This window comes from Pipistrellus kuhlii, unplaced genomic scaffold (genome assembly GCF_014108245.1).
Source record: "Pipistrellus kuhlii isolate mPipKuh1 unplaced genomic scaffold, mPipKuh1.p scaffold_m20_p_12, whole genome shotgun sequence".
NCBI classification, from domain to species: domain Eukaryota; kingdom Metazoa; phylum Chordata; class Mammalia; order Chiroptera; family Vespertilionidae; genus Pipistrellus; species Pipistrellus kuhlii.
The window spans coordinates 51,337,580-51,409,668 of record NW_023425427.1 but is presented as its reverse complement, the minus strand read 5'-3'; the positions used below and the strand labels follow the sequence as shown (position 1 = coordinate 51,409,668).

The following is a 72,089-nucleotide window of genomic DNA, read 5'->3' as shown; positions in this document are numbered from 1 at the left end:
TCAGCAAAAACTGTCAATACTAACCGTAAATATATATTCATTCTCAACTCAGCAGAAAGATGTTCTTTGAATATTAATCATATTGTGTCCTTCCTTGACTTAGAATATAATCCAAATTCCTCGTAAAGCTCTCCAAGTTCTGCTCCTATCTCTTTAACCTACGTGGTGGTCTCAGTCATCCCCTCACTATTTCTCTAACAGAGTTTTAGGTGAAGGTTGTAAGCACACCCAGCAACTTCCCATCTCAGGACTTCTCTGCCTGGAGAAGTCTCCCCATTTCCTGCTGCTCAGAAATACCCAACTGCCATCTTTGCAATGGGGGATTCTTTGCACTATGTAAAACAAGTTCTACCACCCTTACTATCATCGCCTGTCCCTGTTATTTCCAGTGCATAGTTTGTTTTCTTTATAGCATTTTAATTTTGATTTTTCTATTTATTAATGTGTTCCTTCTATTGCAATGTATGTAAGCCTCATAAAGTGACTGTTTTATCACAATTGACACTCTATAAATGATTCTTGGACTAGTGGGGTCATGTCTGGATGGATAGCCTATTGACTATTGTTTCCTTATCAGTGGCAAGATTTACTTCCTGTTAGGTATTCCTGATAGAGATTCTTCTTTTTAGAACTGAGTGAGCCTGAATTTAAATCCTGAAGCCTTCTAAAGGTGCCAAACACTACACCTACCAGCTCCTGAGGCCTTGGCATAACTGGCCAGGAAGTGAAAAGGCTGTGGATGTTTGAGGATTTTCATACATCTTATTATTGTATTAGGTACATCATTACTACTTAATGGGTACAATAAACAAATCAATTATTTGTGCTTTTGAACGTTACTGATATTTTCTGATTTATTTATTTGTTGCTATACAAATGACTCAAGCACTGGATATTTTGAAGTACAAACTACCTACTACCCTTGTAATTTTAGCTCCTAAATAGATTTTTGGAGAAACATTTTTTGGAGACGAAATCACAATTCACTCAGTCATTTAATTGGATTTCTATAGATTATTGCCTAAAGATGGAAAGAGCCGAAGTGTTTTAATATATATATTTTATTGATTTTTTACAGAGAGGAGGAGAAAGGGATAGAGAGTTAGAAACATCGATGAGAGAGAATCATCCATCAGCTGCCTCCTGCACACCCACTACCGGGGATGTGCCTGCAACCAATGTACATGCCCTTGACCGGAATCGAACCTGGGACCTTTCAGTCCGCAGACCAACGCTCTACCACTGAGCCAAACTGGTTTCGGCAAGCCAAAGTGTTTTAAGGTATAAGTTAAAATAATTAGAAACGTTAATTTAAAAGACACTAGGAGCCTTGCATGAAATGTCCAAATCTCATTTCTAATGACAAATGAATTGTATCTGTTCTCTAACATGAAATATATAGTTACCAGCAACTGGAGTATAGATCATTCTTAAGGCATCATTTTATTTTAACTATCTAGAGGGAAACCCTGATACCACCTTTTTCATTTTGTACTCATGAAACTGATTGATTTCTGAATTACTCTGTTACGATGATCCAATTTCAGAGTTAAAATCCCTCAAAGACAAGATTTTTAGGTTATGAGGAAATTTTAATGCTCAGTGCCCTAGTCACTCTTTGTTATTAAGCTAGACACTCAGGGAGACCATCAGTTCTTTTCACTGCCACAAAACCATTGGTGCATTACAGCCGCGCTCAATCTAACTGTGGTCTGACCTCGGACGAAATTTCAAGAAGCCTGGCTTTGGATATGGAAGCAATATGTTTGTTTACGACTCTGTGTGCACGGCATAGGCCCAGAGGGCCTGCTCTCTCCTACTACAAACTGTTCAAGGCTTCAGCAGCATTGACATCTATGAGAAGCTGATCTATATGTGGAAGAAATCCAAATTCCACTGATCAAGCAGGGTGTTGTTGTTGTTTAACATTATTGAGGTACAACATACACACTAGAAAATTCACTCATTTTAAGCGTACAATTCAATGTGGTTTTAAAAAATGTTTTTATTGATTTTTAGAGAAAGGGAAAAGGAGAAGGAGAGAGATAGAAACATCAAGGAGAGAAAGGAACATCATCAATCAGATGCCTCCTGCATGACTCTGACTAGGGATCAAGCTTGAAACCTGCCATGTGCCCTGTTTGGGAATTGATCTAATCACCTTCTGGTTCATGGGCCGACACACTCAACCATTCAGTCACATTGACCAGGCTCAATGTTTTTAACTAAACTCACAGAGTTATGAAATATTTGTATGGAACCTGTAAGATCCCTCATGCCCAAAGTGAATCGCCATTCCTGGTGATCACTAATCTACTTTATATCTCTTTGAGTTTGTCTTCACTGCACAGTTAATATAAATGAAATCCTACAATGTCATCTTCTGTGTCTGGCTTCCTTCACTTAGCATAATGTTTGTGAGGTTCATTCATGTTAGAGCTACATCTATGCTTTTTCATTGTGAATAGCATTTCATTGTATAGATATTCTGCTTTTTGGTTAATCATTAATAACCCACTTCTGGCTCCTTCTATATAATGATTTAGGACTGACATTGTTAGTGGGAGCAGAGCCCACAAAGATAAATCAGGAGCAAACTTGGAAAGAGCATATAGCCACTTGGAAGAATGTACATGGGCAGAGAATAGGTACATAACAACAGTTACACGTTAAGAAGATTAACTTGAAAGTTGTGTGCAGGGTGCTTTAATAAGACAGAATCCAACATCCAAAAAAGTTCTGAAGATCATGTACTAGTCATAAACATGAGGAGATTATGATGGTGCTTTAAAAAAAATTGACTTCTTTTTAAAGAGATATTTATAAGAAAACTTTGCTTTTCAAAGTGAGCAGACAGTTGCACAACCATTTCTTCCCTTCATTGTATTTAAGGTCTTAGTTTCCCCCAGAGGACCCTGGTAGCCTGCAAGAGTTAACGTTCCATTCTAAGCACCTCAGCACAAGGGACTTCTCAAAATGGGTGGCAAGTGGGAGAGAATTTAGCCCATTTGTTCACTGAGCTCTCGGCGCTGTGAGGAAACTGAGTAGGAAAAGAATCCAAGGAGGGCAGGCAGATTGGTATTCGATATATAACACCTCACTGTCAGAATTTCAAACCAAACAGCATGTTTCTACACATCTCTACTCCCCCGAAGACTGAGCAGAAATGGGAAAGTTCAGACTGTAAATGTCAGTGACTGCAAGATTATAGAGCTGGTAGAAAAACATATTTGCAACTCCTAATGCAGTTAAGCAGAGCTTCAGGGAGAAGGGAACTTTCTGATAGAAGTTTTGATTTGTAATCTGTGTACTCAGGCTATTATTAGAAGGAAAGGCTTGGTGGGATGTGGGGATGGGGGTAGTTCAGGTTCCCATTTAAACAAAGCTTTCCTGCCAAAACTGGTTTGGCTCAGTGGATAGAGTGTCAGCCTGTGCACTGAAAGGTCCCGGGTTCGATTCCAGTCAAGGGCATGACCTTGGTTGCAGGCACATCGCCGGTAGGGGGTGTGCAAGAGGCAGCTGATCAATGATTCTCTCTCATCGATGTTTCTAGCTCTCTATCCCTCTCTCTTCCTCTCTGTAAAAAATCAATAAAATATATTTAAAAAATAAATAAATAAACAAAGCTTTCCTTTCACTTTTCCAAGAGCACTGAGGTCTCCTCAGTACCCACACCACTGTTTGTAGGGATATTTGCATATGTTTGTAGATGAGAAGGGGCCACATTCAAACCTGACTAGCTCAGGAAAGCCTGCATGTTGGTCATGCAATCTCAGAGACCTAAAGTAACCACAAAGGACAGTCTGAAATTAAAACCTTTTAATTAGGTCTTAGGTCAGTATCTTCCCTGACAAAGATCAACTTCTGTCTTTACTGAGCTCATTGTCTTTTTGCATCTAAGATAACTTACCTGGGCAATGTCAGGGTAACTTGTAACTTCTATTTCCAAAACCCTCAGGACACAATAAATGGCACTAGGGCAAAGACCACAAATTCCTTCACTGTTATTGCTATCTTGTTCATTGTTGACTGTTACCTATCCTGTACCCACTTATGTAAAAGAAGTATGTGTTTATCATTTCACTTTTTTTTTTTTTTTTAAATATATTTTATTGATTTTGTACAGAGAGGAAGGGAGAGAGATAGAGAGTTAGAAACATCGATGAGAGAGAGTCATCGATCAGCTGCCTCCTGCACATCCCCCACTGGGGATGTGCCCGCAACCAAGGTACATGCCCTTGACCGGAATCGAACCCGGGACCCTTCAGTCCCCAAGCCAACGCTCTATCCATTGAGCCAAACCGGTCTTGGCATCATTTCACTTTTTATTCATTCCCAGAGGTTACCCCAACCCTCCTCACTTGGCTTTCTCCTGCCTCCTTAATCTATCACCAACAGATTTCATCTAACCCACTTAGGTTTCCTCTTTTGGTTGTAATATATAAAACAAGGTGAAAACTGCCATTCTCCAGAGCATTATCTCAACACATTGAGATTCTGCTTCCCATTGAGATTCTGCTTCCTGGCAACAGTTTGGTTCAAATAAACTCACAAAAATTATTTACATGTCTGAATATTTAAGTTTATAATTTGAATGAGTAGGCTTACATGACTTTATACCTATGCCTTCCAGGATTCTTTAACTTCATAAATCAACATTCCTGACACACAACCAGATCTCTCCTAAGTGTCTTCATTTGAAAAAGGTAAGTCCTTGTAGTTCCCACATAAGACTGTGAATAGCAGTGGCTACCATTTATTGAGCACATGACAAAACTTGATGTCCACCCGCCATTTAATTCTGGTGGGACCCAGAATGGGAGGTGCTTTACAGGCGAGGAAACAGATTCTAGGAGAGATTCTGAGACTTGCCTGAAAGCGCCCAAGTGAAACAAATAGTGGATCAGAATTAAAACCAATTGTTTTACTCCAGGATCTGCCCTGTCTACAATGAGTCACAGCCAGAAACAAATCCATGAGGAGCTCAGGGACCCAGAAGTGGTCCCCCCTGCTGGAGAGAGTCATTGCCACACTAACCCGATACCCAGAGGCTTCCTGTGGTGGAGAATGAGCCCTTCTGTTTGTATAAGCACATTTTTCAGCCATTTTTGCATAAGAGTATATGCTACCTATTTACATCCTATCTATAAGGATCTCTAAGAATGCAAAGTAATATATCTATATTCTTCCCTTCTCCTTTTTCTAAAATGCTTAATTCCTGAGGAATTAATTTAGTCTTCCAGGTCCCAAAGTTACTGTTGTTTGTGCTTTTATTTCAGGGATGTTTAACTCAGGATGCAAATTGAGGTAAAAATTCCCCCTTTTTCCATTTTCTCATGTACAAGTTTTTTTCTACCTCTTCTAATTCTATTCCTTCATTTCTGTTTATTGTATGTAGTTTTCCTTGACTTCTTAATTGCCTGCTACGCTGTGTTTGTCAAAGTCTTTTTCCTCCTTTTTCATCTATTTCAATGTCACAAGATATTGGAGAGCTTACCAGACATCTTTAACCAAAGTTATCCCATGAGTAATATAAGAATATTTACTTCATAGTGTTGTTGAGAATATAAAACACATAATAAAACGTTTCATGGTTTATAGCAAATGTTTCTCTTTTATGTTTTCTATGCCTTCTTTTCCTTATCCTATTTTTACACTTCTTCCTACGGGTTCTATATTCTTTTTCCAATGATAGCTGACCCCAACCATGGTTTAAGACATAGATCTATGTTTTTTACTGCTATTGTGAGCAGACCTATTATCTTCTGTACCTTTTTTTAAAATATAGTTTTACAAACTAATTATTGATTTTTAAAACACATGACAGGCACTGGAGATATAATAACAAACATAACAAGCAAAAATCCTTGCCCTCTTGAAGTTTACATTCTATTGGGGTTGGAGAGGGAAGATGGATAATTTAAAGAATTAAAAATGTAGAACGGAGCTTGTGTGTTGGTGAACACATTGAGTGCTGAAAGGGTGTTGCACCCCATACCTCATCCTATGTATCTCTTAGATTTGGCTGTGCCTGAGATACATGCAAAGTGAAAACAAAAGGAATTTATACCCAGAGCTTACATTCTTCAACAATCATCTCAACATAGATGTAAATGCAATATCACAAAACTCTTAGAAGATAACACTGGAGAGACTTTAGGTGTCTTTGGGTTTGTTGATGGCATTTTTGATAGAACACAAAGTCATGATCCATAAAAGAAATAGTAAGTGGAACTTCATTATAATTAAAAGCTTCTGCTCTGTGAAGGACACCACCAAGGGAATGAGAAGATAAGCCACAGATTCAGAGAAAATATTTGAAAAAGTCATTTCTGATAAAGGACTGCTATCCAATATATACAAAGGTCCTGGTCAGTATTACTTAATGGTTAGACCATCAGCCCATGCATGGAAGGGTCTTGGGTTTGATTTCCCAAGGGTGTGTACCTAGGTTGCAGGTTCAAACCCTAGCCCATGTTGGGGCATGTGCAAGAGGTAACCAATTGATATTTCTCCTTCTCTTTCTCTCCTTCCCCCACCCTCCATCTCTAAAAATCAATAAAAAATATCCTTGGAAGATAAAACTCAAAAATAAGAAAACAAACAATCTGATTAAAAATGGGCAAAAGACCTGAACAGAGGCTTCAACAAAGAAGATACACAGATAAAATATGAGCATGTGAAAAACTCTTTAATATCGTATGCCTCAGGGAATTGCAAATAAAAAGAACAGTGAAATGTCACTACACATCAAATGATGGTGAGAATGTGGAGCAACAAGAATTCTCATTCATTGCTAGTGGGGATACAAAATGGTGCAGCCGCTTTTGAAGATAGTGACAGTTCCTTACAAAACTACACATACTGTTACCATAGGATTCAGCAATCATCTTTCTGGTCTTTACTCAAATGAGTTGAAAACTATGTCCACACAATAACCTGCACATACGTATTTACAGTAGCTCTATTCATAATGGCCAAAACTTGAAATGAATCAAGATGTCCTTCAGTGGGAAAATGAACTGGACAGACTGTGTTACATTCCTTCAATGGAATATCATTCAGTGCTAAAAAGAAATGAGCTATTAATCATGATGATATATGGAGGAAACTTAAAATGCATGTTACTCAATGAGAAAAGCTAATAAGAAAGGCTAAGCTTTGTGTAATTCCAACAATAAGACATTCTTGAAAAGGCAAAGCTACAGAGATAGTAAAAAGATCAGTGGTTGCCAGTGTTTATGGTGAGAAAGAGATGAATAGGACAAGCACAGATCATTTTTAGCATGGTGAAATTATTCTATGTGATACTACAATGGTGGATAATGTCATTATGCATTTGTCCAATGCAGAGAATGTACAACACCAAGAATGAACCCTAATGTAACCTTGGACTGTGAATGATAATGAAACATCAATGTAGATTTATCGATTTTAACAAATGTACCACTCTGGTGTGGGATACTGATAATAGGGGAGGTTGTGCATCTTGAGGTGGAGGTGGAGGAGTGGATAGGTGGTGTATGCTAATTCTTTGTAGTTTGCACTCAATTTTACGATGAACCTATAACTGTTCTCTCTCTCTCTCTCTCTCTCTCTCTCTCTCTCTCTCTCTCTCTCTCTCTCTCTCTCTCTCGTCTATTTTAAAACACAGAATACAAATCTTCTGCATGTTTTCTAACCATGTTCTAATCTCATCTATTTTCTGACCTGTTGACTATGGAGTGTTCACATTCTACCACTTTTTGTTGCCAAATGCTTTCCTCTTGGCAATAATTACTCCCTCAATTTACTCGCTCAGTGAGTGGTTCCAGGAAATGTATTTAGGTTTCATAATAACTTCGTAAGGCAAGTAGAACACCTGACATTTTCTCTGTCTGATGAAGAGGAAACTGGTTTGCACTGAAGTTAAGTGGCTTGTTCCAGGTCCTGCTCACTGTTGGTGGCAGAATCACATCAGACCTCTGATCCCCTGGTCAGTCCTGGCCTCTTTCTCTGAGATTATGCACTAAGAAAACATAGTAAGTGAATCTACTTCTACTTTTCTGTAACATGTGGTGTAATTTATAAATAGTACTTTTGTTACAAAACAGAGAGTTAGAATATTAACAACTACATTCAGGACTGGTTGATAGTAGTACCGGAGGGCTATCACAACCCTTCTGGTTTTTTACAGAAAAGTAACTACTCTTAGATCAGATTCAATATGTGTATTGCACTTCTTTGAAAAGCTGCTAAGGTTTTCTGTTTCTGAAAGGCAACAGAAGAGAAATCCTCTGAGTCCTGAACATAGAGAAAGCACGGCAGGGCATGTAAGTAAAGGGAGGACGTTCCCCATAACTGCCCTAATTACACAGACAATTAAAGATTGAATTCTCAGCAACCTCTGACAGAGGGAGAGTATTTTATGCAACCACCAAATGAAGAAATGCCAGGAAGTGGCATTTTAATGCCCAGCTCTTAAAACAGCGACACAACAGAATACCGTTTGGATCAAACCGGGAACAATTCCCTAGCAATGCCTGCTAAGGATTTCACCTTCAGAGTGATAGGATTAACACTCACAGCGGACTGTCCCTGTTTCCTTAGTAATAGAATAATAGCTATGTACGCAGTCACCTAATGAAAGGCCATTTTTCCTAAGCTTCTTGAGAGGTTTATGTGACCATGTGACTAAAATCTGGCCAATGGGCTGTTATTAGAAGTTATATGTGCAAGTTTCCTGTTGTGCTTGAGAAAGGAAGGAGCTAGACTTCCCCTTCCCAGGCTAGAATGACTATGTGATCATGGAGCAGCCGTGTGGAGCCGGTGTGGAGGAGGCAGGGCCTGCATTGTATGAGTGAGAGAAATGAACTTGTCTTCTTTAACCAACTATCAGTCTTGGTCTCTCTAATACAGCAACTGAGAGTGTTCTTATCTAATACAGAAGTTGATGTAAAAACTACATTAGATTCAATGTGTAACTTTTTACACATTACTGTTCCAAAACTAACAGCGGCATACCCTGCATATTTTCCTCTCTCCATAGTATTATTTCATGCATTCTCATTCTTTGGAAGCCCATATAAATTTTAGAGTTCAGAGTACCTTCTCTGCATTATTATAGATCATTATTTGGATTGAGTGGACCTCTGAATGAGGAGCGATTGAGAGAGCATGCTCAAATGATAAAATGCTGGTCCCTGAGCCTCCCTAGCCCCATACAGCCTGGGTAACTGAGCCTCCCTAGCCCCATGCAGCCTGGGTAACTGAGCCTCCAGTGCCCCATGCAGCCTGGGTAACTGAGCCTCCAGTGCCCCATGCAGCCTGGGTAACTGAGCCTCTAGAGCTGCATACAGCCTGGGTAATGGAGCTTCTAGTGCTCCTTGCAGCCTGGTGTGTTCCTAGGCCCTTTTTATCTAAGTGACCCAAATGCAACACTCTCCTGAATTTCCCCATTTAATTAAAATCTTGCTGTGTTATCTACATAGTTTCAATTTAAATAACATTTCTAATATTTTGTTTTCTTATCTTTCAAATGAAGATCATACCTTTTACAGTTGCCTCAAGCAGGATGTGGTCCATATGTGGTGCTCCACTAATGCTAGCATCTTATCATCTGCATACAAACTTTCAGCACCCATTGGTAACACATAGAAATACAGAAAAGTGCTGCAACATTGCTTGTTTTCTCTTGAGTCCGTTTCCAGAAAAACAAATGGCAGGGAGGAGGAGAGAAATGTTGGCTGCTAATGCCCAAATGCAACCACTTTTACAGGCTGGAACTAGAACCTTGAGCCAGGCCACTTACTGTAGTGGGCCTTAATTCAGGCTGCCAGTTCCATGAGAGGAAAGTAGGCGCATTGTGGAAAAATGTTTCATTTAGCCTGCATGAGTTTTGGATGTGATAGTTGTAGCTGAAAGGAGTAAGGACACAAGCTGAAGATCTATTGATTTAAGCAGCACCATTCCCGTGTTCTCTTTCTTCTTACCCCTTTCTCATTATTCTTGCCTTTTTATTTGCTCTTCAGACTTCTGTTCCTTAATAAGTTCGCATCTTCTTTGAATTCTGCTTCAGGATGCTCATTTCCTGATAAAAGAAAGTTCATTAACATGTATAATATAGAGACCTGGGATAGAAACTTCCACAGCAATGGATGTGCTCCTTGTTATAGTCTTTTAGTCTTTCTCTTCCCCTGACCTTTTTTTGTCTTTAGGGGAAGTTCAAGAGCAAGTCTGGAAAGAGGGAAAAAAAAAAAAGCAGGGAAAAGCTAGAGAGTATTGTGTGAAGATAGTGGGTCCATTAGAATGTAATTACAGAATTAAAGCTGCAACTTGAAATCTTGACATGCATAACATTTTTTTTAAAAAGTATGCTTCCCATACTTGGAGATTTCATGCATTCAAAACATTTTAAAAGAAATGTAAAGACTGGCATTTGGTCATCACCCTTTTATTTTCTTTCCCTGAGTGACTAGAAGAATTGCAACAAGCATGCAGAAATAAACCTTTATCGTCTTAAGTCACAGAAATTTCAAGTTAGTTAGAGCAGAGAGTAGAGAATATGAGCGTATTATCCTAATATAACCAACCCCAAAGTAAGAAAGATACAATCTTAACATAATAAGGGACAGTCCTTTGAGTTGAATAAACTTGTCTCTATGTGGGTCCTTTAATTTTTTTTTTTTAAATTTTAGCCAGAAACTGGTGAAACATCTCTTTACCCCATTAACTTATAAGCAGATTACGGACAAATATTATGAATTACTGGTGTAAACCAGTCCTTGTACTGAGAGTTATTTGTGCCTGATTTCTTGTAACTTTTGCCCAGTTACCCAGCCAGATGTGCATTCTTTCTGAGGCCCCACGCCTCTTGGTCTGGACCTGATCTTCAGCTGTGGCACAGTCTGCCTTCTCACTTTCTGGCCCTTTGCTGTCCTTGAGATGTTAATAACGATATTGAACACCATCACACTGCAGTTCATCCATCAGTTTAACCTTACGTCTCTCAAGAGCCTGAGATTCAGCCCCCTGAGCTCGGGTTGAAAGTCAGTTTTTACAAATCTCTGTGACCAGTTACCTGCTAAGGCAGAAAACCTTGACAGCCGTGATAGAATGCTTCTGTGGATAAAAGGCAGTGCAGGAATGGCTGGAGCCATCGTTTTACAGGGGATCAATGTGTGTCAGCTGCTTTACAGTCTCTACCATCTTGTGTACCAACATACATTGGTAGCTCGAACTGAAGTCTCCTATTGTATTATAAATACCTCTCCTCAGACCCCTTTCCTTCAACATATATCTTAGAATAACATAAGAAAAGTGATCCCAATGAACAATGTTAACCAACAATAGAAATATCATTTAAAACCTCTTTATGCTTATCCTTATTAGTTAACTGAAATCCCTTGTTGGGGAGCTAGAGTAAGCAACCTGTAAGAACACATTGGTTAGAATTCTGTTGCTAATAAGTTGGGGGTCACACAGGCTTATAGCTATTACATGATATCTATACATTTTATTTACAACACATCTTTTTTTTTTTTTTAGACCAAAAAATGGCTTGTCTATACGCCTTTTCCTGACGTTCCTCTTTTGCTATGAACCCCATGGGGGCTGCAAAGCCAGAATATTAGGGACTTTGCCACTTTTTGTTATGAGAGCTTTAATAAGGAAAACAGAACAGCTATGGTCAGGGAAAACAAACAAATATGGTGAGACAAATCTCAGGATGAAGTCCAGAAACACTAGGGTGCATTTATATTGTCACACCTGGAAATTTCATTCAGAGGAAAATTAATTCTGAAATTAGTTCCCCTTTCATCTTTCCCCCTGAAAAAAAAAGGTGATGGAAATCATGCCTTGGGAAACCCCTGACAAAATTTCCTTCATGTGCTCGACTTAGAAAGTCCTTGTGTCCTTGCCTGTTGTTTCATATCCAATGGCAAGGAAGTAATCAATTCTCTTGATTCCAAAGAAAGTACTTCAAACATTGCTCTTTCCTAACAATTGGCCTATAAAACTGAAGTAGCAATGGCAAGAAAAGTATTATTTAAATAGAAGGAGATAAAAGTTAAAATATTTTAATTTCATTACTTATTGACCAATTCGCATGCCAGTTCAGTTACTTTCAAGGTTGATGGAGAAGCAGACACGTCTAGTATGCTCCCTCTTTCTTCAGTGAGCATCGATTCTATAGAGTTAATGAGATATGCTTTCTCAGTTATAGGTATTCACCTTATGGTAATATGGCACTGCTCTACAAAAATGTCAATGTAGTGGTTTTTAAATGGACTTATACAACCCCTAGCTTCCCAATATGTATCCCATACTAGCAATAAGATATTAATAATAATAATAATAATAATAATAATAATAATAATAAAAGTTCTTATAGAAAGCTTGGGAATCATTGATCTATAATATTGTCCATCCCAGTCAAGACTAGGTTAAACAGATTTACACATATATTTTGCTGTATGAAAATCTTTTCCTTCATTAAATAGAATCTTTCATTTTCCTGCTTCTTAGGGATATTTTTTGATTCATCTGAAAAGCAACAACAACAACAACAACAGCTAAGTTGGCAACCTCTCTTAAATCAGCCCATTTCAGACTATGTCACCCCCTTCCCCCACCCCATGTGCTTCACCCACCCTCACTGCCCTGGAAAGAAGTGCCCTGTTCCCTTGTCAGCAGCAGCAGCAGCAGCAGCATTCAGGCTGGGGCAGAATGTGACGTTGCTGATTCCATTTTGTATATTCTCTGAGGGGGATGTGGGTGTGACAAGAGCACACCTAGGATTTCTTTTAAGAAACTTGTCACAAAATCTTTTGTGACCTGCTTTAAACAAGTCCCTAGAACTGGGGGGAAATGAAATGACAGCCCTGGGAGACTGGACAGATGCACATCAGCCCCGGGACTTTCTTTATTTCCGTTGCCTTTGTTTCTCCCGCTGAGTTGAAATGCTGCTCCCACAGAGCCTGCCATGCTTGCTGAGTGAAAGGTCTGTGGCACTCCAAAGCAAATACCCTCCAACAGCCTCCAGTCCCTAAATAAGAGGCAATTACAACCCCTCTTTCCTGCGAAGTGTCAGTCATAAAGGCAAAGGAGCCTTTGGAGATGGGTTGGAGTGTGTCAGTCATTCAGAGAGTAAACTCTGGCATTGAACAAATGGTGCGTTCCTTCATGCAGTGCCAGCAGGCAGCTTCTGGCTACAGACTCTTTTGCAGGGATGAAAGCCTTCCTAGTGGAGTTCTAGCGATGCTAAATATTTCATGCTTGTGCTAGATCAAAACGTTGCCATGGGAAGGCTGGCTTGAAGATGTATTATCAGCTTGGTATTTTCCAAGATGAAGTTGCTCATTAGCTTGTCCTTCTCTGCCCCATTCCCACCCAAGTCAGAAAGTCCAATAGCAAGCATTCTTTAGGAATTACAATTCCTGTCTTGGGTATCTTCTCTATTGAGGTCTGTCAGCTCTGCCTTACAAATCCTGCTAAAGACATCACACACGCTAATAGGAGAGGAAGCAGAAGCTGTTATATCTTCTGATGTGTTTTTGAAGTATTTGTGGAAACCAAGTTGTATTAGTTATCTATTGTATAACTGCCCCCAAACCAAGCAGCTTCAAAATAATAGAAGCATGGAACAGACTGTCGAATCTCAGAGGGAAGGTGAGGTGAGTGGGAAGAGATTAACCAAAGAACTTGTATGCATGTATGCATAATCCATGGACACAGAAAATAGTGTGGTGAAGGCCTGGGATTGGGGTCAGGGATGGGCTAGAAGGAGTCAATGGGAAAAAGGGGGGGCATCTGTAATCATTTCAACAATAAAAATGTTTAAAATATATTTATTATCTCTTCACTTTTTGTGAGTCAGGACTTCAGATAGGGTCAGTGCAGGTATTGTTCTACCTACCTGACCTCAGATGAAGTATTTGAAGACTGGGGACTAGACTCATCTGAAGTCTCATTTACTCGCCTGTCTAGCAGTTGAATACTAGCTTTTGGCTGAACATATGACATCAGTTTGCTCATATCCCAGGTGGCTGGATTTCAAGGGCACATGTCTCAAGAGAGATATGAATTTTTATGACCTAGGGAAGTTATGTAGGGTCACCTTCACCACATTCTATTGGTTAATACAGTTGTAATGTCTGCCCAAGTTCAAGGTAAAGTCCCTCTGAGGGTATATCAACATCACATTGTAAAAAGAAAGAAGAGCAGGGAAGATTTTATAATCAGTTGCTATAATCTATCATAGCAATGTAATGATTTCTAATATGTCTGTTGCTTTTATATTTAATATTAGTTTTAAGTATCACTTGAAGTTGATAAGTCAAGAATTTTCACCTCCACATTATGAACAAAGATGTCGGGGCTCAGAGAGATGTAGATATCTTAAAATCACCAAGCTATGATACTTAATGGTAGATTTGGGACTAGCATGCAGCTTCTCCAATGCTGGACCATTGCTCTTTTCATTAGAATTTATAACGTCTACAGCTTGTAACATCTCAGCAAATGATCATGTATCGAGTACTTTCGATAACAGAGGCCCTGGGGAAGACATGGAGCTTTAAAGATGAATATGACACAGCTTTTAATGTCTTTTCTCCTGTTAGAGAACGCATAGTCACAAAAAGAAGGGAAGCACGCAAATGAGAATGTTCAAAAGAACAGGATGTGTGTAGAAATGAAAGAAAGCAAAGGTGCTGTTTGAGCAAAGCTGGTTCATTTTAGCATCAGGGTAACTTCCAGGGCTGGAGGGATGGGGTAAACATTTGTGACATTGTCATTGCTCAGCTTACTAAACCAGATGGCTCTCTGAAAATAAAAAAGCACACTGGGTCCTGATATTTCAATAAACATATTTTTTAAAAATGTGTCTTACCTGATATATGGTAAGGCAATTTCCTTTTTGCTTTGTCCTTCAATAAATTTATACATTTATACATTTGTTATATCTTGATTATGGGCATGTCTTATTTTCACTATTTTGAATAGTATTATTAAATACTATGGTTTCTAACTGGCATTGCTGGTATATAACACTTCCCTTATTTTTCTATACAGATATTTTTTGCTAGTCTTGTTGAGTCTTTTTACCTTCTTAAGTAGGATGCCTCACTTATGGATTTTCAGCTTTCCTTCTTTCCTAATGTATGCATTTTAATGCTACATGTTTCCCTTTTGTCATTGCTTTAGCCACATCCAAGACAGGGATGTAGAAATGATTTTATATATTTTTGCTCAGTTCTGTATATTATAGTTTTCATTATGAACTCTTCCTGAAGAGTGTATTTTTAGAAGTGTTTCTTTTAATGTCTTTTCTCCCCCATTGATTTTTAGAGAGAGTGGAAGGAAGGGGAAGTGACAGAGAGAAGAATCAATGTGAGAGAGACACATCAACTGGTTGCTTCCCACAGAAGCCCCAACCAGGGCCGAGTATTGAGCCCACAACCAAGGTACATGACCTTGACCAGAATCGAACCTGGAAACCTTCAGTCCACAGGCTCTATCCATTGAGCCAAACCTGCGAGGACTCTTTTAACATCTTTTAATGTTTAATGTATATCACACTCACAGTTGTACTATTGGTTCTGTTTCTCTGAAGAATCTTGACTTATATACTTGGCAATAATGTTTATCCTTCTTCTATAATGCTAGATTTACTTTTATAATGTTTTGGTGACAATTTCTATGTTTATATTCATGAGAGATAGTGCTATAAATTTTTATGTTAATATTTTTGTTAATTTTTAGTATCAGAGTGTTGCTGGTATCATAAAACAACTTGGGAAATGTTCCCTCCTTCCATATTGCTTGAAAAGGTTTGTGTAAGATTAGTTTTTCTTAAGATATTTGATAGGACTTACCTGTAAAGCCACCTGAATATGGAGATTCTTTTGTGGAATTTTTTATTATTGTTTTATTATTTTAAAAAATATGTCAAAAATTTAATTGATTTCAGAGAGGTAGGGAGAGGGAAAGAGAGATAGAAACATCAATGATGAGAAACATCATTGATTGGCTGCCTCCTGCACATCCCCTAATGGGGATCAAGCCTGCAACCCAGGCATGTGTCCTTGACTGAAATCAAACCTGGGACACTTCAGTCCACAGGCCAACGCTCTATCCACTAGGCCAAACCAGCTAGGGCTTATGGAAATTTGTAAATTACAAAGCCTTTTCTAAAAAGTTTATAATGACTGTTTAGATTTTTGGTATTTTCTTGTGTTAGTTTTGATAAGTTAAATTTTTCAAGGAAATGTTTCCATTTTATTTTAGTTATTCCATATACTGTCATATAGTTGGTTATATTATCCTTTTATTTTCTTATTAATAACTATAGGATCTGTGTTTATAATCTCTAATTAATTCTTCATATTGATTATGTGTTTTTCCCCCAGGGTCAGTTTTTCTTAGGGTTTATTAGTTTTACGAGGAGCCCATTGCAGGAAGATTCCTGCAGAAGGGCTTCCTGCTGTGCTCTCCCCAGCCCCACCTGCTTCCCTTCTTTCTCCCCCAGGCCCCCTGCTTTCCTTCCTTCTCCCCTGCCCTGGTTGCTTGCTTCTCCAAAGCTTAGCTCCCTTCTGCAGCACTTGGCTTCTTTCTATGCTGTCTTGATACACGTACTCGCCCTAAATTGGCTGGTGGGCGTGGTTTGGGCATAGTGAATGTGTGGTCAATTTGCATATTAACCTTTTATTAGATAGGATTACTCTTTTTCAGACAATCAACTTGTGTGATTCTGTTATCTTTTTTATTTCCTTTATTCTGTTTTCTTTGTCAAAGTTGCAGGGTTTCTTTTACTTCTTAGATATCAATTTAGATAATTAATTTTAAATATTTCTCTTTTCTAATATAAGCATTTAGAGCCAAAAAAAATGTTTCCCTCAAGGGCTTTATATAGCTGCATTCTCAAAATTTTGATACATTGTGTTTTCATCATAATTCAAGTTAAATTATTTTCTGATTTTCTTAATGTCTTATTTGACCTATTGGTATTTAGAAGGAAGTTGATTAATTTCTAAATATTTGAAGATTTTCTAGATATTTTATGGGTTTTGACTTATAATTTAATTAATGTGTTAGAGAATATATTCTGAATTATTTTAATTCTTTGGGAAATTTTTGAGATTTGTTTCATGGCTTAAATTATGGTCTTTTTGAACACTTTACTTGAAAGAACATATCTTCTTCAGTTTTTTGGGGGGTATAATGTTTTAAACACATTCCATGTGCTTAAATATTTTATATTCTGATTTTTTTCTGTTTTTTTTTCTTTCTTAATTGCTGAAATAAGGTTTTAAAATCTCTAACTATGATTGTGAGCCTCTGTTTCTTCTTTTAATTCGGCCAGTTTCCCTAATTTCCTATTATTCTAATTTCCCATTAGTGTTTTGCCATTGTATAACATGGGCAGCTATATTTCTTGCCCATCACCACCTTATTGCTAAACAAGCACCACATATTTTAAGTTTTGTTATGAAATTATTACATGTCAAGGTACCAATTTCTCTGTTAGTTCAAGTAGGCTAAGTGCTCTACTAATCCAAAAATTGCAGTGATTTAAGGTTTATTTTGTGCTTATGTTACAGTCCAGTGTGTGTTGCCAGAAAAGGGGCTTTTGTCCACAAAATCAGTTAGGACATTGACTCCTTTTTTGACTCCTCCCTTCCCCATGACCCCAGAGGCAAAACTGGATTTCTTGAACCTAGCTAACAAAAGAGAGAAGAGAGTTAGTAGTATTGCATACTCAGTGTTTGGGGATGGGTCTAGAAAAAATGTATCTCCCTTTTGCCTATATTCCCTTACCTGAACTCAGTTACCCAGCCACTCGAACTGAAGGAGAAGCTGACAATATACACTGAGTGGCCAGATTATTATGATCGCTGAAGTCCTGATGCATGAATTCGTGCATGGGTGGGCTCCAGCCATCCTGGCCAGGGGGAGGGGACATGGGTGGTTGGCAGGCCTGCCTGCTGGTCGAACTCCTGGTTGAAGGGATAACTTGCTTATTAGCCTTTTATTATACAGGATATACACTGAGTGGCCAGATTATTATGTGTTCAGAGATCATAATAATCTGGCCACTCAGTGTAGACTGAGTGACCAGGAGAAGGAAATGCATTTTGGTGCTGTGTAATGTTATCTCTAGAATATACTTCAGTTCCACCAAGATCAGTTCAACACTGTCTTTTAAACTACATTATATAACATTTCATTTCCATTCTAAGCACTGAAGCAAAAATAAAGCTTAGTGCAGTAGGTTGCATAATATATTGAATTCCTGCTCACTTAAAATGCCATATCTTCCATTACCTTGGTTGAAATTAATTATTCTCACCTCTGTCATTTTATGGCCTTTGCTTTGAAACTTGGTTATAATATTTACCATGGTCTCTCTTGCATTAAAGACAGTTATGGATTCTTTTTTCTCTTCCCTTATAGATGCTGAGCCTCTTGAGGTAAGACAATTATGCTTATTAATCTTTGTATCCCTACAGGTGCCTAGAACAGTGTTTCAACATTTGGTTCATAGCAATCTATACATTTGTTGAACTGAATTGAAAGATTATAATTCAACAAGCTATCAAGAAGTTTGCAGCCGAAACCAGCTCAATGGCTAGAGGGTCAACTTGTAGACTGAAAGGTCTCAAGTTTGATTCCGGTCAAGGGCATGTATTGATACCTTGCTTGCAGGCACATCCCCAGTAGGGGGGAGGTGTGTGCAGGAGACAGCTGATTGATGTTTCTCTCTCATCAATGCTTCTAATTCTCTATCCTTCTCCCATCCTCTCTGTAAAAAATCAGTAAAATATAAAAAATATATGTGTGTATATAAGCACATATGTGTATATAAGCACATATGTATATACATATATATGGAAATATATAATATTTTATAAGTCAAGGTTCTCCATAAAAGAGGAACCAAAAGGATGTGTGCGCATGTAGACATTTGACAATTACAACTTTGAACACTAAGTTCTAAAATAGTTCTACCAAAGATTGCTACAAAAGGGGCAACTAATCTACATTTTCAAGATAATGAAGAGTTAAGTGAACTTTTTTTGACAAATACCTGTGAAGAAATTATGATTGTGTCTTCTAGAAATAACAATGCCCATATGTAAAATTCTAAATAAAAATATAATTGCCAAGCAATTCCCCTTAATTAGCACCTCATGAGGAGTGATGATTCTCTGATAATGTAAGAAGAATGACACTTAGTCAAAAGTTCAAGTGATGTGCCACAAGTATGAACAGTGTAATCCGGATCTCTTCAATTAAGTATGATTAACAGTAGGTGGGTTTTTATTTTTCTCCACAGAAATAGAATGAAGGTCTTCCAGATGATAAAACTGATTGTTTTCTCAACGCCTATCCAAACTAAACATCTTACCTTGAAGGCACTAATAGTTAGTGTTTTTTTTTTCTTCATGTATCATGTTTAGGAAGCAATAATATTGGATTATTTTTATGTATTGTGATGAGGAGTTATGCTATTAAACATGAGCAACCAATATCCTCACTCAACTGAGCGGAAATGACTATGTTCAAGCTTGGGTTGTTGAGTTCATGTGTGTGTGTGTGTGTGTGTGTGTGTGTGTTTCAACTCCAAGTGACTGTGAGTTGGATTAACATTGACATTATCATTTTCTCGTAGATAAAACTAGTCTTAAAGGTCTATTGATTAAAACCCTAAGTGTATGACTTGGATTTTCTTCAAAGGCTTAGTCAGCCCTAAGTTTATTGTGTTATGTTATAAACAGAATGAGGAGACTCAGGGTGCATGTTTGAAGGTTCATCTGATTTCAGTGCATCTTTTCCTCTGACCGATAATAAAATCTTAATAGAAAAGAGCTTTTACTTTACATGTTTTTCTCCTTTGCTTTGGAGGATGCACTTTGGGAAATTTCCTGCTATAAAATATTGCCTTCTAAGTTAATAGCTCCCTTTTGAGACCCAAAACCTACCTTGTGAGCTTTCCTGAAACTCAAACACAGTTCTATTTCTCTTATTATTTTTTCTTGAAAACCTCATTCATGTCAAACAATGTGTGCATAATCTATATATATAAAAGGCTAAGCAATCGTCCAACCATCTGACTGATAGCAATGACATGCAATGTCCACCAGGGGGCAGATGCTCAATGCAGGAGCTGCCAAGCTGTAGTGACTTGGCAGCAGCAGTTCTCAGGTGATGCACCCTGGAAACAGAGAGGAGGGATCCCAATTCCAGGGTGTATCTCCTGAGAACTGCCCTCTCACAACCTGGGACCTCTTGGGCAATATTGGAGAGTAGCTTTGGCCAGAACTCCCACCTGCCTGAGGGACCCCACTCACTCCACAAAAGCCTTTACAGCCACAGAGCTGCTCCAGGTGGAGCTGGGCTAAGGGAAGTTGGCTTCAGGGCATGTCCAGCTCATCTTGCAAGTCCTGTCCTGCTGCCCACCTTCTAATTGATTTCCTTTCCATGTGCAGGAATTTGTTTACCAGTCCACTAGTTAATTATAATGACTTATTACACATTTGAGCAAATAACTATGAGCATGCTGTCAGAATGAAATATTCAATCCTATAAATATTTATTAATCAGCTAATATGTGTCAGGAAACATCTTTGGCCCAAGTTGGATAAGTTTCATTTCTTGATTTTATAAAGCTGACAGTATATCGGTGGTATATTTTGTGATTACTGCTTTACATAAAGGTGGAGTAATTTTGTTAAATAATCTTCTCACAGGTAACAATTACAAAAATCCAGAAATAATGTATGCATATGCATTTCTGTACCTTATATGTGTGTATAAATGTGTGAATATATATGCATATATGTAAACTTACATTTACATATCTATATCTACCATGTAACTTGAAGGCAGCAGGTAATGACCTAAAGTAGGTAAAAATTTCAGTCTGTTACCCTTGAGAGAAGAAATGTAACAAGTGAGATTTGCTATTTTGAGGCTCTTTGCTTGAGTGCATGCCCAGGCCTACTCAAATTTCTGAAGACAGAAAGCCACTGTCTTATTGGGTTGAGGCATCAGAGAACAAACAGATTTGGAACTAGAGAAATAGCCAGAAGTTGGGAATAAATCCTGGAAGAGATACAGAGTGGTTCATTCCCCAAACCTGCATTTAAAATACACTAAATGCTAGCCCTAAATGGGCCAAACTAGTCACATTTGGGGAAAATCCCATGGGGTCCAGCAAAAAAATCAAAGAACTGTGCAGAAGTATCAGATGGTCTCTGCAAGAAGATAGAATTTGGAGTTGAATCTAACCAAGTTATTTGGTTCTAAAAAAGAGATCACTCATCACAGTAACATAGCAATATCTCATTTCTACAAGTTGTTATCTAGAATATGATTTGCATGGATAAATAAATGTGATGAAACTAAAATTGTGACCCATAATCAAGAACAAAGCAGCTAATGTAAATTGATCTTGCACTAACCCAGATGTTGCAATTATCAGAAAAGGACTTTAAAGCAGAGGCTATAAATATGCTTAAGGACATAAAGGTCTATTGATTAGAACCCTCAGCGTATGGCTGGGATTTTCATAGTGAAGATCACAACAGAGAAATATAAATGAAAGAAAAATGATAGGCTAGAGCTTAAATATACAATAACTTTAATATGTAATTACTAAACATTAAAAGTGACAAGAAAAAAGTAAGTATATTTAAAGATGAATTAATTGAAATTATCAATATGAAGAATAGAAAGAAAAGGGATTGGTGTTAAAAGAATAGAGCCTTAAAAATATGTGAGCACTAATAAGTGGCTTAATATATAAGCAATTGGAGTACCAGAGGAGAAGATAGGGTATGGAAGACAAAAGTAAAATCTATGCTCCACAGTGTAGGGCCTCTGAGTCTTTTTTGTTCACAGTTGTATTCCCAGCACCTAGGATACAACTTGTAAATATTGTACAAGAACATATTTGATATTTATTAGCACCTGAATGTATAAATATATAGTTCCAGGTACTAAAAAAAAAATACATTGTCTAAGTCCTTGTTTTATAAAATCCTGATGAACAATTGGGACATAGATAATAATGCTGGTGAACTAGGTAAGGGGTGGAGTTCAGTAATGTCTGACTCTTTAGAATATTAAAGAGGAAATTCTGGGTGCTATGGAGAACACTTCTGGTTAATTTCACAGTTCCAAATAATTTACTCCTCAAAAAAAAAATCCCCAAAAATTTACTCCTCTATTTACTAGTACTTCCTGAATTTTCATGGATCAACTTTATTTCTCCTCCTTGTTCTATTTCTAAGGCCTAAGTTGGGTGCTAAAATAGAAGTGTACCACTAGTTATTGAGTAGGATTGGCTATCTGGTCTATAAAATGACATTCAAATTCTATTGTCTTGACACACTTGGGTCAAGGACTTAATAAACAAAATAAGTAAAATATGAAATAGGAATACAGTGTAAGGACAGAAACTGATAGGAAAAGAGACCAAATATGATGTCTCATTGGTGCACAGTAAAGATCTGGGATCCTTACTTGGATTGATTTCAAGAATTGTTGTTGACGTTCTGGACCTTTAAAAGTGCATGTGTATGAGTCCTAGAAAGATAGATGGAGTCTGAGAGTCTTGGTGCCTCTAATTCTGAGAAAAATCAAAACTGAAGGCATATAGACCAAATGATTTCATGATGCTTGAACAAATATAAGAGTTGAATATTATGAGAAGAGGACACAGATTTATAAGAAAGAAAAACACTCCAAATTTTGTAAAGGAAAGTGACTTTTACAAAATTGATTTGAGAGAGAGAGAAAAGGAGAGGGAGAGAGAAGTAGAAACAACTATGAGAGAGAAACATCCATTGGCTTCCTCCTGCACCCCTACTGGAGATCCAGCCAGCAACCTAGGCATGTGCCCTGACCAGCAATCGACCTGGGGTTCAGTGCTCAACCACTGAGCCACATCAGCCAAGCACGACTCTTTTTTTTTTTTTTTTTTTTTTTTTGTGAGTTCATTTATCTGCAGTATAGACCTTTTCAATATCATAAAAATCCATTCTAATAACAGGTTAAAATAAACCCAGATGTTTGTGGTGCATTTTGTATGCAGGAAAGAAAGTGAGGGAGAGTTTCACATATGATAGAATGACAATAACACTTGACCTAAAGCCAAGCGATCTGGCCACATGCCTGCTTTCCCCTAAATAGTTGTGTGACTTTGGGCAATCATGTCCACTTCCTGACCTTAAATTCCTCACATATAACATACAAATTTCTTTAGTCCCTTTCAGTATTTTAAAAGAGACAAAAGAAAAACATATTAGAAGTGTTTGCAATCATTTTCCATAATGAGAATCTTAGAATTACTCCAAGGACTGCTTCTGCTCTTTTGTGCCCAACAAAACACTAGTATTATGTTTAAGCAGATGCATATGTAGCTAAGACATAGACCTCTTAAGGTAATCTTGGGGTTATCTGGTAAACTGAATACTTGAGGGATGAGGTATAAACACTTTCCATAAAAAGAATCCTTAGGGATATGAGTAAATACTAGGGAATATCTATTCCTCTCCGTTCTTGCTGTGGTGTTTCTTTGGAGGCCTTTGTGATTACTGCTTTAAATAATGGAGTAATTTGGTTAAATATGTGTTGTTATTCATTCAACAAATATTATTGAGCACCTACTGCATACTAAGCACATTTTAGGAGCTGTGAATAGAACAGAAATTCAGGTTGTCATAGCACTTGCAGTTTGAGATTTACTCCTTTTTTTTTTTTTACCTGTCCTGTTAATGCCATTAATTGATCCTCATTCCTTTTAAAGTTAAATCCAATATTAACAAAAGCTAGGGGAAATGTTCAGTGCCAAGTAAAGAAATGTTCTGCCTAGGAAATAAAATGGTAACAGACAAAATTGCCTCTAAGGAATCTGAGAGGACTGGAATACACAGGCCCTGAATCACATTTTGTGCCTGTAGGTGAGAAGCGCCAATACACTCAAAGCCCGAGCCATCCAAAATCACCCATTTCTGTATAAAGCCATCTCACACAGACACAGCCGTCATATGCTACAATTTTCCCTGCCAAAAAATTAATTGGCTCAGGCTGACTTTGAATTCATCCCAGATTTGCACAAAACTTGCTGAAAGGTTTGTCTACCTCAAGAAAACTTTTGATCAGCTCTGTTCCAAGCTTCAGATTTTTACAAAAACCTGAACCCAAGCAAGATTTTCTTGGTTTCCAATTTGGTGCAGAGGAACTGCAAGCTCTAACTATGACGCCTCGAGGGAAAGTAGGGAGACAGACACAAAAAGGAAAATATTTGAAACAGGTAATTAAAAAGGAAACAGACAGCAGGAAAACAAATAAGAACCAGAAGCTTAGCTGAAATTGTAAGGTTATTAATAATCGATTTACACTGCGATGTTTCTGTGGTATTACTGCAGCGTTTTTCAACCGCTGTTCCGCGGCACACTAGATGTTGCCTGGTGTGCCGTAGGTGCAGACAAGACAAGAATTTTATAATTTTTCACTATTTTGTTTACTTAATATTTCATAATAAAGTAATTATAAAATACTTTCTTTGTGTTTATTTGATTCCTATTCAAGAGAATTACTTTATATATAGTCAATATAGGCACAGAGTTAAATTTTTTAACATTTTCTAATGGTGGTGTGCCTCGTCATTTTTTTCATGAAACAAGTGTGCCTTTGCCCAAAAAAGGTTGAAAAAACACTGTATTACGGCACTTGAGAGGTATGCATTCTGGATACATTTTATTGTTAAACGTTAGAATTTTCAGAGGGAATGCCAAACCTGGAGAGAGTGATTCATAAGTAGAAAATATGAAACAAAACACTGTCTCTCCTACCCTCAGTCCTACAGAGTTTCACATTATCCCCCCTCTTATTTACTGGCATTCAAAGATGAGTTAGCATAAAATGGAACAATAATTTAATTGGAAATGGTGTTTTAGTCATATGCAGAGCACACCACACAGTTGAGACTTAAATGATGAAAATAATTTACCTTTGGGTGACTTAAGCAACAAAATCAGTCCCAATATTTGATTTCAATCTTTTTATTCAAACAATCCAATTTTGTTATGACATTTCCCCATCCATCCTTAGTTTTAGGTCAAGGTACACCAAGAGAGTGGACTCAGATTGCTTTTGTTCTTTTCTATGACATTGTAAGATCTTTTACATTTGGAGAATGGAACTGTTTTTAAAAATATATATTTTATTGATTTGTTTACAGAGAGGAAGAGAGAGGGATAGAGAGATAAAAACATCTATGAAAGAGAATCATCAATTAGCTGCCTCTTACACTCCCCTACTGGGGAAGTGCCCGAAACCAAGTTACATGCCCTTGACCAAAATTGAACCTGGGACCTTTCAGTCCTCAGGCCAATGCTCTATCCACTGAACCAAACCAGTTTCAGTGGAACTGTTTTTATTAGAGAAGATTATTTCATGAAAGTATTCCTTTGATAGTGAAGATCATTTCGATTTCACATTGAAATGGAAATATCTGTGATTATTTTATTTCACTAATGAAGTAGATTTTGAACACCTACTATATGTCCAATCATAGGAGATAGGTAAACTCAAGGATTTACTCACTTTGTGAAAATAAAGACAATCCTAGAGCACAAAATCAGATGACAAATTATGTTGAATTTATACCTTATTTAAACAAAAATTGGAGAGTGAAAAAGGGAGTAGTATGACTGAGATGGGGTTATTAAGATACCAAGTCAAGAAAATGGTAAAATTAAAGGGAAAAATGAAAGGAAGCAAATGGACTGGTAAGAACACATTTACTGATGTTATTTTCCCCTGTTTAAGAAGTGTTTGAATTGCTCAATGGACTGCACTTGATCCAGTGGTAAAACAGGGGATACCCATCACATTTGACAGCAAAGCATAAACCAAAGCATAGTATTTGGTTGACTTGTCTTTGTTTTTATCTCTTTTAAAACTCATATATGCCACTGAGAGAGAGGGGGGCAGAAGAGAAATTAACAGGCAGTAAAGAGCCCTGACTCTGAACTAGCACGGTTAGTCACCTTTAAGCTCATTCTAGTAATTAATAGTTCCATGGCCTCTGGCAATTTACTTTACCATTTATAAGAATAAATGAGCATAACCATAGCCCAAACCTCATAGTGTTGTGTGTGTTTTTTTTTTTCCTGATAAATAAAGTTGTTAATAGATGTAAAGTCCTATATCCTGTATATAGGATGTATCTATACCTTAGTTACTGTATTTTAATTATATCATCATTTTGATTTAGATAATTTGGTTGTAGTTGTTACAGCTATCTGCTGTTGGGCAAGTTACTTAATCCCTGAACCTCATTTCTCTCAGAAGTAAAATAGGTTTGGTAGTAATAGTACCTACCTCAAGGTAGGATCAAACAATTAATATACATGAAATCACACTGTAAATTATAAGGACCATGCCAATATATATTTGCCAATGCTATGGACTTACTGGCTCCTCTTGTGCAGTGGGAGAGAAGATGGTAAATGGATTAAATTATTAAGGATAAGATAATAGATAGCAAGTGTTGGTGAGGATGTGCAAAACAAGGAAATAATTGTCCGCTGTTAGTGGGAATGTGAATTGTTGCAGTCATTACGGAAAACAGTATGGAGGTTTTTCAAAAGATTAAAAATGGAACCACCATATGATCCAGCAATTCCATTTCTGAGTATTTATCCAAAGGGTGAAAACCAGATATCAAAGAGATACCTGCACTCCCATATTTAATGCAGCATTATTCATAATGGCTCAGATATAGAAAAAAACTTAAGTATCCATCATTGGATGATGTGTAAAGAAAACATGGTATATATAATATACACAGAGAAATACTATTCAGCCACAAGAAAAAAGGACATCCTGCCATTTGCAACAGTATGGCTGGAACTTGAAGGCATTATGCTAAGTGAAATAAGCAAGACAGAAAAAAGACAAATACTGCATGGTATCACTTATGTGAAATCTAAGGAAAAATTAAAAATGTAAAAAGTGAACATCCGAGACACTGAAAAGTTAGAAAAGTGGTTGCCTAAGATTACATCGTAAGTAGTGGAGCTGGGATCAGGATCCAAGGAGTCCCATTCTGCTCCCTTCCTCATTACAGAAATCAATACTTAGGAATGGGCATGTATTAATTTACTTATAGGTGCAAAGGAAGCATATTTGCATTTGAGACTATCTCCCAAGTTAGGAATACAAGGTCACTATAATTAGGAAGTATCTTTTTCCTCAAAGTCAAGTTTTAATTCTAATGCTGGTCATGCTATGGATTTTCTAATTCAGCAGAAAGAAATGATAAAAGATGGATGAAGAGAGGCATGGCTTAGATGTAGAAGAAATTGCTTCAGCTTTTTTATGATATTAGGTACATAGAGACTTTGAAAGGTAGGATGTTTATTTCAAATAAAAGAGATTATCATGAGAGTTTTCAAAGATAGCCAAGAGCACATGTACTGTTGCTCTATGAAAATGATGCATTTTAGATCTGAGATTACTCTCAGCTGGGAGCTAAATAATTCAAAGAACTCTTCTTCCTGGTGTTTACTAGTAATACATGTTTCTGTCAATTTATTAAGCAGAGAAAACAACTCTTTTTATATTTTTTTGAGGGGGAATAAAATTTCAACTAAAATTGAGATATTAAAATTTGGCTTAACCACAATGACACCCTAAAATCTGGCTTTTATTATCAAAATGACACAAGAAAGCTCAAGGACTTGAAAAATGTCTAATATTTATACTTTGTAATATTCTGTATAGCGTTTTTCTTTTATTTGTTTGGTTTTTTTCTTTTGCCTGTCAAATAACTTTTTGTCTTCAATATAAGTAATGAAAAAAAATCTCAGAGCTAACCTTCTAATAAGAGTCTGAGGACTCTCTTTACTTGCAGGCTCATTTCTGTTGGTCCTTTAAATGTTTGCTTCAAGTGTTATCTGCAGTGAGGCTTTCTTTATTCTGATTGCTTTGTTACTTTCCTCCAAGCTTCACAAGCACCCTGACATGCATATCATTGTATTCATCCCTTTGACTAGGAGCTATCTGTTTGTGGATCTCTCATATACTTGTGCTTGACCCTTAGGGCTTTAAGGACAAAGGTTATGACTTATTTATCTCTGCAGCACAAGGTTTCACATGCATAGACATATTATAAATGCTTAAATTTGAAAAGTTAAATTGACACTATTAATGATGCAATCATGGTCATAATAGAATTGTACTTCAATTGAAAGTTCTTTTCATTCAACAAAAAGTATTTATTATTTATCAGACTCTTCCCTGGTGTGAAGTTCAGAGCTTGTAGCATTTAAGCATATCTTTGGATACAAACATTTCTTTGCATAAGTTTATGTAAAAAATGACAAATGGCCCTGTATGGTAAAAAAATAAAAAATTAAAAAAAATGGCCTTGCAATTAGAGTAGATTAAATAGAACCTATTGTTGTTGGTTTGTTTGTTTTGTTTTGTTTTGTTTTTTAGGATATATGCACCCCTATGTTCATAGCAGCACAATTCACCATAGCTAAGATTTGGAAACAGCCTAAGTGCCCATTAGCAGATGAGTGGATTAAAAAACTGTGATACATCTATACAATGAAATATTACACTGTTGTAAGAAAGAAAGAACTCTTACTATCAGCATGGATGGACCTGGAGAGCATTATGCTAAGTAAAATAAACCAGTCAGAGAAAGATAAATATTACCTGATCTCACTTATTTATGGAATATAATGAACAACATAAACTGAAGAACAGAAATAGAGCCAGAGACACAGAAGCATCAAACAGACTGTCAAACCTCAGAGAGAGTGGCCAGGAGGGAAGGGGGCAGTAAGAGATCAACCAAAGGATTTGACGGCATGCGTATGAGCATAACCAATGGACACAGACACCAGGGGGTAAGGGCATGTGCTGGGGTGTGGGAGAGGCCAGGGAGAGACATATGTACTACTTTAAACGAAAGAATTTAAAAGTATACTAGTATACTGATTTCAAAGAGAGAAGGAGAGAGAAAGAGAGATAGAAGCATCAATGATGAGAGGGAATAATTGATTGGCTGCCTCCTGTATGCCCCCACTGGGGATCGAGCACAGAACCCAAACATGTGCCATTGACTGGAATCAAACCCCAGACACTTCTGTATGCATGCTGATGCTCTATCCATTGAGCAAAACCAGCTTTAAAAAATATAAAGATATATGTAAGTATTATAATACTTGTATTATATGAATATAATATGTATAATATTTTTAAGTAAGTATTTGCAAAATGCATACACAATTGTAAAATAGTGGTATAAAGAAGTCATTAATTTAGTAAAGTAATATGAAGAGCCAGTTTTGTTTTGTTTTTCCTTTTTATGCACAGGATTTATATTTAGGCAGACATAGATTTGAACTCTGAGTCTGTAATTAGAAGCTATGTGATTTTGGACATGTGGGACTAATAATATATATCCTACAAAATTGTGATTAGGAGTGAATAAGATATTAAGGGGTTTACCCTTTAGCACATGGTCAATAAATGGTGGTCTTGTTGCTTTTGTGGTTATTGTCACAGTAAAATAATATAATTGCATAATTTTACTTTTTTTCCCTGACATAGGTTTCCTCATCTGACCAATGCTAATCATGCTTTTTATCTTATTGTTGCTTATGAATGTCAAATGGGTAATGTCTTTGAATTCTAAAATATAAAGTGTTGTTACACAAGTTAAAGTAAATTAAAATTATTTTGTTTTTATTTTAAAGAGTGAGATATTGGCTCAAGACAATGTACTCTTTGAAAATGTTACTGACTTGGATTTCTATGAGTTCCCAGCAAACACATACACCACCACCACCACAAAAACAGAAACAAAAACAAAAACAAAAAAAAAAACCAACTCTGTAAATTTCCTGCCTCAATTTCATTTTCATTTCCTAGCATTTGGTCACCAGGCTCCTTTGGCTCCTTCATTTTCCTGTGTGGGAGACCTACTCACTGTTGAAGCAGGCTTCGCCAATTATGTAACTGGAGGAAGGACTTGTCTGTTCTTCTGACAAAACAGAGCCAAAACCCTTGGCTCTGTTTTGTCAGTTTAAACAGGTTTGCCACATCACTGGATCTCCAAAAATGCCAGTAAATTCATCCTAAATTTTTAACATGTTTAGGCCCAAGGGAAGGGTTATTTCTTCCTGTTAAACATTATTTCCAAGTGTGCAGGTGTCACTTTTTATCATATTCCTAATGTTTCAATCAAACTTGGTTTGGTCCTTTAAACCTTTCTCAAACTCATTCTTCTTTCTGGCATTGGCATTTATGGAATCACAGGAAGCCTGAGCATTACAACTTGACAAAATTATTGCCCCGGAACAGGACAGCCTTCGTTATCTTCAATAGCTGCTTTAAACTCTTGGAATTTAATAGCACAATTTAGTGTCCTTTAAAGGTTTGTTAAATGCATTGTATAGCAAAAAAGCCAACAGATGTTATACTTATACTTGTTTCTGAGCAAGAAAACTCCCAGGAGTTGAAAGTGGCTTTAAAATTATTATTTGTTAGTAATGCCCTTCCCAGGAGTCTCAAGATACCCATCATACTTTTTATTTTTGAGTTTTCAAATACCTCCCTTTTCCATATATTTACAAATGGAGCACAAAATCAACACGATCTTGACATTTTCCTGAACATTATCGACTACTTCTTTTTGGAATTACTATGCTGTGTTCACTTGGAATTGGAATTACTATGATATTGTTTGCCAGTAAAAGGAAAAAAACAAAAATAAGAAACAAGAGTGAAGTGAGATTCCCCTGTGTTCCTGAGCCGTTCTAAAATACAACTCTCCTCTCATGGCATTTGATTCATTCAGGGGTACCTTTCAATCCACACAACAGGACCCCCAACCATGCTGGCTTATGCAAACATGGATTTGTTTGTTTGTTTGTTTGTTTGTTTGTTTGACTAAACAGCCAAGATGTAGACATTTGTTGATCTTGGTTTACAAGATAATGACATCAGAATCAATATCTCCTAGGATTCTCTTGTACTTTACCTCAGGGTTGCAAATATGTTGCTGCAACCCCAGCTATTACAGAGATTAAAAAATCATTCACATAATATTACTGATATGAATCAAGTAATATATGAAAAGTATGAAACATCGTGACTAGGTGATATTTTTCCCAGCAACGTTCTAATATCATGAGCACTTATAATTTTCATGTAAGCAACCATATTACATATTTTCTAAAACATTATAAAATCTATAAGATCATCTGAATAGGAAAAGCAGTTGATGAAATGAAGCATTCACCACTCAGGATATAAAAGGAACTTTTTAAACAATTAATAGCATCCACAAAATCTATAGTTGACATAACACTAATGGCAAAACGTTGAATAATTTTCTCCTGACATTGAGACTAAGACAGGATGTACATTTTTATAATCCCTATTATACATTGCAATGGAGGTCCTAGCCAGCGCACTGATGGAAGAAAAAAGAAATAAAAGCCATGCAGATTGGAAAAGAAGAAATAAACTGTACCTCTTCACAGATGATATAATTCTTTATGTAGAATATCTTGAGAAATCAACCAAAAAGCTGCTAGAAAAAGTGAATTTACAAAAGTCACAGGCTACAAAGTCATATAAAAATCAATTGGATTTCTGTATGCTACTAATGAACAACTAGGAAAAAGAGTACCATCTACAATAGAAATTTTGCAAGCCAGACAGGAGTGGCAAAAGTTATTCCAAGTTATCAATAGCAAGGACCTACAACCAAGATTACTTTACCCAACAACACTATCATTTATGAACTAAAGGTAAGATAAAGAGCTTTACATACAAGAAAAAGCTAAAGTAGTTCATTATTACCAAACCTCTATAATATGACTTGTTCAAGGGCTTCTTTAAGAAGAAGAAAAGAAAGAAGAAGAAAAAAAAGATTAAAAATATGGACAGCTTAACAATAACCCACAACTGAGGGACCATTATGTTAAGCGAAATAAGCCAAGCAATGAAAGAAAAATACTACATGATCTCACTCATTTATGGAAAATAAAGAACATTATAACCTGATGAGCAAAAAGATAGTTACAGAGACAGTAAAGCACCAAACATACTGTCAAATTATAGTGAGAAGGCTGGGGAGTGTTGGGAAGGATGGGAAAAGAGATAAACTAAAGGACTTGTATGCATGCATATAAGCACAACTCATGGACATAAGACACTGAGGGGGGATGAAGGCATGCTACAGGGTAGGGGAGACTGGGGGAAGGTCAATCGGGAAAAAAAGGAGATATATGTACTACTATATGTAATATTTTATATGTAATATTTTAAACAATAATAAATAAATAAATATAAAATTCCTGCCCTCCTAAAAAAATATGAACAACAAAATGACAATAAGTATTATACTTATGATCAACATTTGTTTTTTATTTTAAAATATATTTTATTGATTTTTAACAGAGAGAGAAAGGGAGAGAGATAGAGAGCTAGAAACATCGATGAAAGAGAAACATTGACCAGCTGCCTCCTGCACACCCCCTACCCGGGATGTGCCCGCAACCAAGGTACATGCCCTTGACCGGAATCGAACCCGGGACCTTTCAGTCCGCAGACCAACGCTCTACCACTGAGCCAAATCGGCTTCGGCTTATCTATCAACATTTGAATTTAAAACTTAAACAAGGAATCTAATGAACAAAATAAGCTGATGAATAAAATAGAACCAGAGGTATAGAAACATGGTATAGCCTGATGAAATTCAGAGGTAAGGGGGACGGGAAGAGATTAACCAAAGACCTTATATGCATATATACATTACTGATGGACACAGACAATAGGGTGGTGAAGGCCTGGGATATGTTGGGAACTAGGTGGAGGGGGGAAATTTGGGCAAAAAGGGGGACATCTATAATACTCTCAACAATAAAGATTTTTCATAAAAGACATCACACACAATGGAGCACATACTGTAGGAATCCTTTTTTACAAAACAGATCAGGGGACTATTGACTATTAAATGGTACAAGAAAACTTTGGGAGATGAAAGAAATGTTCAATATTTTGGTTTAAAGTTATATTGTAAAAATTCATTGAAGAGTTGACTTCATATTGGTACATTTTTCTTGTACTTCAACAAGATTGATTTACATTAAAAAAAGGAATGTCAATCTTTCTAGTCACAGTTATTCAAGGAAAATGTTATAAGTAGAAAAAGGGGTGCATCATCCACTAGAAATTGTCCCCAGAAACTAGGGAGTTTGCCTAAGTGTCTGTGTGCTAATCAGGACCTTTTGAGGCTCTCTCTTAAGAGAAAAGAACAAAAAATAAAAACAAAAAACCAAGCAGCAAAATTCTAGAGTGAATGAAAATATATCCAATTTATAATCATATAAAAGTGCTGTGGGCATAATGCCAAAGAATATTCTTAGATTGAGCTTTGTTTAGCACTCTGAATTTAACCAGCTAGAATTCTTCAAGTACATTTTATTCAACATTTTGAAGTGAAGTATTTGCTTATTTGAAAAATTCTATTCCCTCTGAAAGACAAAAGAAAGTACATTTCGCTTTGTAATAAAGAATGTGATGGTTTATAATAGATAGGGAGCACAAATTGCAAACATTTCCTCTGTTACACTGGGACAAAGTTGAGGCAAGGCTGGTGGAAAGATAAAGAACGTAAGTTGAACTGTACTTGTGGAGGCGATGTTGCTAACCTCCACCTTGTGACTAGATATATATGTAGATCGAATCAACAGAAAAAGAAAGAACTTTATGATATAACTAGAGGCCCAGTGCATGAAATTTGTGCGCTGGGGCTGGGGGTGGAGGAGTGTCCCTCAGCCCATCCTGCACCCTGACCCCTAGGGATGCCTGACTGTTGGTTTAGGCCTGTCCCTTTCACAATCTGGGACTGCTGGCAACCACCTGCCTGCCAGCCTGATCCACTAACCACTCCCTGCCAGCCTGATTGACACCTAACTGCTCCCTTGGTGGCCCAATTGCCTCCAACTTCCCTCCCCTGCAGGCCTGGTCACCTTCAACTGCCCTCCCCTGCCAACCATCTTGTGACAATGTGGGGGCAGCCATCTTGTGGCAGCTATCTGTGACAATGTAAGGGCAGCCACCTTGTGATGATGTGGGATGGCCATATTGTGATGGCGCAAGGGTCAATTTGCAAGTTATGTCTTTATTTTATAAAATTGTTGGTGAACTTATATTTTAATAATACAGAGGTTCTGTTACTATTTTTTTTTATATTTTTCAAAAATAAACTTTTTTTTTTCTAAATAAGTAAAATGTATATTTAAAAAACATAAACTTCATCCGAAACTGGTTTGGCTCTGTGGATAGAGCGTCAGCCTGTGGACTGAAAGGTCCCAGATTCAATTCCAGTCAAGGGCATGTACCTTGGTTGCGAATATATCCCCAGTAGGGGGTGTGCAAGAGGCAGTTAATCGAGGTTTCTAACTCTCTATCCCTCTCCTTTCCTCTCTGTAAAAAAATCAATAAAATATACTTAAAAAACAAACAAGAACTTCCCTATTTACCGTCTCAATACTCTTCTATTGTGTGCACTGGTTCATAGATTATGATGATGAAAATTCTTTTAACAGTAGCACTTGACAAAACAATCAAAGCAGAATATTGAGCTATTTTTAACAAAAATGGGGAAGCAGTTTATTTCATTTATCAAAAGATGTTGTTCCCTTTTGGGAGTTGAAATTATATCCAAGATACTAATTTCCTCATAAAGATATTTGGAGGGATGATTTCTCTCATAGAACCAATATTCCAATTAGTTCATCCACAGAAGGAGATTTCTCATGTTCAGCCAAACTCAAAGCACCCGAGTCTGATGTCAGGAATTTTAAGTAGGAAGCCACTGTGCCAGCTATTTGAGGCTCTAGAGCACACACCCGGAGATTCACAATTAGGCTGATTTATGACAGTTAAATATACTGCAAGGCTGAAACCTTGATGTTTTTCTTTTCTTAGAAACTTTTTGGGACATCAGATGAAATTGTCATTCTTCAGTACATCAAGTTGTATTGTTTTGTTTGTTTGATTGTTTGTTTGTTTGTTTGTTTTAAAAAGCTCCTAAATATTCTTTGCCACAAAGAGGTGCTGAGAAAGAAAAGAGAAAATGAAAGCTGGAAGGTGCAGAAGACTTACCTGGTTCAGTGCTTACAAACACTTGCACTAACTGGGTCTGATTCCCGGTTGAGTATGTTGCTGTAATGTGGAAGCCTCCGTGTGAGAACCCTGAGGCATCAGAGCATCGGTATCACTGGCTCAAGTGGAGGAAGGGCCTACGCACCTAAATCAGAGGGGTAGCAATTAATAAAAGATGAGGACAGTGGTATTCCTAGTTGATATATCGATTATTTTCCAAATAGAAGTTGAAGTCTGAAACTATCTTTGGCACCTGGGGACAGTAAGTGATATGAGGACCAGGGGAAAAGCATACTCGGCAACTCAAGTAACATTAAGCAGGAAGAAGTAAACATTTTGGGTGGGGGGTGGGGGGTCAAAAGCAAGAATGAGCAGTATTAGTAAGGAGTTCCAAGGTATGGTTTCATGAGTCTTTCATGTCACGAGAGACAAGCACAATCCACATTTGTTCACCAATACTCAGACATGTAAGATTCTCTGTACCAGATGTGCTGAAGTGAGAAATACTAGTACATGTTGCTGTTGTTGATGGTTCTCAAAACACATTTTATGGAAAAAGTGTAAAGCAACAAACTAACAGAGTTTCCAGTTTCAAGGGAGGTTTGTGTGATTGTTTAGTCTGCTTAAATACCTAGATTTTACTATGTTTATGGGTGGTATGAATTGACTTGTTTTGAAGTTATTGATTAATAAACAGTGGGTGAAGGTGTTTATTTTGTTTGTGTACGTGTGTGTGTGTGTTTGTGTGTGTATTTTTTTTCAGTGAAAATATTTAAACTTTAAGGTAAGATCCTGAATTTGAAAGAAATGGTATGGGGAAAAGGAACTGTTGTTTGGGACTTATTGTGTTCAATCATTTGTCTGGATATATTTTTTTTTGTCCGTCTTATTTAACAGGCTAAAAAGACAATCTATAGATATTTCATGAGACATGCATGTAGGGTATAAAAATTGATCCTCATTAAGACAGATTGTAACTGAAAGAAGTCATTTTTGAGCAAACGGCATGTTTTAAAGCATTGTTTTTAAAAACCTGGTAATAAATAATCTTGGAGACATTTGGTTTGGAGAGTAAGTTTAAAGCTACAAGGTTAATAGCAACCCCTCTACAAGTATTAAAATGACTTGGAGTTTTTTGGTATCCAATGTAATGGACAAATGGTATCCTTAATGTATACATGTCTAAGATTTAGTAACCAAAATTCTAAATATTTAGTAATCAGAACTGTATACATGTCTACCTAACTGAGTGAATGAAATAATTAACCAATGCATTCCTGGTTTCCTCTATCTGTATAAGGGGGAGCTATTCATTAGTATTAATAAATTTGCAAGTTATGTCTTTATTATATAAAATTGTTGGTGAACTTATATTTTAATAATACAGAGGTTCACAATTAGGCTGATTTATGACAGTTAAATATACTGCAAGGCTGAAACCTTTATTTTGAGAATCTTTATTTTGCTGAAATGACTTTCACAAAGGTTGATTTTTATATCACACTTAACCAAGAAAACCATCCCTCCACACAAGAGCCAGAGTGGTATAAAACCTCTCCTATGAGAGTGAAATACTTTATAGAACATTAAAAACAGACAAATAATGGAACGTTAGAGAAGCACACAAATAGAGAGATACCCTGAACAACAAATCATGGAATTTCACAGTCTGGGAATTTATTAGAAGCATAGGAAACTCCCAAAATATTTACAATTAAAAATAGACTTAAGTTACAGAAAGTGCTATTGAGTATGTATTTCCTGATATTTAAAGGGGAGTTAATTTTATCTGGAGAGTATAAGAATTCCCTCATTACTAAAGGACTTTACCTGAGAAAGCATGAATGTCCATACACATACATACAATATTAGACAGCTTAGTTATGCTAAGACATAACCTCTCTATTTCAGTGAATAATTTTTGTTGTTATCAAGTCTGCTGATTGGCTCATTTTAGTTATGGCCATCTCTATTCTATATCTTCTTGATCTTAAACCCAGTAAGTCAGAGTAATTTAGATCTGGAATATATTGTTCTCATGGCCTAGGGCAAAAATGTAGGACCGAAAAACAACAACACAACAAACAAACACCCCCCACCCCCAAAACAGACAGAAACAAACAAAAAGGAAGCACATGTAACCTTTCTGTTTGGGTATGGCATACATGACGAGTGCCCATCATCCACCTCAAAGCGGCATGGCCAGTCCTGCAAAGGAGATGGGGAAGCACCCTCCTCTTACTTGGAAGCATAGCAACTCACATGCAGACAATAGGGATATCTCTTCCTTTTAGAAACGATTAAGCAGAGTTGGTAAATTTTAATCCAATCTCACAAAGACACCTGTGTGTGAATCATCCAACAAAGGGTATACTTCTCATGGCAACATGTAATTTTAGTCATTCAAAATAATTGTTTTTCTTATAATTTGCAAATTAAAAAACCTGTCAGATATTTTCTATCTGTATTGGCACTTTGGTGAATATATTCTTGTGTCTAGACTAGGTAAACTGGGTCCTTTGAGATTGCCTAAAGAAATTCTATGTATGACACTCTATATAAAAATATTTTTTAAGTGGGGAATTAAAATGTGTTTAAGGAACTATGGTACCAAGTTGAAATTTCAGAATATTGCTCAAAATGTAATACAAAAAATAACATTGTTATAGAATCTGTCTAAACCCTAGAAATTTTCCAAAGAAATAAGTTTCAATGGCCCGGATTTTTGTTTACTAACTTTTACTAACCCTTTAGCCTAGAGAATAAGCAGGATATGAGAGCCAAACTAGAAAATTGGACTTCAAAGACATCCTTAAGGCAAGAGGAAAGAAAAAGCAAAAACAAATACCGTATTTTCGGCATATAAAACGACCCCCTAATTTTACAGTTAAATCATAGGTTTAGGCCTATATTCGCTGTATAAGACTACCCCTCACTTCCGAGGCAACACCAGTTTTTTTTTGTGTTTTTTTTTTAATAAACCGCCTCTCTGACTCTGGCCATTCTGAGCAAGCTTTTTACTAGAACACAGTTTACATGTTCTGAACCCTAAGCTACACTGTGTTCTAGTAAAAAGCCTGCTCAGATTGGCCAGAGTCAGAGAGGCTGTCTATTAAAAAAAAAGAACTGGTGTTGCCTCAGAAGTGGGGGGTAGTCTTATACAGCGAATATAGGCATAGACCTATGTTTTAACTGTAAAATTAGGGGGTCATCTTATACGCCAGAAAATACGGTAGACAAAGAAGGCTTTGTACCAATAGTTATAGCAATCATATTGGCTACTGAAGGGCATAGTGTATCTTGTGTCCTTGTACCTGATGTTGGCCCAGTTGGGATTCCCAGGATTTGAGTCCTTGAATATCCCATTTAGGCACATGCCCAGAGCAGCCTTTGGCCATTCTGGCATATTGATACCATGGCCTCTGTGCTCCCACTGGCCTTGACTATCCAGGGGCCTGGCATGGTTCCCACAGACCCTAATCCCATAGTAAGAGTTTCTGATAAGGGCTGACATCATGAAGCAGAGTTCATCTAGCATTGTCTGGTACCGGACAAGCTCTCTTTTTGTGTGTGCTGCTTGCAGAGCTACTTAGATCAAGCTCTGAAATGGTGTGAAAACCACCATCACGTGTGTGGGCTCAGGGTCCTTTGCGAGAGACTCCAGTGTAGTTCAATGTCAGATGCTGTCTTTAACTGGCCCAGGGCTAACTCTTTAGAGCTCCAAAGCAACCCAACATTTGAGGTTGCCTTCTTGGGCCTGTGTCATATGAGAAGATCCAAGCTGCATACTCAGCTCAGGTTCCGTCCTTAACTGAGCACGGGGGCAGGCCAGCAAAAGGCCTGGGGACCCTGAGATCCATTCCACATTCTTTCTGCCTGTAAGACCCAGTCTCTGGAAGAGCCCCTGGTGGTATGTGAGTTATGGGAGGTAGAACCCTGTAGGGGCCAGTGATATTTAGCCGTGGTGTTCACAGATTCAAACTGTGCACCAGCACTGTATCCGGGGCTACTCTGCAAATATCTCAGGCTGCACCAAAGGCAGCTGCCACCTGCCTAGGGCCTGCTGAACTTGTGGTAGGGGAAGGGCTCAGTAGGTCCTCAGGGTAAGGCCAGAAGGGGTTATCAGGTTGAAACAGACTAATATGTGGACCTGAGGAGAGAAGGCTCTTCACAGAAATGGCTGCACTGGTCTGGTTTGTAAGGGAAAAACTGCTCACAGACCAGAGCCACACAACTCAGTCTCTCCCTGTGTGCCTTCGCCACCCGGAGTCAGCCTGAAAATCCTCGAGAGCTTTCCAAGATGGACTGCCTTTCAAGCGCTGTGTGGTCCCAGCCCAGAGACACCTCTTCAGAGTGCGAGCTCTGCAGGGTTGGGTCACAGGAAGTCGGGAGGGCGAGGCTAATATATTCACCCAGGCTGATGCTTTTTGGAGAAGAGTGCTCAATCCATGTATGATGTGGTCTGTGGGTGGTGTGAGAGATGGACTCAGCACATGAAGTAACTTTGCCATCTCTCCGTCCAGTTTTCACCCTAAAGCCGTTCAACCCAGTCTCTTCCTCTTTGACTACAGTCTGCTATGAGCTACATTTGCCCCAGCAGAGCCCAGAGTGAGTGACCACATGGGGGATTCTGTGTGCTGGCCACTTAAGACTGCAGTTACCTGTGGTTCTAGTAGATGCCCCTCTTACCCAGTGGCTGAAGTCCTGGCTGATTTTCACAGCCAGATGTTCTGTGAAATCTTTCCCCTGGCTCTGGTGCTCTCCACTTTAGGCCCATGTCCTAAGTATAGGTTTATGGACATAGACATTCCATTTAGCATATTCCTATATTATAAAAGGCTAATACATAAATTGTCTCCTAAACTGGGAGTTTGACTAGGCATTCGACCAGGGAACTGGGCCAGCGCACCAAAATCCCTCATTCCCTCCCCCACAGCCAGGCAGACTGGCTCTGATTGTGGAAGCCGGGCCAGATCCCTCCGATGCAGGAATATGGGCACCAGGCCTCTAGTTTTGGAATAAAAAGCAGAAATCCTGATGTTCCAGGAGAGGCTTAATAAATCTTGGGTTGCCAGTTCATGTAACAAAACTGCTATTTCAGATTTAAAAGATATGTGTGTTTTTGTGTGTATGTGTGTGTGAGTGTGTCTCTCTGTGTGTATGACTGTGTGTGTCTGTGTGTGTGTGTGTAATCTTACCGATTATAAGATACCATTTAGGGAAACGTCCAGAATCAGTAAAGGAGCAGAGGCAGAGAACAGAGCAGGGATTGTCATGGCAGGAGGGTTGGAAGCAAGGACTTTAGGGCAGGGTTTCCTATTGGAACTTTCTAGATAGTGATGTTCGTTGCACCACATCATAAATATATTTCATGCTCTGGAATGGCAAAATTTAAAATATAAAATAATATTTTATTTAGAATGTAACAAAAAATACATCATACACTGCGTAACATAATAACATGATACCTACAACAAGCGAAAAGATAATTAGGTAGAAGGGTATCACTAACTCTGGTTCGCATGGGGGAGTAAATAACCAGGACAAGTATGCTAAGATCTTCTTTAAAGTAGGATATGCTGTCTGGGACAAAGGAGGCTTCAGAGGAGCAGCTGGAGCAGGTTTCCAAGGTGACATGACCTCTGGGGATGGAGGTGCAAACAGATCAGTGTCCATCTGGCACCCCTTATCATGTTTGGCTCCTGGTACAGCAGCAGCAGCTCGCTCTGCCTCCTGGGCTGGTGTTGCAGGTGTGAGAGAACAGATCACACATGAGCTGGTATTTCCAGGTGCCCCCCCAAGGACAGAGCACATCCTCAGCCCAGGACATCCCCCCAACAGGCTGCCAGCAGATGGGTGGTCTGAGGCCAGTCTTTATTTTCCTCTGGCCTCTGGGAGCTCCCTGTGAGATGGCACTGACCCCTGTCCATCAGCTCACATCACCTCCACTCCCCACCCATCCATACTCCCTCCAACATCTCACCCATGGGCTCATCCGCCCTGCGCTCCAGGTCCCTGGGCCTGGCTGTTTGGAGGTGGCCACTGTGATCCAGGCGGGGAGTGAGCAACTGGCGGTGGAACCTGAGTGGCTTTGGGTGGGGAAGAGCGTGGGCCCTGGACCGCTTCCTGGGAGGAGACCTTGTCCTGCCATCCACAGGCCCTGGTTCCCCTGGCTCCCAGCTGGCTGCACGCTCTGTAGGCCTGCTCTGGCCCTCATTCGTTCCCATGGGGCGGGGGTCTCCGTCCAGCATCTGCTGCTCCTCCATCATCTGGGTTGGGCGCTGCAAGGACAGTGACCATCAGCCAGTGCGGATGCCTCCCGCCCGCCAGGCCCTGGTCCCTGCTGCTCTGGGATCAGGCCCAGCCCTGAGTCTGCACAGACCTCCACCCGGGGAGGGGTGGAATAGGGGGAAGGAGGTGCCCCTCCAGGATCAGCCTAAACCTCGGGCAGAGGGAGGTGCCCACACTCCGTGTCCACCTATAGCCTTGACCTGGGGGTGAGCATGACAGACCCACAGGCTTCTGACCCCACAACCTCAGCCTGCACCTGCTCAGGCCAGGCCCTCCACAATCAACCACCTAATCCCCTACCATCAAACACACACACACACACACACACACACACACACACACACACACACACACACACAAGTGGAGGGGACATGGGGCTGGGGAGGGCCATGACGGTGATGGGCTGGCTCTGAGAAACCCGCCCTGGGCCTCCCTGTGTTACCTCTGGGTTTGTCCGAGCAAAGTGCCAGAACCAGGGGCGTCGGGGCTGGGTGCGGGGCTGGGTGCGGGGCTGGGTGCGGGGCTGAGTGCGGGGCTGAGTGCGGAGGCAGCTAAGGCAGCGGAGGAAGAAGCCTTCCCTGTGGGCTCTGGGCCCTTCCCTGCGGCGGGGCAGCGGCACACAGCACAGCATGCTGGCGAGGCTGTCTCTGGCAGGGCACAGGGGCTGCTTCAGAACACGGCTGCCTGGCTACGGGTTCCAGGACTGTTGGGCTCTGTCATCAGGCTGTGAGGTCACTGCTGGGGGGAGGGGGGGGGGAGTTCAGGGTAGCGGCCAGGGAGGTTTTCTGTCATGTTCACACCCCAGGCCAGGGCTGGGGGTGTGGACATGGAGTGTGGGCAGTTTCTGCTACCCCAGGTTTATGCCTACACTGCAGCTGAATCCAACCCCCCTGCCAGCCTGGTGGCCCCACGCAGCCTGTTTGGTTGTCCTTTCAGTTGGGATGGTCACTTAGGCTTTTATATAGATTGATATGCCTGACATCAAATGATTTGGACAATGACCCTTTGTTATTGTTGCACTTTTAGTAAACGATCTGAGATTTGGAATCTTGTTCAAGATTTCAAATCTAGAATAAATGTAATCAAGATATACTATTATAGTATACATATATGTTCTGACTATAAATATGACACTTTTAAACTATGACCTTTTTCTTTTTTTAAAAATATATTTTATCGATTTTTTTTTTTTTTTTTTTTTTTTTTTTTTTTTTTTTTTTTTTTTTTTTTTTTTTTTTTTTTTTTTTTTTTTACAGAAAGGAAGAGTGAGGGATAGAGAGTTAGAAACATCGATGAGAAACATGGACCAGCTGCCTCTTGCACATCCCCTACTGGGGATGTGCCCCCAACCAAGGTACATGCCCTTGACCGGAATCGAACCTGGGATCTTTCAGTCCGCAATGCCGACACTGTATCCACTGAGCCAAACCGGTTTCAGCTATGACCTTTTTCTTAACTACTTTCTTCACTAAATGCTGGCAAAAAAAGGGACAGCAATGAGTCTAATTAATGCCTGCAGAATATATGAATGGGTTGAGCTTTTCTACCCTCAGCATCCAGCAGTTATTATGTTATAAGATCAAATAATGTCATGTATGTATTACTGAGCAGTTCAATTCAAGTTAAGAAGTTATTGTCATAAATAATAGTGAAATTAGAGTTGAATCCCAAAATTCCTTGGGAAATATGTGACCCCCTTGATTTTTGTTAAATTAGCTCTTTCTTCTCCATTTCAGTAAGCTATGTGGCCCCATTTTAAAGGACTACAGTTTGCCTTGTCAGTATTAAAATAGCCTGTTATGAAGGTGACATTGTGTGCTCTCTCTGAAGGCTCATCTGGCTGCTGACTTCCATCCTAGTGTCCCCAGAGCTTTTCATCTCCTTATTCTAATTGCTATACTTTTGAATGCTGTCCCTGATTGGAACAGGCCATTGAAATGGCATGCACTGGGTGATTGACACAGCCTGTACTAGTATAAATATCTGTTCTCTTAAGCCCACACCATGTCAACCAAACTGTCAGAGCTAGTCTACTGCTAGGGCCTTTTCAAAATCATAATTAAAACATGAAGCCCACTATTCAATTATAAGTTCATAAATTAGGCTCCATAAAAAAATACTCTTAGGACTCTATGCATAAGAGTTGAACACTCTTTTCCTCTCTCTCTGTTTTTGAATGGAGTTGGTATTTGAGTCCATAGTTTCTGGACAAAATTGTTATGTGAATTCATCATATTCAAAGAGTCATAAAATCTACTAGAAGCCAAGTATTCTGCTTTGTCTCCACTAAATATTGTTGATGGATATAAAGAGAAGGATGTTCAAGAGCCTTATAAATGTTTTATTGGATGTGGAGGATGAGCAAGGATCAGGTGTGGCAGATAAATTTGTGAACATTTTTAAAACAATTCTCAGGATGTATCATGATTGTTGGATTTCCAGAAATCCATAGTGAAATGGGAGGGCATATTTCTAAATGTAAAGCAATTATGCACAAATTAAATTTTAAGGATCTCTAATTAAAGAGAAATTTCCAGAAAGTCTTGTGGTTAGATTTTTATTTTTCCCTTTCTTGTCATTTCTTATAACCTTTCTCTCTCTTTACTCTGTGGCTTAGCATCAAATATCATCTTTATAATATTGGTAGTCTCACAACTTCAAGGATATGAAAATAAAGAGTTATACAAGTTATACACTTCAACAGAACCACAGAAAAGGCTAAATACATATGAGTTATTGTTGATTACTTTTTAAGAATACCAATTCAACCTATTGATTTTGTTTTCTTTTTTATCCTCACTTGAGGATATTTTTAAAGTTGGTTTGAGAGGGATAGAGAGAAAGAGAGAGTGGGGAAGAAGAAATAAAGAGAGAGAGAGAGAGAGAGAGAGAGAGAGAGAGAGAGAGAGAGAGAGAGAGAGAGAACCATCCATGTGAGAGAGAAACATCAATAGGTTGCCTCTTGTACCTACCCTGACAAGGGATCAAATCTGCAATCTAGGTATATGCCCTGGTCAGGAATCAAACCACAACTTTTTGGTGTACAGGACAATGCTCCAACCAACTTAGCCACCAGCCAGGGATATTATAGATAACGTTTTAAGGACACCAATTCTATCTCTGAATCTCTATTCCTGCTACGGCTCTTGATTTACACATTTAAGAAAAACTGGTAGAATTCAATAAGTTACAACAAAAATTTAAAAACAGAACTACCATATGACTAAACAATTTTTCTTTTGTGTATTTGTCTAAAAATAATTGAAATCAGGATTTTGAAGATATGTATTAATACTACTATGTTAATTGCTTCATTATGCACAATGGTCAAGATATGGAAACAAACTTAATATCCATCAACAGATGAACTGATAAAGAAAATCTGTTATATAAGATAATGAAATATTTAACCTTAAAAAAAATCCTGCCATGTTGACAACATGGATGAACCTGGAGGACATTCTCCAAAGAAAGGGCAGTTGTGGGTGTTAACAACAGATACCCACAGCACTTGGGGAATGAGTTGCCAGCCTGGGAAAGGGGATCTGGCTTGAACACCAAGGACAGCCACTGAGGTTGCCTTCCTTAACGGACTGTGATGGAAAAATCAATCAGACAAAGAGACTGAAGACAGCTGTATTATGTGAACACACACATTCTTCAGATTCGACTAATGAGCGTTGGGGTAAGAGTATGACAATTTATTTGCAGAGTTCAGACACTGAAGCACTCAGCAACTAGCAGTTCAGCCAGGAAATGGATTCTGTCATGGAGAGCTCTCCTTCCCCTCAACAAAGCCATGGGTGCTGGAGTGTGAAAGGGCCATGCTCAGACTGAGAGTGGCCTTTCGGCTTCTTCCTTCAGCTACTTTCCTGCTCCTTCCTTGAGTTTTGTCATGTAATGGGGAGGAAGATGCTGGTTGAGAGCTGGAAGATGAAATCAGGAAGAATATGGCTAACAAATGTGGATGTAAATAAAAATATTATTTGCCTTCTATGATATGAATCACCAACACCTCCATTTATGCATTTTATTTGGGGCTGTATTTATAAAATAACCCTGCTGGGCAGAGAGAATGGAAAATAGGGTTAAATGTGATTAGTACTAACTAATCTCATTGTCATCATAATGAACTTGTCCTTATTATGGGGTTTCAACACAGAGTAAGTCTGAAGCACTGCATCTTGAAACGATGCAGGCAATGGTTTCTAAATGTTTTGCAACCACACAGAAAAACTTGTTTCCATGATCATAGTCCTAAAGGTATAAGCATCAGCCTAAGTTATTATTTCTTTCAAAATTTCAAAGAAAATTGTATTTAATTGAAAATTACTCTCTAGGCTCCTATTACCACAAAAGGCTGAAATTGCTGATTAAAATATGTGAGTAAGGAAACTGGCAGCATTCATAAGAGGGAAACCTTAAGAGTTCAATCTCATGTATTTGCCTCCCTCTACTTAATGAGTCTTCTTCCATAAAATCATTCTCATGGCAGAATTCCAGGTTAAGTTCCATACACATCTCCTATCCTTCCCAGAGTTCCCTCTGGGAGGCTTGCTGCTCTCAATTACTTGAGTGTACGTGAGTAGAGATGATTGTATAGTAGATGGAAAGCCTATTGGCAAAGGGTCTGTAATTTCCCTAACATGAGCTCTGGTCTTGTTTTGAGAGACCTTCCTCTTCAAGTGTATTCTGCAGGTATAGACACAGTATGACATAAGTATCACTTTGCTGACCCACTCACGAATTCTTTCTATTCTGTTGACATTTCGAAGTGTAGAAACCTATTAGAAATATATTAGCACCATTTCCCAAAGGGTATTGAGTAGGTGGCCTACCCTTAAGGCACCTGATCAAAGTATTTGGGTACCACTATTTGATCCTTCAAAAACATCGCAATGCACAGAAGCATATTAAATTTTTTTTTTAATCTAACCAGTGGCATCCTAACATATTTAACAGCTAAGTCCCTTTTACATTGAAACTCCCATTCACCATTAAAATCTTTTTAAAAAATATTTTTATTGATTGATTTCTGTGTGAGTGCACATGCATGAGACAGAGAGAGAGAGAGAGAGAGAGAGAGAGAGAGAGAGAGAGAGAGAGAGAGAGAGAGAGATCAATTTGTTATTCTACTTATTTATGCATTCATTGGTTGCTTTGATTCTTGTTCCTGACTAGGGATCAAACCTGCAACCTTGGCTTATCAGGATGATGCTCTAACCAACTGAGTTACATAGCCAGGGTCAACCAAGTTCCTTTTACCTTGGAACTCCCTTTCACCCTCGAAGGGACACATGCATTTCCTAGAAAAATGTATTCAGAAATGTTGGACAACAGCAAGGAGTCTTTATAAAAAGGACAACTAGTTAGGATCACCTATTTGATTTACTGTGACTTCCCCATATCACTAGTCTATCCACTCTCATCCCTATCAACCCTTGTCCCTGCATAGCACCTCCATCTTTTTTAATGAATAATGTAATACAGGAAAAATTATGGTGTTTTCAGGCATACATTAAGGCCTGAAATATTTTGAGATATAAGTAAAAGCATATCTATTTTTCTATATCTGATACTCTAGCTGTATATCTTACTTTGCTTTTCATACATGAAAAATCTTATATACCAGCAGGGCCAGAGAAAGAGAAAGAAAAATCATACTTAGCATATTTTCTTTCCTGTGATACCTAAGCACTTAAACAGAATATATATATATATATATATATATATATATATATATATATATATACACAAATACAGAAAGCCAAACAACCCTATCAAAGTTGAAGTAGTATATTTAAACATTTGAACATCGAAATCTACTAAATTAAAATGGAGAAAATACCCAAAACATTCAATAAAGCTTTTCAACCTGACTATAGGGTTACCATGACAACGCAACTCAAAAATCCCTCTTCTTCATATAAAGTTGCTGAAAAAATGCCCATGGTGGAAGCAGCATGGAATCCTCAAATTTATGACTACTGAACAGAGGTACAAAGCATCTCCAAAACATTTGATAAAGCTTCAGGGTGTACATTTTAATATCCTCCTTTAAAATAATAATAAAAAGACCCAAGCCATTTTCACACTACTTCATTTTACTTTCATCTAAACTGTTTTGAGGATTTTATGCTATTTTAAAGTCATTTTCTATTAAAGAAAACAGTGTTGATTACAATGACCTAATGAGGAATATTAATAACATAGATCTTTAAAATAGGTGAATATGAAGCATGACATGGAACAAGTCCCTGCACAAATCAAGCAGCAGTTGTCAGATTGATGCCGAGTCAGCACTGCCAGTGTGATCTCCTGCTTCCTGCATGTTCCTGGGGAGACTTTAATATGCAGACACCCACTACTATAGGAAATAGAAGCAAGACCCTCAGCTATTTTATTTTCAACCCGTGGTGATTTCTTGGAAGAACAATATGTGTGCAAACATGCAGGCATATATGTGTATATTTTCATCTCATGCACATATCAACATAATTTATCCTATATAATAAAAGCCCAGTGTCCAAAAAGGTAGAAAGACCAGAATAACTGTGGCCCTTTGCCTTGACCAGCCCTACCCCCCAGCAGGAACCCCCACCTCGATTAGGGGCATGGCCAGCCTACAAACTGCCTGTGGCCCCCTGTCCATGCTGGCTCCAACCCCAGAAGCGACGCCCACCCTGATTTGGGGCCCCCATAAGAACAGGCCACCTGCCCCCACCTGTGCACTGGGCCTCTATCCTATATAATAAAAGGGTTATATGCAAATTGACCCTTATGGCAGAACGACCAAAATGACCACTTGACCAGTCACTATGAGGTGCACTGACCACTTCTTGGTCCCTTTCCCTGGCTGGCAGGCTCCAATCGCCCAATGGCAAAGGGGGGTCTGAGGGTGGGTGTCAGTGTGGGATGGGGCCAGCTGTGGGCAGCCGGGGAAGATGGCTGTGATTGCAGTCCAGGCCTAGGGTCAGTACCTGGACACAAATGTTGTGCACTGGACTTCTAATATATATAATATTATATATATGATCAGTTGACCAAACAACCAGTCAACCAGTTGCTATGATGTGCACTGACCACTAGGGGAAGACACTCAATGCAGGAGTTGCCCCCTGGAGGTCAATGCCCTCCCACAGCCAACTTCCTGCAGTTGGCCAACCTTCCATAGTCCACTGGTCTGGCCAGCCGGCCAGCCACGATTAACCCCAATCACTGGTGAGGACTAGGGGTCCTACCCAAGCTCGAATTCATGCACTGGGCCTCTAGTGTGTGTATAAATTATATGCATGCATGTGTGTGCATTATTTTTTAATATATTCTACAGGTCAACATAAAATAATTGTTTCACACAGAAATGGTTGGTGTAAAGTTTCCTCTCAATATAAAAAATTAAAATAAAATTTAGAAAGGAACATTTTCATCATAATGTCTCACTAGGAAAGCTTGATAGTCAGGTAACTGGTAACTAAATAGTCTGAATAATACACTTCAAGGAGGAATGGACAGGTCCTGGATATTATTCCTCAGTTCCTGGAGGTAATTTATAACTAAATAATGAGAAAGTGTTTTAAGTTAACCTACAGTGCTGTTGGATTGATTTTGTTTGAATGTTAGTTTTCTTATTCATCCTTTCTCCAGCCTAAGCATGTTTTGCAATGAGTTAATTCATCAAATTGAGAAAAACGGTGCTTCATTTCAGCCTGTTTTTATTTGGAATTGGGGAGCAATGTTATCATGTCTTCTTATAGTTGGTACCGAGTTACATGCAGGTAATGCCGAGCAAAGATATTTTCCTGGAAGTAGATTTATCTGTATTGTAGGTCAGACAGAGTTTTTTAAAAGCACGCAAGTACAAAATCCTTCGTATCCCTTGGGCAATGTGCTTTCTGGAATTGTGTCCATTTCTTCCCCACACCATGGCAATCATTCCCCGAGGCAAAGCATTCTCAGTTTGCTTCTGTGAACACTTTCAGTAGTAGTTTGCCAAGTGTGGATTAGACCACCACCACAATCATCACCTGGGAACTTGTTAGAAATGTAAATTCTCAGGCCCTAGACCAGACCAACTATACCAGACGCTCAGGATGGGGCTCTGAATCCTTTCATAGGTTCTACTGATTATTGGGATGCACACTGAAGTTGGAGGGCCACTGCTCTACAGGTGAGTGTTTGAGAGGATGACGATGCTGATGACATGGATGACAATGGGGATTAGGGAAAAGGGAAAGAGGAAGTAAAGGAGAGAAATTTAGAATTGGAGAATTGGAAGGGAATGCGGGACCATTTGATGGCATCTTTCATTTTCTCTGTGAGCCGAGGAGAGGTTAAGTGGCTGGTCCAAGGTCAGAAGCACAGCTAGCGAGAGAAATAATATTTGCTGACTCTAAGATGAGTAAAAGTTGAATATCAGAAGAGAACTAGGAACAGGACTTTTCATATGCATGGTGTATAATTTGTCTTCTTTGACAATGTGGCCCTTTCACTGGTGGTGGGAGTTCAGCTTCCAGAGAACACTGGCGACACAGAGATTTTACTCCAAAAAAGCCATTTTGGAGCCATAGCTATGAGTAGTGATGTTGTTTTCCTTTTTTCAGAGAACTCAAAAGTGACCACTGTGGGGAAAAGATGCATATCTTAAAGGTCCATGCCTCAAAGGCTAACATCTTGCCACCACACAGGACACACATATTAAGTAAGCAATATCTACAATACAGATGCTATATGCGTAAAAATAGGATTGGACCTTCTGGAATACAAACTTTGGTAGCAGTGGTTCTCAAAATTGGGTGTGCTTTCATATTTCTTAGGAGATTAAAAAACCCTGAACCCAACCCAGACCAATTAAATTGAACCTCTGGCAGTGGGACCCATACATTGATGTTTTTGAAACTCTCCAAATGATTTTAAGGTGCAATCATATGGGAGAGCTAGAGTTCTAAGGCTTTGATCTTAAAGTGTGGTCCTTAGACTGGCAACATGGCATCACCTGGGATTATTTTTAGAAATGAAGAATCTTAGGCTCCTCACCCCCTGATTAATAAGAGTGCATTTTAACAAGATCAAAACTGATTTATGTGCACATTAAACTTTGTGTTTTGTGAAGCATCAGCTTTTCTATTCAAAACTTAAAAGCAAAAGAGCTCTGTGCTTGATACAGATAATTTTTAATATACTGAAAAGAAAAGCTGGAAATCAAAATTCAGAATCTCACCAGTGTTATTTTTTGTATCTTTCTATAAATATATTATTTATCTTATATATGTTGTTTGTATTTTATATGCATTATTCATTTCACACTCTTTACACAGTGTTGTTGTATTATTTGGGAGGATTTTTCCTGACTGATTGAAAAACTATTGGTAGAAAGTCCTACAATGTATTTATTATTCACATGCAATAAAAGCCAATCAGAATTTGAAATTCACTTTTAATAGTTTATTTGAAATCACCAATATTAAAGTATATTTTTAAAAATCCCACTCATATCTGATCCTAGAGGACTCTTGCTTAAGTGGGCAAAAATACAGTGAGGAGAAGTCTTATGATGAATCAAGGCAAAATAACCTCAACCTGCAAATAACAGTCATGGAGAAATAATTTCCATGTGCCCCATTTCGTTATTCACAGGTATCTTCATGCATCCAAAAATGCTTAAAACACATCCATGCATTAAACTTGCTTTTAAAATTACTCTGACACTTTTGTGGAATGCAGTGAAGGGGGTTAAAACTGAGTGGCTGTGGTAAAAAAGAGAGTTTTATATAATCAAGCTTTTGATTTTTACGGGCAGTTGAATTTTATGGGCTTATAACATGCATGCGAGGGATTATGAAATGAAAGAGAACTGTGTGAATCTCTCTGCAGATTGGCACTCACTGCTTCTTCGTTGAGCAGGGAGCAGTGTGGGGTCATGATGGTGCTGGTCAACAGAAACGGGTGAGAGGACCAGAGGATTGGGGGTTGTAAGAACCACTGAGTCCTGGTTTGCTAAGGAAAGCCCAGGTTGTTATCTGTTATCATAGGATAATTTTAAAAGCGTTCTCTCTCTTGCCCTAACCAGTTTGGTTCAGTGGATAGAGCCTCGGCCTGTGGACTCAAGTGTCCCAGGTTTGATTCTGGTCAAGGGCATGTACCTTGGTTGCTAGTACATCCCCAGGAGGAAGTGTGTAGGGGGCAGCTGATTGATGTTTCTCTCTCATGGATGTTTCTAACTCTCTATCCCTCTCCCTTCCTGTCTGTAAAAAATCAATAAAAAATATATATTTTTAAAAAAGTGTTCTCTCTCACCCTTAAAAATGTCCTGATTTGGAAATAAAGTATGTGCTTCTACACACAGAACATATAACTCAACTCTATCATGATATAGAGCAGAAAAGTCCAAAGTGGTTAACTGTGTTATTCCTTGGTTAAAAGCAACTACAGCAACAGCAAACAAAACTTTGAATGGCTAATTGTTGTCCTCTGGATCAAGTCCAAACTCTAGCATCATACAGACAGCCCTGCGTGGTCTGGTCCTGCTTCCTCCCAGTCTCTTTTCCTCTCATTCTATCTCCGTCTGGCTCCGCCATATTTCCCTCTTATTTTTGCTCTCTTTTTAAAAAAAATTTTTATAGTTCTTTAAAAAAACAACTTTATTGAGAGATAACACATATCATACAATTCACCTACTCAAAGTGTATACTTCAACAGTTTTTAGTATATTCACATAATTGTGCCAACATCATAATCAATTTTATTTTATTTTTAAATTTTATTTTATTATTTAAATTATTATAAATAGTAGTACATATGTCTCCTCTTTTCCCCATTGACCTCCCCCCGGTATCCCCTACCCCTGACATTTTCCCCCCCACTCCCCATGTCTTGTATCCATTGGTTATGCTTACATGCATGCATACAAGTCCTTCCGTTGACCTCTTACCCCCACACCACCCTTACCCTCTCTTGCCTCTCCACTGTAGTTTGGCAGTCTGTTCAATGCTTCTCTGCTTCAGTATCTATTTTTATTCATCAGTTTATGTTGTTCATTATATTCCACAAAAGAGATCATGTGGTATTTGTCTTTCACTGACTGGCTTATTTCACTTGGCATAATGCTCTCTAGTTTCCCTTGTCTCATTCTTACTTTATATCATATATTCAGACATTCGCACAGAAGTAGTTATTAGTTCTGCTTTACACACATTTCCAGCTACACTCCTTTTTGGATACCTGATAAGGTTGGACCTACCAGCTTCCCAGTGATGGTGGTTGGTCACACTAAGTAGCAAGCGTTTAGGTGCTTTCTTTTTTAACTAGATGGCAGCTCAAAATAGTTCCATCTTGGAAGTCATGTATTTTTACATGCTTTATTTTCTGAAGGGCATATCTTAACTACTTATTCTCACTTCCTTTATTTTCCTTTATCTTTTTAGGTTATTTTCCAAACCTCAAAATGTCCTCCACCCTATTGAAAGGTGAGGCATAAATCAATATATGAATGCCCCACATGGTGCTGAACACTGAAGATCCAAGATTTAATAAGACGGGCCCTGCCAGGAGAAACATCACCCTCAAGAGGGAGAGTCGCACAGCTTCAACAATTTTACCACATTATCATGTGCTACAAGGGTGCTTTCTTCTCACACTTCTCTAATTTTCCTGAGAATGAGTTTTCTCTCAATAGATGCTATCCTCTTTCTTTTCCTTTACTCACTCTGCCTCAGAAGAGATAGAGTTACTTGTATGATTGGTAAATTGGGAAGAAAAAATAGGTTATGCTTAGAGGCAGGGGAGATCAGCCCTGCCGTACTTGGATGGATATGCCTCTCTAATTTTGGGGTTCAATAATGGGAAGACTATTAGGCATTCATGTTAAGTGACATTCCCCAATCTGACCTGTATCAATAATAAAAGTCAAAGCTCTTTTGGTGGGCCATTTGTCATTCCTTGGTTTTATTTCTCAGTTTGTTCAGAACCTGAGCAAGGAAGAGGTGGGCTCTGTATTGGGGGCCCCTTGGAGACACCAACACCTGGTAAACTGACCGGCACAGTGAGAACTAAAACTAAAAGATTTGAAACCAGGGGAGCAAAATATACTCTAGAAAGGCTTTTGGTGAGGCAGGCCATTGTGACCTTGGCAGTTTGCAGAGGTTTCTAGTAGGCCAGGGGGAGTTTTATAGCCGTGCTGTTTGCTTTTAACTGTTGTGGCCCCAGCAAGAGGCTGTATGCCAGTCACATGGTGCTCTGACCTTGACGATTGACCATAAGTGGGTGGCAATTATAAAGGCACTTGGCTGAGGTAAAGGTGTGCAGGGGGCCCACACCAATGCAGTGTGAATGGGCTGGGCAGAGCCGCAGGGAGCCTCTCTGGGAACAGAGGGCCATAGAGGTCTCAGCGAATAAACACAGTGGAGGCAAGCATACCATCAAAGCATGCATTTCTGATCTCCACGTGCAGACAAACAAGCATGGGCCTCAGAGCCACAGCAAGAAAGGATTCCAGGCCAAAGCTACAGTTGTGACTGTAGGCAAAAATGTAATGATAGGAAAAGAGAGCTGTCCAGCCTTCAGCCAGGGGTGAGCAGAATGATATCTGCTGCTGTGAAACTGTAAGATGGCCGGCCCCAGAGGGATCTCTGAGCAGCCAGAGGTTCCAGGATTTACATTGTCAGTGGAATGACCAGGGAAGAGGGCCTCCAAGGGTTGCCCCAAATTCTGCTCTGAATTTAGGGCTATAGATAAAAATGGAGGGAATACAATTAGATTGCCGGGTTTTCATGTGCTCCAGAGGTATCTCCCATACCTGGTCTCAGTTGGCTCTGGATTGGCCAATCTACACTAATCAAAGAGAAATATTCAAATTGACCTCACCTTTGCAATGCTCACCAGCCAATTAGGAGTGGGTATGCAAATTAACCCAATAAAGATGGCAGATTAATTTGCGTGCAAATGCACTGATTGGTCAGGGTGGGACACAGGCATTCCGCACCACCACAGCCCACTCTGGGCTCTAGTTACTTAAATAAGAAGAATCGCCCTCAGGTGGTCCATATCCTCAGGTGGGTTTCAGAAAGTAGTGGGGCAAACAGAAGCGGAAAGTGCCTGCTCATAGGAAAACATGGGTGCTATGTCCCTAGAAAGTCCCGTGCTCCATTTGGAACTATGGAGGATGGAGATGAAAAGGGTGGCATGGACTCTGTGGGAAAGAAAAGCAAGTCAGATAAGATGAGATGATTAAGGCTGTTACTACTGTAAGTTTCTAAACTGTGTTAGATAATGCCTCTCTCAGAGAGGTGACAGGATTCAGAGATGGACCCTCTCCCTCTGGAGTTAAATTCACAGGCTAAGAATTCTGAAGCCCAGGCATCGAAGGGCTGACAACCAGGTGATTCTGAAGCCTAGATCTTTTTCAACTATCCTCTCTCCTTCAGTTACCTCCGAGTTTCACTGGATTCTGGGGACATAATTTTGAAATGGTTCAAATTATTCATCAAGTGAATTTCAGATTATGCATATATATTTTATGTAAATAGATTTTTGGTTCTCGCTGTTGGGAGAGATCGCCAGTGGATTTATGTTGTTTGGAATTACTGAGAGGTGCTATAACTCAGTGGAATTACTGAAAGGTGCTGTAACTCAGTGGCTACGAATGCACCCCAGTTTGAAGGCTATTCTCTAATTTGGAAGTCTGGCTTGCTTTTCCAGGAGTCAAAGCAAGCGAACAAACGGGGAAGGCATCCACATGATCATTACATGTACTGTATAGTATAATAAAAAGCATGCTGTGAGTTTATTTTAAAATTGAGTCTCTGACTGCACTCGGATTGCTCACTAAGGATTTTAACATAGCCGCAGATGCATTCTCATTCTCCAGAGAGATTCTTTTGTAGTTCCCTGGAAGATCCCACATTGCTTCTTTGAGTATGTGAATAACATCTGCGTGTGTTCTCTTTCATTTTTATCTTTTCTTTGTTTACCAAATGCCTTCAGCCACTGATCTGTGCCTTACTATTGTGCCTTCACTAGTCAGTGAAACGTTTTCTAGTTTGTTTCTTTGTACTTGAGAAATATATTTTCATTTGTTCCTTGGCATTGATACCAGCCTGTGGTTGGAAATGAATCTCTAAGTCTACTTAGTTTTGCTTAAAAGTACTATGAGGAAGGAATTAAGCACTCCCCATTTTTACACAGTAATATCAAGGGCACTCGAGTGGCAGCCTTAGACAACATTATGGCAAACAGAGATCTCACTCTTGTCTTGCCTTTATAGTTGGCACAGAAGCATTTTAGCGGGCAACCACAACAGCCAAGCAGGATCTCTCCAGGGCCTGTGCAAGCAGGAAGTGGCCCTTTTCAAAAGTCTTGCAGGAAGTGGAGTCAGTGAGCTGCATCAGCACATTTGGAAATCATGGTAAGGATTAAAATTACAAACTAAAAAGTTTTTTGTTTGTTTTTGTTTGTTTTAACAAAATGTACTTCTTTTGTTTCCTTTAAAAAAAAAAATCTCCCAAAGGATTGTATCTGGGATGGACTTCGTAGTATTTGATTTTGTGCAGGACTCTTGTTATTCCTTTCTTTGTCTTTTGCTCTGACTAGGAGGGATGGGCCCTGTAAATGTTAATCTGGTGCTACAGTTCATCCTCAGGGCCGGTCCTGTTGGCAGAGCAGATGTGCGCCGCTTTTCCAACAGAGGGCAGTATGGCTTTGCTAAACATGCTCTCGGGTTTGAAAAGCTGTCCTCTGCAAAGAGCAGAAAGGACATTAGGAAACAACCTCTGTCTTCCCATTTTGCTTCTGTTGCTTCAACTGCAGGTGCCATTTGGTGGTGGTGGTCGGGGTGGGGGTGACAATTATTTTTTAAAACTCTTTTTCCCTTCCACATGCTCCTGTCACCCAAGGGAGAAATGAGGGAAATAAAGGCAAAATGTGCAGAGTGAGTCTTAGGCACCCTGGCCAGGGGAGTATACACATTGCCCATTGCTGCGCCAGCCCCTCTTGGTCCCTCTCTACAAAGGGTCCGTGATTGTATAGGTTGTATCGATGCTGGGATTCCATCTGTACATTTCCTTTGCATTTTGGGCAATGTTCTTGACAGAAAAGCAGCTTGGTGTGAAATGTGATACAAAAATTGGCCGTTTGTAGGTTTCATTCTTAGCCCCATAGAAGATGCTCAGTTGTCCAACTAGGGTGAGCTCTGAGACCACCTTCTTAGCCAGGAATCCTCAGGAAATCATAGTTGGTGGATGCAAGGAAACTAACATTTATTGGATGTTTATTTTGTGTGCGGAATTACAAACCTTATGTAATGTATTCCATTTAATTTTCCTGACGTCTTTAAGGGGTGGACATAATGAATATTGTTTTCTTGGGAAAAATAGAGTCGGAGAGGTCCAGTGAGCTTCAATGAGGCCATGTGAGAGCTGGGCATAGAACTCTGGGCTCTCTGATGTCAGAGGCTAGTCTCATTCTAAACCTTCTAGTTTCCACCATCTCTCTCACCCTTTGCAAAAGGGTTGGCTCTGAACATTCTCAAATATTCATGCTACTTTAAGTTGCAACCATAGAAAAACTTGGCTCAACATACTGAAAACATTGACAAACCTAGGTAAAGGGGGCAACCATTCTCTTCTCAACCAATCTTTTAGAAACACACTTCTTTTCGTAACTTTCCTGCTGTGCCTGGATGAAAGCACATATGGGCAAAAAAACCTGAGGAAACTGAGGCTGAGCAGATGGACATAGAGGTTATGTGTTCATATAGTTTGCTTGAATTATAATTTGAACCCATGTATGTCTGGCTCAAACTCTTAAGGTTTTTCTACAAGGATTGCTTCTCAGTAATATTGTCTGAGGACCTGGACAAATCAGCCAAAGAGGAGGCCAATAGGGGAACCATGGAAATGACTAAGAAGGAAAGCTAGTGAGCTGATGAGCTTCGGGGGACTCAAGCTTCAGAAAGAAACCAACATGATCTGATACTGAGACATCCTCCCCAGACTCCAGACCACCAGCCAGCGCGGGTGCGGATTGCATTAGCCTCTCCCTTATGTGAGTGGCTTTCCCCCACATACAGCAGCTGCCTTTGAAGGCTATTTCGGTCCTCACAGAAAGCCTCTTTCCTTTTCCTTTCCATTTATTTTTATTTTATTTTTTTTCATAATGAATAAACACAGAGGTCCAGGCAGGCAGAGGCGAAGCCAAACACAAGTGTTTTCCAAAAGCCTCTGAAATAAACACCGAAGCGCTGTATTTCATAACCCTACACAAACCTGACAGTAGCCAGCTGTTGTCGGAGCTAAACACCACCCTAAAGAGCCAAGAGCCGGGAGGCAGAAAAGGGAGAAAGTGAAAATAACTCCTCTCTTACGAACCATAGGTGACAGATCAGCCAAGGGAAAAAAAAAAAAAAAAACCCTGGAGGAAGCAAAAGTCAATGAGGCGAAAGTCCTTGCAAATGACCCCTTGCCTGCTCTCTTTATGAGCCAGAAATCATCTCCCCAAATGGCCTTTTACTGCAGCATCTAAAAGCAGTCTCTCCCATCACAATTCTACATATTTATTCCAAACCTTACAGGAACTGTATTTCATATCACCAAATTTCCCAAGATTTGGGGGTTTTGCCCTATGTTTTTTCTTCTTTTAATCCATTTTTTAAAAATTTCTACACTGCTCTCCACAAATATGAAACGTAAGAAAAACTTTAAGGCCTCTTCTTATCTTCACTCTTATGGGTTCTATGGTCAGAAAAAAATTCTCGGGCATTCCCAGGCTTTCTAAACTAACCCTGTGAGCCCCTCTTCTAAGAAAATAGAAATTTACTCTTATTTAAAATGCGTCATGGTTGGTGATAGAGGGAACTCTGAATAAGAATTTTATTTGGCCCAAGGTAAAGAAAAACTAATTTCAAGGCTGTTTGATTTTATAGGAAGAGTAGAGATGTATCTATGCAGCCATTTTATTTAGCAAAACACTGTAAAGTTTATTTTCAGGGGTGGTGTGTGTAAAGGTACATCTGGGAGCTAACATGGAAAGGTTTTGAAAGCTAAGTTGTAATAAAGTCACATCATTTTGAATCATTCCTGTGAAAAAGACAGAGGACATAGAGGCTTCTTAGGCCTTCAAGTGTGGAAAATGTGGATGAGAAGGGATATATCTTTGAAGAGTGGGTCTATAGCATGGTAATAATCTGGGCTTTGTGGAAATTATGACTCTTAAGCCATAATTCTTTGGTGACTCTGGCCAAGGAATATTCATACAGTGAGATTCATGCGGTGTTATCTGATGTTGACTTCCTTTTTTTATTTTTGTAAATCCCCACCCAAATATATTTTTCCTTTGATTTTTAGAGAGAGAGTAGAAGGGAAGGTGGGAGGAGGATGAAAAGATAAGGAGATGGACAGGGTGGGGCGGGGGTGTGTGTGTGGGGGGGGAAGTGGGATACATCAACATGAGAGAGACACATCGATTGGTTGCCTGATTGGTTGCCTCTCGCATGTGCACCAACAGGGCGGGATCAAACCTGCAACCCAGGTACATGCCCTTGACCCAGAATCAAACCCACAACCTACAGGCCAATGTTCTAACCACAGAGCCACACTTGATGTTTACTTTCAAGCTGTTACTATTCTAGGCTGTAGTCCAGTCACCATACAATGTCTCTAAACCTTCAGTCCAAGTTCACCTTGCAGTGTGATGCTTTGATGGGTGAAGAGGAGGGCAGCAGCCAAGTGTAAGTAACAAGAAGTCAGAAAGAGGAAGCAGGCACCAGAGCCAGGCCAATGAGAAAGTGCTGGGAAGTCTGTGAGTGCGGAAATGCAGAATGAGAAGTGATGAGGACATGAGCCCACCTCCACCTAAGATCCACACATGCCCCAATAGAGTGCAGAATGTATCACAGTGCATGGAATTGAATCTGCATATTACTCTGTTGAATCTTGATCTAAATTAATTTGGAGCTTGCCGGAATCGGTTTGGTTCAATGGATAGAGTGTTGGCTTGGAGACTGAAGGGTCCTGGGTTCAATTTCGGTCAAGGGCATGTAACTTGGTTGCGGGCATATCCCCAGTAGGGGATGTGCAGGAGGCAGCTGATCGATGACTCTCTCCCATAGATGTTTCTAACTCTCTATCTCTCTCCCTTCCTCTCTGTAAAAAATCAATAAAAAATATATTTAAAAAAATAAATAAAATTAATTTGGAGCTTAAACTTAATTTCTAATTTGACCATCATTTACTTTGCAGGCAGACATTTAGTCCTTGTTTTGCATTTTTAACACACACACACACACACACACACACACACACACACACACACATATATATATATATATATATATATATATATATATATTTATTTATTTTACAGAGAGGAAGGGAGAGGGATAGAGAGTTAGAAACATCAATACGCTGCATCCTGCACAGCTCCTTACTGGGTATGTGCCCACAACCAAGGTACATGCCCTTGACCAGAATCAAACTTGGGACCTTTCAGTCTGTAGGTCGACGGTCTATCTACTGAGCCAAACCAGTTAGGGTTTGTTTTGCATTTTTATTTAGAAATATTGCATAGGTTCTTTTTCTTTTTTTCTTTTGGTCAGGAATATGTGCATACATTTACTTTGGCATACTTTCTGAATAAAAATAATAACAGTTTTTGGTAGTCATAGGTTGATGATTTACAAATTACTATACTCATCCTGTCACTCATTTCTTTTACAGTATGTACACACTTTTCTTAATACAAGGTGTTGAAAGATAATTTGAGGCATATTAAAAAATTTAAGAGTTTATTTGAGCAAAAATTGATTCAATTTAATCTAGCAGATAAAAAGGAGCTCCAAGAAGCTATACAAAATGAGAAACATTTTCTAGGAAGAAGATAGCGGGGACAAGGAAGTTATGCTAGGCAATAGCTGGTTGGTTATTGCAAAATGACTTTCTAGTAGGGGATGATGGTGGTTTACCAGGCAGGTTACCTAACTAGTGTTGCTCAGGTGATTCCTGATTGACTGGTTCAAGATTCCATTTCTGGAGAGCTGACACTGTAAGTTAAATCTTGGTTTGGTGACATGGGGTTTATCATAAGTGGCTTCATTTTCTGTTTGTTGTTTTGTTTTTTAACATAAGTATACGCTATTTCTGTGAAAACCAGTAGAAAGAAGAGCTTTTTATTTCTCAACACCAGTTAATATAAAGACAAAAATGAAAAAAGTAAACTGTTTTGTTGTGTTCTTAAGGTCTTGCTATGATGCTCAATTATTTGTTTCTAAGAAAAAAAATATTTGGATGTGCTAACTCTCCTTTTTAGTTTATTCTGAGTCCAAACTCTTCATCATTTTTATACACCAACACATACTTTTATTCATTTCCCAGTTATGACCATAGAATCAGTCATTGATAACAACTAGACTTGATTGTTTTCACTTGATATATTCTACAAGTGGGCAAGAAAATTTGTTCTGATTTATCCATACTTGTTAGATTTATTTATTTTATACTGAAATGTTTCCTTGATCCAATTTTATTTGTTTAATATTTCTTCAGCAATTTCTATTTTGGGTTTGAACCTACCTAGTAATTCCCTTTGCCATTTTTCTAACTCTAACGTGAAATGTTTCGGTTTTCCAGTCTGCTCTGGGTTAGCAGACCAATCAGACATGGGGCCTGCTTATTCCTACTTTGTATAGCTATCCAGGTATCTTATTTCTGATACATCTCCCTGAACTATTCCAATGTTGTTGTTGTTGTTGTTGTTGTTTTATGTGCTCTTTCTTGGGTGATCATGCCAGAGTGAAGACTTCCTTGGATGGCAGAGGTCCATCACACTTCCTGCCCATTGGCATTTCTCACTGATGTATCGCTCATCTCTCTGGCTATGGGTACTCTGGCTTTCTGGCACTTGGCTGTGTTATTACTGGGCAATTCTGAATCCTGCACCTGCCACTGGTATCTTGTCCAGAACATCAGGGTTCCTGGTGCAGTGCTGGCAGTAAGGAACCTCCCACCTCACTGTGGGCAGAGTTGCTTAGAGTAGAAGGGTCAAATTTGGCTCTTCGTTTAGTTATTGAGGGTAATTGCTCTTTCAGAGCAAGCAGACTCCTTTTGAATTAAATTTCATGTCTTACCTCCTGGAATGACTATTCTTCTGGTTCAATAGTGCTGGGTTAGGGCTATCTATTGGAAACAGGGATAGATGAAACAGATTTAAAGATGAATCCTTTTAACCCTCTATTCTTTGTAGAGCCTGTTTGACTGATAGGTAGAATGTAATTTCTAAAGCCTCAGTGTGTAGGAATAAATCAATATAATCCTCTTGTTCTACAGTTATGCTGATTGTATGTTCTGGTTTGCCCAATCTTTCACCGATTATCTTGGCATTTTGGCCATTTATCCCAGGCTTTCTATCTATCTTATATCTATATCTATATCTATATCTATATCTATATCTATATCTATATCTATATATCTATATCTATCTAAAAGCACAAATGGCTAGCTGACCAGCCAACCTGCTGATAGCTATGACACGCACTGACCACTAGGAGGAAGATGCTCAATGCAGGAGCAGAAACCACAGGCATGGAAACATGGAACAGACTGATGAATCTTGGGGGATGGAGGGGATGCAAAGAGATTAAACAAAGATCTTATATGCATACTAGAGGCCTGGTGCATGGATTCATGTATGGTGGGGTCCTTCAGCCTGGCCTGCACACTCTTTCAATCTGAGACTCCTCTTGAGATGTCAGAGAGCTGGTTTTGGCCCAATCCCCACATGCCAGGCCAAGGGACCTCACTGGTGTGCCAGAATCCATGCACTGAGCCGCTAGTATTAAAATAAGTTATTATTATACAATTCAAAATTACTAGATAGATGAAGAACCAGGAAAACATGAACACATTATAAGGAATCAGACCAGCATCTTTCTTCAAAGGAGGTAGGCCAAGCTGAGCAGCACATGCATGTTTTAATATACAATATTTGTAACTATAATGTAAAATTCAGAATGAAAGGTCTGAGAAAATTGTTACACATTTTCTTTCTTTTATGGTCTAGTAAATCAAGGCACTAGAACACCCAGCAGGTCCCTGACATACTCTCTCAATATTCTCTCTCTTTTTCCAAAAATAATCAGTTTAGACATTTTATGTGATATTTATCTTCCACTCTTCTATATTGATGTTTTTTTTAAATTTTAAAATTTAGACACTTTCCTGAACTAAGCCATTTTATGTCATTTATCATAAAACATAGCTAACAATTATAAATAAATTCATGTGGAATGAATGAGTGAATAAGTACATATATTCCGTTTAATTCTGTGCTTACTTCTAAAAAAAAGAAAAAAAGATGAAATATAAAAAATATCATCAGGTATTATTATGATATTTATGGAGTTAACTTTCTTGCTAAAAAACAAAATTTGCAAATTCCTCATCTAATACCAGGCTTTCATTCCAGTTGCTCAATTAACTAAATCAATCACAGTCTAATTATTTTATATTTTATCAGATCAACTTCCTAATAATAGGAATTATCAATGCATCATAGTTTTAATTTCAGGGGGCTTTTCATCTCTCTGTCTTCCATCTGAAATTACTTTAGCTTATTGTTGGATTATGCTGAGCCCAAGCAACTAGGTTCAAATTTTAGTCCTGTTATTTATTGATCAATGATTTTAGTAAAAGAAGTGTATTAAGCTATATTTCTTTCAGTGTATAAAACAACACAAGGCTATTGTAAAGATTAGATGGGAAAGCACATTTGAATTAAATGTTATAAACTTTTATTAGTATACTAATATATTACACACATATCATGCATATATGTACTAGGGATTGGCAGTATGGCAATAAGGGATAACCCTGTTTTCTTTTCTTTGTTTGTTTGTTTTAAACATAAGTGTTGAGAAAGTTCTCATTATTTAAAAATCTTTATTGTTGAAAGTTTTATATAGGTTCTCCTTTTCCACCCATTAACCACTTCCAGCCCACTCCAGTCCAACTCCCCAATCCCCTCCACCACCACCACCAGGCCCTAACCACCCCATTGTCTGTGTCCTTGGATCATTTTTGAGTACTGACTGTGATTGAGGGTTGGAGAATTTCCCTTTGACATAGTTCCTAGATGTATTGACAAAACTGTCATTACAAAAATACTCATAGGTGGCCTGTTATGCACCAAACAGCTCACACCTCCTGGGAGAACTAAAGTGAACATATGGAAGGGGCAGAGTGATAGACACCCTAATATTTCTGAATGAAAATAGCGGACTCCATTTGTCCATAATACACATTCACTGTTAACACTTTAGGGCAGGATTCAGCTAAGCAGATCAGTAATAAAGTTGAATATGAAAATAGGAGTCTTGTAACCTATTGTTATAAAAAACAAAACAAAACTTGTTTTCAAAGCTATTTGATAGTCCTCTGGTCAGACGAAAGCAAGAGTATGTCTTCTTCCTCTTTGTTTTTGTAATCCTCACCTGAGGGGTGAGGATATTTTTTCCATTGATTTTTTATTTTATTTTAGAGAGAATGGAAGGGAGAGGGGGAAAAAGAGGAGAAAAAGAAGATAGAGGAGAGAGAAACAGACATATCGATTGCTTGCCTCCCACATGCACCCCCACTTTGGACTGTAATAAAACCCACAATCCAGGTGCATGCCCTTGACCAGGAATTAAACTCACAATCCTCTAGAGTGCAGGCCAATGCTCTAATCACCAAGCCATGCCAGCCAGGGCAAAAATAAACCAAAAATTCTATATTCTCATTAATCTTTAAATTATGAGAGTTTATTATTAAAATAATAATATGTAATAATTATTAAAATGTTTCTTATAAAATAATACATCATTGAAACTAAATATTGAAATAACATAAGAGCATATAGAATAAAATGTATGTTATATACCTAATGTTTGCATTTCCCCAAAATTTATATATTGAAAACTAATCCCTACTGTAATAATACTTGGAACTGGGGCCTTTGGGAGGTGATTAGGTAATGAGATGAGCCCTCCTGAGTCGGATTAATGGCCTTATACAAGAGGCCCCAGAGAGCACTCTCCTCCCCTTTGCCATGTAAGGTTACAGAGAACCAGGAAGTGGGTCCTTACCAGACAATGGATCTGCTGGCACCTTGACTTTGAGCTTTCCTGCCTCCAGAACTGGTAAGAGAGAAATTTCTGTTTATAAGATACTCAGTCTATGGTATTCTGTTATAGCAGCCTAAATGGACTTAGACCATGTAAAAATCTTCTCCATAGCCTCCTCTTTCCATTCTCCTTCCCAGACATAACCATTTTTGATATTTTTAGTATTCTAAGCTTTTCTCTATGAATTCATGTGCTCACATTTGTCATGTGTTTTGTAGACATTAGTACTTTTAAGCAAAGGAGGGCTACTCTAAGATCTCTCTCTCTCTCTCTCTCTCTCTCTCTCTCTCTCTCTCTCTCCCTCATTCCTTTCCTCCCTCCCTCCCTCTCTCCCTCCCTCTCTCTTTAAGTAGAAAGGAACTCAGGCTGTCAAGTCATAGCATCCTTAATTTCAAAGTGCTGTTTTACTACTTACTAGCTATGTGACCTTTAGCATATTTCTTGGACTTTCTAATCTCACAATTGACTCAGTTGTAAAATACCATGCAAACTTGTAAAAATATATTAGTTGGGATTTGCCAGTTGTTGAAAAAAATAAATGAAATACCATGTAACTACTAGAATGATAGCAGAAACTATGTGTCAGACCCATCATTCCTTCTTTGTTCTCATTAATTTTTATTTTCTTCTTTTGCTAATTACCATTGTAAGAATGGACCATTGTTTTCTTGAGGAAGATGTTGGGTCTGTAGTATAATATTAAAGATGATCATGGCAGAGTGGAAAGGGAAGACTCTAGTCCCCTGACTCATACAGAGTTGTAATTGGGCCAATGTAAATAGAAGGTTCTGTAGTCCAGTATTTGCCCCTCCCTCCCTCCTTTTCTTTTTTGAGCAATGAGTTTTTTAAATGAGATGTAACTGGAACTGCTAATAGTGTGTGGGGACTGTGGACAGAGTAGAGTCTCATTGCTCAGCCCCTGCTTTATTTTCTGAAAATCAGCAATCTCTATAGTGACTCCCCAAAATAATCCATCTCGTCTAAATCATCTTACTTGCCTGGTTAGGAACCTCTTTGTTCATTTCCAAGTCAGACTGTCATCAACTTTTAGGGTGTTGAGTCTAATTGGAAGCCACCAGCTTCGAACTTGAATGGCCCACACCTTGAAAAATGCCTCAGCAATGCTTGGGTCTGCAAGTATTCCTGGTCTCTGGGACTAGAGTCTGGATTCCAGGACAGAAGGGAGCAGCCAGTTACCTCTCCAGAGGTATTTTAAAGACACCTCAATTTTGCTTTGGTGATTCATCTTTCAGAGAAGCTCTTTATTGCTTTATCTTCTAGAGCACATGTGTCAAACACAAGGCCCGCGGGCCAAATCCGTCCCGCCAGGCCTTGCAATGTGGCCCGCACCACACTGTCATCACTGCACTCCGCTGCGTTTCCATCACAATGACAGTTTATGACTGTTCAGTAAACCATTCGGCCCGCGATTTAGGCTGGATTTTAGATTTTGGCCCCTTCTCTGATTGAGTTCGACACCCCTAGAATCTAGAGCAACATGGACACTCTCACTTAATTAACTCACCATTTGACTGCATGTTTAAAACTGTCAGGTGGGAATTCAATTTAGTGCTGTCTTATGATTAATAACATCTTGTTTTGTGAGAGGCATGGAGCTGGCACCTGAAGCTGTCAGGTTTGTTGATTATTACTTGGCATATAGTTATATGGACTGTCAGGGGGGAGAAAGCTGTATTTATTTGTTCTTTTTCTATGTTTAATTTTAAGGCAAGTTAATATGTGTGTTGGTCAGTTAGTGTGGTTAAACTTAGAGAAGTATACAATATTTTAACAAATGGAATGAATTATTGTGCCTGGCATCCTTTAGTAGGTATACTTTGTTGAAGAGAAATGTATCAGACTCCTAGAACTGATAATTCTGTATTTATTGAGTGGTTATTCATGCTAGGTGCAGACTTAGGCTCTTTTATATATGTCCTTGCAACTAAACTTCACAATAATGCTGAGAAATAGGCATTGTTCTTCCCATATTACAGATAAGGAAACAAAGATCTGAAATGTTGAATTATTTGCACAAGGTCACTTATTCTAAAGTTGACAAAGATGAGAATGAAATGCAGGGATTTTTATGTCTAAATTCAGTATTTCTATTTTTTCCAATGGCATAATTGCTTTGATCAAACCCAGTGAAATCATTATGTTTTATAGAATATGCTTGAAAATATTGGTCACTGTTTATTTTTTCCTGTTGCATGCTCTCCCCACAAATAGAATTGGGTTGGGGGTCCCAAGACCACTTCTTTGTTTGCTGATTTGTTAAAAAGATTCACAGGACTCGTCATATAATCACACACAGGGCAAAGATGCGTAATAGTGAAAGGATGGAAATCAATATAAGCAAAGGATAATGGTTCATGGGCAAAGTAGAGGAAACCACGCATACATTTCCAAAAGTCCACTCCAGTGGATGCAATTAATTCCCCAGCAACGAGGTGTGGCAATATGTGAAGTGTTGTCTACTGGGGAAGCTCATTGAAGACTCAGTACCCAATGTTTTTTTTGTTTGTTTGTTTGTTTGTTTTTTGGGGGGGGGGGGCGTGGTAGTCACAAAAGCACTATGACTGGTATGTACTCAAATTCCAGGCTCCGGGGTGTTCTCAGGAACTGTTTACCAATCAAGTTTCAAGTTCCCAGATGCCAGCCAAGGGCCGAGTTTGCAAGCAAGCCTTTCAATGGAAAGTGGTTTCAGGGGTACTCTGCTCTTTTCTTTTTCCCCCCACAAGATTCAAATAATTTCATTAAATGGCCCCAAATAAAAATATTTTATCACTTGCAATTCTTTTCTTTATATACTTTTTAAAATTGATTTCTTACAGAGAGGAAGGAAGAGAGAGAGTTAGAAACATCGATCGGCTGCCTCCTGCACCCCCCCCACTGGGGATGTGCCCACAACCAAGGTACATGCCCCTGACCTGAATCGAACCCAGGACCCTTCAGTCCACAGCTGATGCTCTATCTACTGAGCCAAACTGGTTTCAGCTGTCCCTTGCAATTCTTAAGATTAAATTAGGAAAGGAGTAAGGCTTCTGTCTGTGAATGCTGAGACAGACATGATACATGTCAGAATTATTCCAAAAACACTATTCATTTGGTGATTTTATTCATTCATTGCATCATTCTTCTATTTACCATCAAAGTATTTACTGAGCACCTATTAAGTTAGAAAATGGCAGGGTACAGTGCTTAATATCATAGGCTCTGAATTAAAATGGGTTTATATTCGGGTCCTGCCTCCCACAAGTTTCATGACCTTGGGCAAGTTTCTTTTACTTTCCTGTGGTCAGGTTTTCACATCTGTTCTATGGGGATTATAATAATGTTCTGACTAGCCCCCCAAAAAACATTGGGTACTGAGTCTTCAATGAGCTTCCCCAGTAGACAACACTTCACACATTGCCACAACTCATTACTGGGGAATTAAGTGCATCCACTGGAGAGGACTTTTGGAAATGTATGCCTGGTTTCCTCTACTTTGCCCATGAACCATTATCCTTTGCTTATATTGATCTCCATCCTTTCACTATTACACATCTTTGCCTACCTTATAGGATTAGGGAAAATCAGAGGAGTTAATAGGCTGTCCAACTGTATGTGCTAAATACATAATAAAGGTTAGTGCCTACTGTTATGTTCAACAAATTATGCTGTTTCCAGCAATGCAATGATGTATAAGACAAATATGGTTCTGTCTTGTAATAGAACTTCTAGCCTAGTGAATGATAAACATAAATAAACATGAAATTATCTTAGTGATAACTGCTTCGGTGGATAAAATTTGGGTGCCATGAGAACACATAGGAGAAAAGCAATTTCAATTTGGAGGAAGCTAAGTAAGGGTCAGAGGAAAGGGAGAGGGAGATTTGGAAATGGAGGGAGATTATACCAGGCCAAAGGACCTGCAATGGGCAAAAGACATTGCCATGTGTGTGGGAGAGGAAGAGAGAGGACCTCATATTTGAGTAAATGAAATAAATCGAATGTCTGGAGGAGAGATGGACTTGTAGAGATAAGAAGGGACCACCATCTAATGAGCTGCTTAGTAACTCCTACTAGGGAATTTTCACTTGGCCTGAACGTAATGAGGAGTGGTTGGGGCTGAACTTGGGGACAGGATCCTTTGGAAACACAAGTCACCCTTTGGAAACACTGGTGGAGCTTTCTTCCATTGGTTTGGCTTCCTCTTTGAAGAAGCCACAGTACCCCTTATCAAAGGACAGTGATAACTCCTCTCTCGCTCTGCAATTCCTCTCTGGGTAGAGATCAGGAACATTCTGAGACAGGGATGAGGCAATTTTAGGGAATGCCAACAACAGATCAGACCTGCTCCAATTTGCCTCACACTATAATAATTTTGGACATGAGAAAAATAAAAGGACAGAATGAGGACATCTGATTTTATTCATATTTAGCAAAACTGGTGAAGACCACCCATCAGTATTAATATGTGAGTGCTAACCTATCTGCAACACATGTCCATGCCCTCAGCTAGAACCCAGTGAACGGTTAACACTAGTTTTTAGGGGAGGCTTTAATTCTGTGGTTTCTTGACCTCCTATATTTTTGATTGACGGTTTATTCCATTTTCTTGCCATATGCTTACCTCTTTTCACCTTATCTTATTTGCTTTTAAAATCATGCTCTCACTCATACAGGAAATGACTTATATTAAAAATGCCAGCCATAATTATAATGGATAATTCATTGTTTATGGGTTAAAGGGAGTGAAAATTAGTATTTACCTGCTGCATTTTATTTTGGTAATGTACTTCAGTACATTTTTTTTCTATTTTGTCCTAAGTAAAAATGTCTTCTCAAGTTAATAACCATTAAACATATAACCATTAAACCAAATTTTACCATTGCAGTAGTTCTTAGGCAAAAGGGTCACCACCTGGGGCCCCACATTTAATAGTAGAAGGGCGGCTCTTTCTTTCTCTCTCTCTCTCTCTCTCTCTCTCTCTCTCTCTCTCTCTCTCTCTCTCTTTCCTGCCCCCCCCCCCGCTTTTATACACACACACACACACACAGCTTTATTGAATACACAGGCACTTCTGTCTTGAAATCCAGCACTCTGTTGATATAAAGACGCCTATAATCCCAAGCATTCAATCTCATGTTTACTGCAGGCTAAACAAGGTAAAGCTTCTCCAAGTCTTTCACCTTGTGTCTTTGAATAAAAGGGGACTGAGTCTAAATGTAGTGAATGTTTATGGGTTGAACTGCTGCCAATAATGCAGATAGTCCCTGCTTCAAAGAGCAAGAAAGATTTGAACAATGGAAGCAGTTTATAGATAAAAGACAAATCAGTTTAAGTGTCAGATCTTCCTCTGTTAACATAGACGTGAAAGAGCTTGCAAAATGAAATAACTTTCCTAGAAATGTAAACGTCCATTGTTTGACTTTTTCCTCTTCTTCTGATGCTTGTTTCCAGAGGTTCTCATGAATTAGCACCATTTTGGCAACCATTGCCTATGGCAGCTGGGGAACACAATCTTACAGCTGGATCTTGCTGTCTGATATAGTAGCCAATAGCCACAGGGGGCTACTAAAATTAATCCAAGTGAAATAACATTAAAATTTAGTTCTTTAGTTGCATGAGCCCCATTTCAAGTGCTCAGTCATCAATGAGCCTTGCATGGAAATGTGCCATAAATGAGACCAAAAGTAGCTACTGGATGACAGAGATATGGAACATTGCCATCATTGCAGTATAATCTTTGGACCATACCTGTATCATCTCATATTTCAATTCTTTATCAGTGCTGTACTCTGGCAGCTGAATGGACACTGAATACTGGAAGTATATATAGTTATAATTAAATATTTAATTTTAATGTATGTGTTTTTAAATATGTAGACATGTGTAATGTCTGCCTTCATTTGTACTTTCCCTCCAGTCCCACCAATAACAGTTGAGATTTATGAGGCCCTTGTCCTTTCTTAATGTGTAAGAAATGCTGGCTTTTGTGGGTCTTGCTCCAAAGCACCATTCTGAAATTATTGACTGCGTATTAACCAAATCCATCATGATGGTAGGTGGAAGCATTTAATAGCCACTTGAAACTATAGTGCAATATTCTATTGTACAGCCCACCCAATACATGGATAAACTCTTAGGAAATATATATTAGTACCAGCATGCTAATATATCATGGCATAGCTTAGTAAGGTAGATGTTAAAAGCAATGCTATGGAGGCCTGCTATCCTAACTGCATACTGCTGCCATTAGAGATAGCAAAATGTCTTTCTGCTTGACTTTGATTTTAGTGGCAGAGGTAGTCTATGACATTTAGAAATGAACAAAAGGATACCATTATATTTAATGATTTTATTCTCTCACTCCCTTTCCAACACCACACACACACATACACACTGAATTATCCTTTTTTCTTTCTTTTTTTTTCTTTTTTTCTTTTTATTGATTTTGTACAGAGAGGAATGGAGAGAGATAGAGAGTTAGAAACATCGATGAGAGAGAGTCATCGATCAGCTGCCTCTTGCACACCCCCCCACTGGGGATATGCTCGCAACCAAGGTACATGCCCTTGACCGGAATCTAACCCGGGACCCTTCAGTCCCCAAGCCGACGCTCTATCCATTGAGCCAAACCGGTCTTGGCATGAATTATCCTTTTTTCTATAATTAAAGAAGATATGTTGCTTTTTAGCAATGGCTGACTGACAATATCATGGTCACTCTGCATGTCTGTCTGTCACATGATGTTTGTGTGCACTATTTATTATTTTTGATGTTTTATTAAATTTTTATTGACTTAAGAGAGAGAAAGGGATGGAGAGAGGGAAGAAGAGAGAGAGAGGGGAGAGAGAGAGAGAGAGAGAGAGAGAGAGAGAGAGAGAGAGAGAAATCAATGAGAGAGAAGAGAAGAGAAACATTGATTGGCTGCTTCCTTCATGCCCCCTACTGGGAAATCAAGCCTGAAAACCAGTTTTGTGCCCTACCCTGGAATCAAACCAATGTCCTCTTGGTGCATGAGACAATGCTCAATCAATTGAGCCACAGTGACCAGAGTAATGTCTGTTTGCTTTAAATGATACTGTACGGTTCTTACCTTAAAAGAAGATCTTGCCATAAGACCTTTGTTAAAAGTGTTTGCTTAGGCAAAATATTAATACCCACAAATCTGAAATCTTTACATGAAGTAATGAACCTTTTTCTTCCACTAAGCATGAGGACCAACAAAATAGGAACACTCTTTTATTGTCATTGTTAGAGCTCCAAACACCCTCCATATAGTTAAGGAAGCAGATAGCATGTGATCCTTTTTCGATTTTTTAAAATCCCCTGCAAGTCTATTTTTGAGCTGGGTTTTTCAAAGCGAAAAAGAAGAAATAAAACTCTCCTGTATTTTTTATAAAAAAGTTGCCCAGCTCTTTCAAAAGAACTATGGGAAAAAAACTGGAAGCTGGCAAAGGTGGTCAG

At 38.7% G+C, this 72,089-nt stretch overlaps 1 long non-coding RNA gene across 1 annotated transcript; it reads right to left on the bottom strand.

Moving 5' to 3' along the window:
* Nucleotides 1-38,540: 38,540 nt before the first annotated feature.
* LOC118716776 lies at nucleotides 38,541-60,206 on the bottom strand. Its single transcript, XR_004987245.1, has 3 exons — nucleotides 60,196-60,206; nucleotides 60,098-60,100; nucleotides 38,541-38,669 (listed from the first exon to the last, which is right to left on the bottom strand). It is a non-coding gene; the product is annotated as an uncharacterized LOC118716776 (long non-coding RNA).
* Nucleotides 60,207-72,089: the final 11,883 nt, after the last annotated feature.